The 71075-nt window shown below is 42.3% G+C and overlaps 5 protein-coding genes across 5 annotated transcripts in view; 2 read left to right on the top strand and 3 right to left on the bottom strand.

Annotated features, from left to right (window-relative positions):
- Window positions 1-2098, bottom strand: part of rps15a (ribosomal protein S15a) — a 4401-nt gene extending 2303 nt beyond the window's left edge. Inside the window, exons 1-4 of the mRNA XM_071517949.1 lie at window positions 2071-2098; window positions 1208-1345; window positions 799-878; window positions 127-212 (exon numbers count right to left, since the gene is read on the bottom strand). Coding sequence (XP_071374050.1) covers window positions 127-212; window positions 799-878; window positions 1208-1340 — 299 coding nt within the window. The 5' untranslated portion in view covers window positions 1341-1345; window positions 2071-2098. The remainder of the gene's footprint in view (window positions 1-126; window positions 213-798; window positions 879-1207; window positions 1346-2070) is intronic.
- Window positions 2099-6109: 4011 nt separating this feature from the next.
- notum2 (notum pectinacetylesterase 2) lies at window positions 6110-12248 on the bottom strand. The gene is made up of 11 exons (XM_071518315.1): window positions 11953-12248; window positions 11510-11562; window positions 10783-10878; window positions 10583-10643; window positions 9412-9515; window positions 9154-9256; window positions 8539-8727; window positions 8237-8337; window positions 7772-7919; window positions 7099-7146; window positions 6110-6416 (listed from the first exon to the last, which is right to left on the bottom strand). Exons 1-11 carry the CDS (start codon window positions 12246-12248, stop codon window positions 6110-6112), a joined length of 1506 nt encoding a protein of 501 aa, XP_071374416.1.
- Window positions 12249-22354: 10106 nt separating this feature from the next.
- coq7 (coenzyme Q7 homolog, ubiquinone (yeast)) lies at window positions 22355-26818 on the bottom strand. The gene is made up of 6 exons (XM_071518410.1): window positions 26649-26818; window positions 25918-26099; window positions 25258-25372; window positions 24411-24550; window positions 23151-23219; window positions 22355-22742 (listed from the first exon to the last, which is right to left on the bottom strand). Exons 1-6 carry the CDS (start codon window positions 26731-26733, stop codon window positions 22665-22667), a joined length of 669 nt encoding a protein of 222 aa, XP_071374511.1. The 5' UTR covers window positions 26734-26818; the 3' UTR covers window positions 22355-22664.
- A 13034-nt stretch (window positions 26819-39852) lies between these two features.
- abcc6a (ATP-binding cassette, sub-family C (CFTR/MRP), member 6a) lies at window positions 39853-64135 on the top strand. Its single transcript, XM_071518075.1, has 31 exons — window positions 39853-39894; window positions 43420-43596; window positions 43889-44014; window positions 48277-48414; window positions 50409-50531; window positions 51655-51716; window positions 51851-51982; window positions 52883-53089; window positions 54058-54235; window positions 54473-54634; window positions 54823-54915; window positions 55488-55691; window positions 55824-55970; window positions 56100-56187; window positions 56713-56782; window positions 56876-57002; window positions 57099-57275; window positions 57415-57582; window positions 57855-58038; window positions 58288-58372; window positions 58470-58587; window positions 58763-58970; window positions 59282-59592; window positions 59914-60113; window positions 60365-60491; window positions 60792-60893; window positions 61102-61248; window positions 61392-61550; window positions 61752-61918; window positions 62104-62298; window positions 62751-64135. Exons 1-31 carry the CDS (start codon window positions 39853-39855, stop codon window positions 62857-62859), a joined length of 4533 nt encoding a protein of 1510 aa, XP_071374176.1. The 3' UTR covers window positions 62860-64135.
- A 589-nt stretch (window positions 64136-64724) lies between these two features.
- cep20 (centrosomal protein 20) lies at window positions 64725-67683 on the top strand. The gene is made up of 4 exons (XM_071518598.1): window positions 64725-64804; window positions 65584-65781; window positions 66290-66374; window positions 67057-67683. The coding sequence occupies exons 1-4, from the start codon at window positions 64777-64779 to the stop codon at window positions 67187-67189; spliced, it is 444 nt and encodes a 147-aa protein (XP_071374699.1). The 5' UTR covers window positions 64725-64776; the 3' UTR covers window positions 67190-67683.
- The last annotated feature ends 3392 nt before the right edge of the window (window positions 67684-71075 follow it).

The raw sequence follows: 71075 nt of genomic DNA, 5'->3' as shown, positions 1-71075 counted from the left end.
GTTACTCCCAGTTTGTTCTTAACTACATCCCTGCTCTACAGCCATCCCTTGCACGGAGCTACCACAGTCGGCTCCCGACTCTCCCTCAAAGCTGTAAACTAGAGACTCTGCGGATGTGACTCTCACCCGAACTGTCTTGAGGGCAGCAGGTTGTTCTGCCACTTCTCCAGGTCTTTGAGCTGGAGGTCAAAACGTGGACTGATCACGCCACACTGAAAGACAAAGAAAAACACGGGATTACACTCCACATTCAGAAACAAGAAAGCCTGCAGTGGCTACAGCTTGTATATTGTAAGCAACTGTAATGGCGGTTTCCCCTCAGCTACAAGTAAATTTTCAATTCCCTCCAAGTGTTAAGAACCTATGTGTGCATTTACCTAAAACTCTCCAAGCAGCTGTACTCTGAAAACATTCCAATAAAACAACTCCAAACAAAAACGTAAATGCAACACGTCTCCTGTAAAACGTCATGTTGCCATCTTGCCTCTCATCACGATGGTGACCACAGGCATTGAGCTCAAGTTAGGAATTGTTTAATGGAATACTTTTGGAGGACAGCATCTCATAAAATAAATGCATTTAAGTGGTAACGCTTGGAAGGGACTCAACTTTATTGACCTGAGGGGGTTGCTGTTACAACTGGTAGAGCTTTCATGAAATTAGATTATTGAAGTTACACATGCAGACCCCATAACTAGCTGAAACATGGTTAGCATTACTGAGGCATATTTAAAATTGCCTCAGGGTTAACTCACTGTCCCCAACACTTCCACACACCATTTGCTCTTTTCACTTTACCTTGTTCAGCCTGCCTGTGAGATTGACGACGATTTTCCCGGCTCTATGATCGTCAATGATCTCAAACTCACCAATGTAACCTGGAGGAGTTAAAGCACAAAGTTTAAGAACCAAAACTCAAGTATGACACTCAACAGCAATATCAGATTCAGTTTTCTTTTAACTGTTGAGCTTGATATCTTAATCAGGTTTAGCATTATTGCCCCTTAGGGAACCTTTACATCCAGGGCCTGACATGTCCATGATTTGAACAGCTACACATTCTTGCACAACCTGCATCCCTTTCAGCTGATGGAGCAGCAAATCCCTTGACTCAACCCAAAGGCTGTTTGAGTATTTAAACTTGTTGTGTGTAGAGATGCCAGCCCGCCACTCAATCACACAAACCCGTAGAGAAACAGTCACTCACCGTGCTTCATCATGACGGTCAGGAAGCGCACAATAACCTTAGAGCACGGCCTGATGAGGACCTGGCGTTTCCCACGCTTCTCAGCGTTGTTGATGCTTTTAAGCGCATCCGCGAGAACGTTCATGCGCACCATGATGCCTGGAGAGCAAAAGAGAAAGAAAGAAAAATAAAGTGTTAATTTAGAGGTGGTCGAGCTTGTAGGAAAAGTCCCAGTAGCCTCCTGGATGGGAAACAATGATGGTAGATGAACATCTGCCCCGTTAGCAAACCCCAGCTAGCATCACCGAAGACACGAAACGTCGACTTATCAGAACCGCTTATTAACAATTAAACAACCTGTTAGATTAACACGTAATGCTAATTTGTATGTAAGAGTGGGAACATTTGTTTCCCCACATAACACCCGTAGCATCCCAGCAGAGCATGGCCCTTCACCAGCAGACAGACAGTCGAGCTAAAGTTACCTGGCTAACGTCGGCTACGTTTGATAAGCAAAGGAACTGATGGACATTTACACAAACTGTGACCTATAATGTGTCGATAGTCTGCAAAATATGCATCACATGAACATGAACAGGAGGCTTCGTGGGTTTACTCATTTCAGTTGGACAGACACTTACTTTAGCGCAAAGCTAACAGTTAACGAGGCGCCTTGATCGCACTAACTCCCAAGGCCAGGGAGACCGGGACGTGAAATTTGGACCCGAAATATGATCAAATCGTTTTCATGATCGAGCCGATAATCATCCCGTGTCATTACTATATAGTTGTGCTTTAACATGATCACATAAATGGCAAAATTAACATTTAGATGCTTTAGATACTGAAAAGATTGAAGATGACAGTCGAAGAGGAGACCTTACCGGTTCTGCAATATGGCGGAAAGAGGAAGTAGAAAAATTTTGCAATGCAATATGGGAAAAAAAGCAAGATCTTTCAAAACGAGATCACCAACACACCACGAAATTTCAGTCTTTCTCCTCTTTGATAGTGCGGTCTTGTTTTGTTGTTTTTTTTTTATAATAATTTTTATTAAGCAACACACAGCATATATGAGTAGTATACAGCAATAGTATACAGTATGCTCATAATAAACAAAAAGAACATGAGAGAGTGGGTGGAGATTTATACAAACACTGAAAGTATGACAAGGATCCAAAGTTCTTAGAGCTTTCAAATTAGATGAACATTTTATGGTTTTAATATAGGCTTGTTCGGATTCCTGTATGAACACAGAGAAAAGAGGTTTCCTTTTAGAAAACATGCATTTGTGGATATGAAATTCAGCCAGTGGAATTATCAAATTGATCATATAAAATTGTTTAGATTTTTGATTTGTTGTAGAAAACAGAACAAAGTTACAATAAATATTTTCTATGAATGCCTTCTGTCCGAGCTGTGCTAATGTTTCTGTGTAGGCTACAGGGAGAGCCTACACATAGCCTATTGCAGGTTTGCCAGCTAAATATTGGTAACTTAATGTGGTTTATAAAGTGCAGTGAGTTGGACTCATAGGATCTTCTGGTTTTTGTTGTTAACACTTATGAGGATTTTCACATAGCCTATGTTCAACTAGGAAGCTATTCATTTTATCTTCAAAAATCTTTGTTTTGCCATCGGGTGTCTCGTTAAACAGATAAAATCTTTAGTAAAAAAAAAAAAAAAAAAAAAACTTGTTAAATTCACAGCAGCGCCACCCAGAGGTGAGGATGGAAGAAGGGCTCTGATGACATCATGGTCTGATACAGCTGGGTGTCAGTGCGTTCAGCTGTAAGGTTTAGGTGGATTTGATGGAAAGCAAAAGCAAAAATTTTAGGCCTATATTTTTCAGTGTGCACACATATTTTACAATTACCAATTATATTTCAGGCATCTATTTAATGTCCTTTTCTAGAGCGACTTATACTGAATGCACCAGAAGAAGAATTTTAAATTCATAGATGGTCAACATTACAAGCAACCATTAGAGAGCAATGCAAGGTTCAAAGCCACAAAAAGTAGATTGTTTTTGTTGTTAATACACAACACATTTTCAGTGCAAGAGGAGGAGAAAGATATAGGAGTGGCCAGGATGATGTATATCTGTGATGTGATAGGGGATATGTTGATATGTTGTCTTTTTTTTTTTTCAAGAAATGAGTTGTCAGGTTATAATGTAGTCTAATATTAGTTTTATTCTCTAAAAGGGAATCTTCTGGGCTCTCCTGGTGGCTCAGCTTCAAGGCGTCTGCCATGTAAATGCAATGGATCTTTCTTTCTCGCTTGTTACATCCCCTCTCTCCCAATTTTTCTGACTCTTCTCACTGTGAACTGTCTTATAAAGCAGAAATGCCATTAAAATAATCTTTAAAAGAGCACTTCCCCAGAAATGCTCCACCGGCATGAGGCAAATTTTTGAAAATTTCTGGTGAGTTTTGTACAGTGCATGTACTCTTTCAAGGGAGAAAATACAAAATAGGCCCACTTGCTTTTCTGACCTCTCACTGAGATTAATATGTAATTCAATCTAAAAAAAAAAAAAATTACAGGTATAAAATTAAATGCAATATGAAATTGAACAACTTTGAAATATCAAACAGGAGCCTGCCAGAGAATTTTCCTGGTTTAGCAAGAGAGTTTCCATTTCCATTTTACAGAAACTAAGAAAAAATGTTTCCACACAAGATAAGGAAGCACTTAACCACTATTAGTATTTCTACATTATGTCACTCAGTAGTGTTGGTATTACTGAAATGTCTCACTCACTCATACGAGTAAATACACTCTTTTTGCCCTTAATGGTATAAAAAATTAGACAAGAGAAATAGGTTGAGGTGTAAAATTGTGTTTCCAGGCCCTATTAGTTGCTTCTCAATGCAGTTTGGAATCTCTCACAATTTTGGCCATTTTCTCCTCTGAAGGATCCCCAGACATTTTATCTGCACTATCTGCACAGATTGAGTAATGAAGGTGAGTGTGTAATGATTTTATGAGGAGGATGAAAGCATTCATGTGGCTGTAAATGCTGACTACTGACTAATGTAAGCTGTTGATGAGAAGTAAGGCATGTGTGCACCAGGTTTGAATTGCTTACATGTACTACTAATACTGTGATATAAAAGGCCTTCAGGGTGGTTATAAGCCCCTTTTAGCTTATCGCTCCTCAGGTGATCTCTCAAACAGGAAGGGGCATGCCACCCCCTCTCCCCCCCTCCCCCCCTCCCCCCACCTTGGCAGCCCAGCCAGGAGAGAGTGCTGGTAGTCCAGATGGGATATGACTAGACCTTGGACAAGGAGCTGAGCTGAATCTCTGGTGAGGACGGGTCTGACTTGGCAGATGTTTTATAGGGCAAAACCCACAGGATTGTGTCTGTGATGTGGCCCTCCCATGACAGTTGGTTCAATAGGATCACACCAAGATTGTTGGCAGTCTGAACAGGAGTCTCAGTGGTGTTGTGAAGGAGGCTTTGCACATTTGCCAGGATGGAAAATATACAGGCTTGGCAATTTACTTTGTAAAATGCAATTTCTCATTGCACCCACTCATATATAGGCTATGATTGTGACATATAAAAGTTGTCAAGAGTATGAACGAAGTGAGTCGGTTAACACAGTGGGAACAGAAGTTAGTCAAACTCAGCACACACAGTTCACATTGCTTGGGCCATTTCAAATGTTTATTCCCTGTTTCAACATGTGCAACAACTCAGTCTGACACTAATTGCCAGTATAGGTACAGTTCTTGTCAAATTCTTACCGGTTGACATGGTAAACACACTAACTGGGGGAAAATACAAATGCACTAATATAACACTATAATAAAAAAGCACGATTTTTAAATGTTGACAAAAACCAAGAACTTCAATACATACTCTGTATTATGTCTTTGCATGTCATCACATATAGATCATCCACACAGCTGAGCGGTGATAACCACAGCGTTTTTTAAAGAGGACATTTCACTTGTCAAAAAGGTAAATTGGAACTGTGAGTATAGATTACACACTACACATGAAAACAAATCATCTGTTGTAGTATTCCTGTGACTATCTCCTGATGGCCTACACTGAAGAATATCAATAACTAGTCACCCTTTTGTCTTACATGCACAAAAAAAATATATATATATATGTATTCTAAAGTCAGAGGAGCATCAAGAACTAGAAACTAAGTCACAAAAATCACAATGTGTGTCTTTGGAACTGTGTGTGCAAAAAATGAGTTTGTTTATGTGATTGTATATTTGTATGTTTGTGTGTTTGTTCCTTGAGTGGGTAAGAGAACGAATCTGTGAGTTTGCACCCAGGCTTCACTGTGTAAAAATACTGGGCTCTTCAAAATTTTCCATGAATATACTTGACAGGAAACCAGACTATCCTATGAAAAGTCAAGGAGCACTATCAGATAAAAAAAGAGCTACTTGAAGCTAATACAGAGGCAGACAACTATATGGTGTGCCATTTTATAATCTTTTTTTTTGTGTGTCCTGTCTAGGATGTTTGTGCCACTGACATTTTACAAGAGCCCCTATTCATTAAAAGTATTCAACTCCACTGTCATGCTCTGAAGTTGAATTTCCATGTAGAGTGATAAAGATGAAAGTGTGTTGTAGGACGTATGTCTGGCCATCTACAAGAACTCAACACTCTCCAACCAGTACAAGAGGCACACCTTTAGGTTTTAGAGACACCGCTCTTCCCTCAAGTGTCCAGTAGAGGTCGTCAGGAGCCAAACCAGTGACATACCTGCCAGTCAAGTCGCCAAGGTAACAGAGACATGGAGCACAATGGAATGCTGAGCAGCACAAGAAGAAGTAACCAGATTTCTGTATTATTTCTATGGTTACATTATAATTTCAACACATTTTATTCCTACGTTAAGCCTTTGCATGGCTATCTCTTTAGCTGCTCTCCTCTTCTAAACTTAGCCACCATTGCTGGTCATGCTGACCGGGGAGCCTGCATCACTCTGGGGATCCAGGCCCAACCTCTGGAGATCCAGGCCCATGGCTACCAGCATCTGGAGCAGGGTGAGCTCCTGCTGGGTGGCCTGGTCCACCAAGGCCGGGCAGGTGGGGTTGCACTGGGGCCGCTGGCAGTTGTCCACCAGGTGGAAGGGACAGCCCTTCGTAGGGGTCCTGTTGTTGCGGTTGGCCTCCTGGAGACTCCTGTCCCAGCACTGCAGGGCCCGCGGCAGAGAGGTGCCTTTCACTTGGAAATCTATCCAGTTACTAGAAGAAAGATAAAAGGAGACAGAGTGAAAGGAGAGGAGTGAGAGAGAGAGGAGAGATGCAAAGTTGGAGAGAGAAAAGAGAAAGAAGTGGAAGGAAAGAGTGGGCAGACAGTGAAGGAGAAGGTGGGAGGATGGGGTTAGCAAACAAGAAGGGGGAGAGTGATGTCTGCTATTCCTATCATAAGCCCCGTCTTCTCTCAAGGTTTGCAGTTTGCCTTGGCGGCCAGTGTCTCAATCTATTCCCTAAGTGTTCATCTCACCACTGACAACACCATAACCAATGTCACAGAGTTGGATTACATCACAGAACTGCAACTGTGAAATTATCTACACCACGGTTGGACGGGCAGCTCTTCCCATAAAGGAACATGTCCCGCAACACAACACACCCAACTTAACCCAACCCTTTAGACACAGCCGAGACTCCACCCCTTGTCCTGGCATTGACCCATCAATGTCCATATGTACGGCGTGTAAGAGAGAGACAGCGAAAGAGGGGTACTGAGGGGTTAGTGAAAGTGTGAAAAGGCATTCTGTGACACGCAGAATGCGGCGTGATGAACGAGCTAACAGAAACAGCAGCATGAGCTCACTAGGTAGAGATGGCTACTGGGAGAAACGGGAACAAAACGAAGGGTGGCAGGAGGGAGAGCTTATCAGGGTCAAATATCCTTTCTTACCTTTTAGTGATCAGTGTGTGGGAGAGGCAGGAGGGAGCGAATACAGCCCTGAAACACACACAGCAGAAGGCAGTCATCTCTCTGGCAGGTCTGCCATGTTTACTGGACGACAGCACATACTGTATATCAATTTGGCCTTAGTCCATCCTTATTTTTTCTCACCTGATGCATATTAGATATATTGGATCACAATCTATTGTTACTAGCTGGTGGGGACTTGAGTCACATGACTTGGACTCAAGTCACACTTGAGACTGACTTTGACTTGTAGATTGATGACTTGAAAAGGTTTCTCAAGTCTTGACAAAAGATCTTGTGCATGCATAAATTACTTAGACATAGACAGATAGACTACATTTAAATTCTGTTTTCTGAATTTGTATGGAATGATTTAATTTCTTGAAGTTGAATACAAATACAGATTCCTCTAATCAGACCAATAATACTGGACTCCTGATTTGTTCTGATTTGACTTGGCGTTCTATACATTCTAGATTTGACTTGAGACTTGACATTAATGACATGGACTTGACTTGGATTTGACTTGGTAATCTACATTTAAACTTGGACTTGACTTGAGACTTGTGCCTCAAGACTTGAGACTGACTTGGGATTCTCTGCTAAATGGGATTACCTTAGTCTTCCAAGTTAAAATAAGTTGGTGTGAACGTACGTGACGTCTCTGAGGGAGATCTTGAGCTCCTTGCCCAGGTTCTGCATGTAGATCCACTGCTGCTCCGACAGGCTCTGCCCTCCCAGGTAGATGTTCTCCACTCTCAGCTGCTCCTCATCAAACAGCCACTGAACCACAAACAGAGGGGCTACAGGGAACAAAGAGTGCACTATTGAGCTGACATGTAGTAGCACTGCAAGCATTTCCTACTAAGACATTTCACTAAAACAGTGATCCTAGGCATAACCTAGGCATGTTGTTTACATAAAGGGCTTTGCCTATTTGAATGTAATACTAGCATCAATAGTCCCAATGTTCAGCATATCTGGGTGTCAATCCACTTTTCAGCTCCTGAGTAAATTAAACGAAAGACTTTCAAAGTTCAGTACATGCTGCTGTTGAACAGCATAAGTAAGACATCACTTCACTCCAAGATGATGGCAGCCTTAGCTGACAGGCACTCACAGGTCAAGGTAGAGTACAGTTTGTGGCCAAAGAAGCACTGCCACTCCTCTCCTCTCTTATAGAGCTGCCGACACCCATCAGGCACAACCCCATTCCACAGCCTGAGAAAACAACCAAAACAATCAACAAACCCAAATGTACTGGTGGTCAATTCCTTTAATACATCACATTGTCAAACCAAATGGAACAGCACATTATCGAAGACTATCATTTCAAAGTCTACGTGTTGTGTACCTGGCCTATAAAAGTGACTCTGATTCTGTATGGGCTGACAAAAGAATGCAAGGTTTGTGTGTTTTTACCTGAGTCCCCTCTTGATAGCATCCTCAGGTGAGCAGGAAACAGTCTCTGGGCAGTCGGGTGACCTCTGCTGTTTACTTTCTAGAAACCACCCGGAATCCACCAGGCCTCGGACCTGGGCCTCCCCACCAAGCTGCTCCAGTTGAGTGGCCACCCTCTCGATGTTCAGCAAAACACCTGTCCCCCCGGCGCTGTAAGGGAGCCAAGAAACTGATTGAATGATTTGGCTTTGAGAGTGACATTTTGGCTCTGGGTATCAAAATGGTCCTACATGCCAACTAACAGCAGGGCAGTAAAAATTAAGCAGCTTGCCATCCGACTTAACAGTGGATTCTGTTTTTAGGCCCTTAGGGTGTCCCACCGAACATGTTGCTAACATGGGAAGAATGTTCACCATTACTGGGCAAGGCCCTTTAATAGACATTAAGTCATTGTTCACAGTAAACATCTTTATGGCTGACAACAGGATGTACCCAAAATAGGGCCTCTATTAGTTAGTGTGTCCCAGAAGTGGGCTGGGATAGAGCCAGAGATGAGATTGTGTGTTTGGGACTGTGGGCCGCAGTCCAAAAGCTTGGGTCAGCAGCAGAGGAGAGCGAGGGACTAAAAGAACTCACCTTGTGCCAGTCAGCATGACAATCTTGGCCTGCTTGATTCCTTTGGGGATGAGGTCTTTGATGACCTCGCGGATGATCAGGGATCCCATGAAGGTGTACTCGGCTAATAAAAAACACAGACATCAACTAAAGAGGAGATCCACACTGAATGGAAGAGTTACATTAAATGTGTTTTTGTGGCTTAAGGAGGCATAGATCTGTTATTGGTATGAGGGGCTTAACTGGAGGAATCCATATGCCTCTGGAGAAACTTCTTACTTGCATTTCTGTCTTTTTCCTTCTCTCTTCCCTGGCGAGGCCTAGGGGGGGTTGGGGCAGGCCCAGTCCCACTCCATACATCACTGGAGCAGTATGGGATGAATCTGCAGAAAAAGGGACAGTCATAAACATTAGACTAAAGCTTGTACAGTTCTGTAGCTGCCATCAAGCGTACTGCACAGGTAATAGGATTGATGAGGCCTATAAGACAGTGTCATCCTTCAGAGCAGCTCAGCTTGCAGCTGGCTTCTTCAATCACATCTATGAACAGCCTGACACACTCAGATATGGCACACCAGAGCATCTCATTATCTCACTAGCTATGCCACAGCAAATATAGTCTATAGCTATAGATGACAGAAAAAACACAAGGAAAAGACACAACCATAAATACAAACAAAATGTGCATGCAAATACATGGGAAACATAAACAGTCAAACAAACAATGCAAAAATAGCACTAAATAAATTATACACACAGCAAATACAAAAGTAAAATAATACAAACATATGAAATAATTGTAACAAATAGCTACATAAATTAAACAAACTTGGAATGAAGTTAATTTAAGCAACTCAATCAAAACATCTAGAAGCATAAACAAAATGGATTTCCTGTAGTCTCAATATGAAACCATTTGAATGCCCTGTTCAAGTGCATATTTAACTTTAGCCAGTTCAATATGGATAGGAAGAAGTCCCACTCAGATGTGGCTCTTTAAGTGATTTTTAGATGATTTATCTAGCTCAGTGGTTCTCAAACTTTTTCACGTCAAGGACCCCTAAACTGACACAAATTAGACCACGGACCCCCATCTGATACGATTTTTGCCTGTTTTATTACAGAAAGTGTATGAAACCCATGACCAAAATAGTCATACATTCTGTCATTGTGTTACTTATGGATGGAATTAAAGTGAAAATAAATTATTCCCCTTTTTGCTGGGGACCCCCTGGAACCCCCTCAAGGACCCCTGGGGGTCCCTGGACCCCACTTTGAGAACCACTGATCTAGCTGACAGAGAGAGACCCACACTGACCTATCAAGTCTAATCAGGAGTCTATCAGGACTCTCAGGCATGAGGACAATCTGCATGTGTCAACTCCAACAGTCACTATGATGCATGCAGTTGAAGAATAATAGGTCTCTGAGAGGACGTGCAGGTACTCACACTATATTTGTGTTATGCCAGTGGGGGTTTTCCTCAGCTTGGGAAGACAATATTCCACTTCCTTTAAATCAAGCAATCAGACATTCAACAGATGTTTTTCTCTCATTGAACAGTAGGCAAAGCAAATCACACAACAAGTAACCTACAATATAATGGGAACATGTGTGTCATGCATTCTAATCCATGGCCGGCTGACCTACCTCTTCTTGTTTGGGGCCACCCCGATGAGCTCATTAGTCGAGGGATATTTTGGAACCTGGAATCACAGGTCTCTTTGTTGTAGCAGCACCAGCCACCTAAAAATAAGAGACTAATATTAGCCGCTCACATCCGGCGCAGAGAGGGAGACCCCTCGTTAGCCCATCATGGAGGCCTGTGAGGAATGAAGAGGGAATATCTAGAGGAATGCACCTGTAGCCCGGCCTGCTAGCAAGTCTGACCATTCATTTGGAGCTGTTCAAAAAGAGGACTGATATACCATTAAATTGCCAACTGTCAGCACCTGATTGGTTAGTTGACAGTGGCATTCAGTTTGTGTCTACTAGTTTCTCTTCCGCATACAACTAGGTTATATACAAAGTGGCTGACTCTGGCTTGACTCTATCAAGGCCAATTTATTAGTCTTGTGGGCCTACCGCTTACAGTAACACAATCATAAATGGCTAACTGCCTATAATGAACTGGATAATCCTGTCAGAGAAAGTCATGATGACTTCAGCCAGGTAAAATGTCACGCCAGAGCACAAGCCACATAAATTTCCCCCATCCTAAGTCCATCGAAGTGACAGGCAGCAACCGAAAAAGGAGGAAAAAAAAGAAGATGACAAGGCAAGATGACATCCCCATCAAAATTCCAATGGGGGCGTCACGCCAAAACAAGCTGACCTTTGGGGACCAAATTAACCAGTTGGGTTTTTAAATACGCACCTTCCAGAAATAACAGCCATCGGCGGCTTCCTCTGAACTCCTTTAGGTAAAACCTGTAGAACCACAAATAAACAGGAATGAGGAGATGGTGGACAGAGAGCAGCCATGTATGGACACACACTGACACTCCATCTAGGTTCGGAAATCAATGTTTCTACTCTATAATCGTATGAAGCAGCAAGCAGACAGCCAATGACAATCACTTCTTTGGTAAATGAACAAGTCAAACCAAGTCTTTTCAGTCAAAACGTCAGCATGAATGTGCAATCCAAGCATGAGTGACAACAAACTACCAATTGTGTGTTTGGAGGACTTGTGGCAACTTAAAATGTCTCAGACATCATTAAAAGTCACATTTATTTCACAAAATAACTGCCAGGTATTTTAGGAAAACAAATGTAAGGTGCGGGATGTGAGAAAGCATGAGGTCCAGCACATCTCACCCAGCTGCTGTTCCATCATTACAGGTCACTTGGGTGTTCTTGAGGAAGTGCAGCCTCATATCGTCTGCCTGTTGTCCAGCGGCTCGAGCTCCTGAGCTGCTGTCCCGCCCGGACTCGGCTGTGCCTCCGGTCTCCACCCGAGGATGGGAGTCATCCTCTGGGGGAGACTGGGCGACATCTCCTCCTTGGTTCGCAGTCTTCCTGGAGGGCTTGCCGCTGGATTTGGCATTGCGGTTGCTCTGACAGCAGATCCCCCCGAGCAAAAGCAAGAAAGCAACCTGGCTTAGTATCTTCATATTTAAGCCAGCCTAAGAGAGAAATGGGACATAATTGAAAGAGGACTGAAATGCAACATATGATTTCTCTCTAATAATCTCACTTTATACAAACGGGTTACAAAACATGAAAAAGACATAAAAAATCACTGTTATTTATGACCTAATCTTCTTCATCTTTTAGTGATCCCATACCCATGTTGTGTGAGGCTTAAATCCATCGCTTCTCCAGTTGGAAGTCAACCTACCTCTTTTAGAAATCAGCTTTGAAGATTTTTGCCGTGGGACCCCGGGGTCAAGCAGAGAACCGGTGCTGCTGAGGACAGAGAGAGAAGTTCAGAGCGCAGCGACTAGGTGTGAGAGGAAGATGCCAGGCATGGGCAGTGATGAAGGCTTGACCAGGTTTTGATGAAGCCTGCAAATCAGCACTGAGCTTTATAGTGCCACCATATGGATCATATTTCCCCCTGTTTTCTCTTTGAGCTCCTGCCAGGCCCTGAGGTAAGCTGCTGACAACACGCCGCGAGGGGAGGTACTGGACGGCCGGTGGCGAGGAGAAAAGATAACACACGCTTCTCCTCAACATATTTCAAGTCTTCACACACACCCACCACCAAGCACCTACCCACCTGACCATGGCCTAACAACAAGCACTCCCTCCCCCATCCTCTCTTTTCTTCTCTCCTCCCTATCCCTCCCACCGTCCACCTCTGATTGCCAGTGTTTTGATTTAAACATCTACATGGTTGGCATAACTGCATAGCCCCTTCGCGCGGTATGCGACCCCAAGGTCATTGGAGCACACACCTCAAACACTCTCCGACAAGGGAATGAATAGTCCCGTAGGGTTCCTGCATGGTCAACAATTTAGCGGACACGCTCAAGGTACAGGTGGCGGACGCACCCAGCATATGATATAAGTTCCCAAAATTTCTCAAACCAATCTCATTTGCATCAATAACAACAACAGAAATGGAGTTGTCAAATAACATTTTCTCCTCAACATCTGAAGTCTATTGAAAAATTGGTAATTACATGACAAGTAGGCTACAAGAGTTTCATTTTGCTGCTTTTATAGGCCACATGAAAAAAGATCAAATGTTTCCAGTGGCATTTGCTGAGTAAATAATGAATAAAGGATAAAGCTATTTGGATTCTTTAATCACATAAAAAAAATAATCATAGGGATAAACGGCATTATGAAAGCCCTTGGATTTGCTGTATCTCTAAACATTAAAACATTTGAAACACTTGAAGTCTGTGGTGCAAATTCCCATGTCTGTTATTACTGCATTTGTTGGCCTGACTTGAATAAGATTAAATTGACTAGGAGAAACTAATTTTTACAGTTAACAGTTCAAATTCAAATGCATATTTTTTTTTCCTTGTTATGAATATCTGTGTGATATAGCCTGGCCACTGTTTATAGATGACTATTTCAAATGCAATTGCAGTTTGGTGCACTTTGCTGTGAGGTTACCATTTACCATGTTATGAGGAAATATATCTGCAACTGATTGGAGAATCTTTAATCCAATTGTGTTCTGAGCAATTAGTTGAAACATGATTTGAAATATTGCACAATATCCATGCAATATATTAGTAATTTAACACAGCCTGTATAAGGTCAAAAAATAAGAAAAAAACCTCTGCACACAGTCGGCTGCAGTCAGATATTAACTAATTAGTTCAAATAGATTAGATTGGAGTCAAGTTAGAAACTAATATGATGCAGAATGATTAAAAAGGTTTTGTGCAATGTGTGATAAGGCATCTTTACCTATGGCTGTGTTCCAGGGCAGGTCGGCCTCTCCAGACTCCTGGATGGCAGGTTCGGTCAGTTTGCCTCTTCTGAAGGAAGAGGCAGGGTATTTGAAACCGATCTCTCTGTCCCCCTGGGATAGCTGTAGGGTGACGTACCACCGATCAGCGAGGGGATTACGAGCCACAGGGCTCTAAAATTCTCATCAATGAAATGCACACCATCCTGACGTGTCAATCAAAGCCAATAATGATCTCCTGGGAGGCTGCAGGGGCTGCATGGGGCTGCTGGGGCTGAAAGGACTGCATGGGTGGCTGGAGATCTGGGAATGGATCAAGCACAGAGCCTTAGTACAAATACAATATAATAGAGGCAGTAAACTTGCAGTTCATATCCTCCTCTGTCGTAGATCGGACACACTGATAACAGCACACACTCCACAATTGAAATATGAAATATCACACAAATAAAGGATTGTAGAATGATTTCAATTTCAAAGCATACATAAAAACATCATGATTAGGTCAAAGGTGTAAGGTAAAAAACATCCAACCTTCTTCTGGGTGGTAGATTATTATCTCTTGATGAAATGAGAATCAAGAGAATATGTTTGTCTGCAGTAATCATCCATTTTAAGACTTATAAACAAGGCAGACAGATTTATCAAGGTTTGTCTCATTGCTTTGGCAGAAACAAAAAAGGTATTTTTGTCTCATTCTCAAGCATTTCAGGCTATTTTAGTTACTTTCAACTAAGGCCAGAAAGAAAACAAAGCAACTCAGAAATATGTCTGTGAGAACGTATGTGCCTACGCGCAATAAAAACGAACCCTAATGACACCACTATACTGAATTTGATCTACCGAGCTGAACAATTCTTCATTCCTTCAGTTGTCTTGAAGCATGCACACCACCATCTGTCTTCCCAGAAATCAATGCAACAATCTGTTTAACAGATACCTCAAATAGCTGAAAAACGAAAAAGTTGCTGTAAATCTATCACCTTTTTGCCAGAACGTCACGAACAGAGAGATGGCATTGCTGCTATTTTGTTTTTCTTTGATATGGGATTGGACAGAATGATACGTTTTTCAGAACAGGCCTCAGATCAATGGATTAAAGCACATTTGTGTTCTAGACCTCCTGTGGTTCAACTCCCAGAACCTGTCAAGGGTCAAACGTTGCCCCTCTTAGCACCTACATCTACACTCACAGACACACACACATGCACATACGCACACTCACAAAGTGTGAAACCTGACACACTCCTGATCATCCAGGAGTCTATTACATTTGTCTCTTTACTTTTGAAAAACAAACATTTTGCATAACCTGTTACAGAACGTTCCTGAGACCTGCTGAACTTAACCCTGACAGGGGCAACGGCTTGACCCCTCGGGCAGCATAGGAGGCATACTTTCTCCCCCTATGTTGTTATTTTTCACAGCCAACCTCCAAGGTCAGGGCACAGACACCTAAAGCCCGGGTGGTCCGGGCACTTTGTCTGCTGAGCATGTGTGTCATCGCCAGCCTCAGGAGCTGAGGGCCCGGCCGTGAGCAAGAATATTTGTCGGCTGATAGCTTCAAAGAACAACGCGCCAGAGAGAACAGTCATATGCTGGATTCTTCCGACCGCACCACAACACAGAAAGGTTGCGACCCACTGGTAACAACCGCATGAGCAGTATATGTCCACCAGATGCTGTCCATATGGGTGTCCAATCAGTGAACGCTACGTGTGAACTATCCCAAGCAGCTACGCTGTATCAAGAATGAAATGTAAAACCTTCTGTAAGGTTGGGATTCATACCACAAAGTAACGTAAGCCCACACTGCAGCTACCGTTGCCATGTTGCGTGTAATTTGACAATCTGCTTCAGCATCACACTGAAGCTTGGTTGTCACCAGCAGTGTGGGGCACGGCTGGAGAAAGAGGCCATGAGTAATAGGACAGAAGAGTGGCATCTTTATGAGCTGCGTGAAAACCAGCCTCAGGGGGAGAGATATGAGACCTGGCCAGAGTAACATTGCCAGGACGCTCCATTCAATCAGCAAAGACGACAGAGGGGGCCTTAGCGGGACCGGTGCAAAGTGCTGGACAGCCGCTAAAGGAGACTAGCAGGTGGGGTGGGCAAAGCTAGCCCTAAAACCAGGTGTTAAGAGGCCTTGCGTGGTAACCTTCTGCAAACGGCCAATGCATCAGTGTGATAGATGGGTGAGGGGGGCGATGGCAGGGATACAAGGCGTTGGATTCAGGAGGGGGGGTGATGTAACAGGCGTAGAAAAGGGTAGCTGACAAGGGAATACGTTTCGTGTGCTGCAAGAGACTGCAGAAGAGCTCATTCTGCTGCGCCCCTCACCACCAGCAATCCACCCTGCCCACCTTACTGACATGCCAGACGCACTTTCATCCCAGAAAAATATGTTCCGCCTCGAGTATGAACACAACCACAATCCTAGACAGTCAGCGAGCTAATGCATTACGGTGAATGATGAATGGTGAGATTAGGGGACTAAAAACATCGCAAGAATTGGTATGTGCAACTTTGTGCAAATAAAACCGTATGATAACTGAAACAAAATGAAACAAAATTTGAGTTTAAAGCGACCCGTTGCTCACCCAATGCCAGAAAGCCTAAACTACTCGCTTCACATGGAGTCTGCATGCCTTAATTCACTGCCTTTGCCACTGTCCTCTTGCCTAAATGGGCCACCGGTTCTGGAGGGGGAACATTGTGTCAGTGAATAGCTTGAAGTGTCTTTGGGGCTCATGACACAGTGGAGCAGCAACGTGGCCTTGGAGTCATGCTGGGTGAGCCTCCAGCCTGTCACTGCAGTGATGGATACCAGCGGAGGGGTCACGCCATGCACAACTCCGGCACTCGACAGTAGGGCCTTCGCATAAGTCTCTCCACTTGATTGACAATACAGCTATCGCACAATGCCAACCGCAAACACAGCTGCACAAGCCTTGGCTGATAAGGACAGACACTGTCAACCTAATATCTATTTATCCACTGAGTGTCATAGTTAAATGAAATAGGGTGTGTCTTTAGTAAATATAAAATCTACATGTTACAGTAATATGTACATAGATGCTCCAGAAATAATCAATTTGCCAACATATTGAGAAAAGAGTGGCAATGTGATTCTGGATGGGTGTCATTTGTTACATGCAAGTAGATCTGCGTGATAAGTGTAATTCCTGCACATATATTATTGTAATTTACTAAAATATGAATGTATTATTCATTTGTGTTAGTATCAAAGTCTAGTTTCATGTCACACCCCAACAGTTAGTACATTTTGATACTGCAGAAAGGAAACCAACAACTATGGATGCACTGTGCAGCAAATATCTACAACATGATCTGGGTTTCAAAGCGGCAAATTCATAGAAACTGTACAGTTTTTCCTAACCAAATGTGCTTTTTCTACCAACATAGCACATTGGCATCAACACTTTGTTGCAGTGGCTGTTAAATGGGTGTGTGGAGGTATGGTGAAATACAATGACTATACTATCTTATTTCAATAAATTCAAATGATTCATTGCATCTCACAATGACTTCAGAATGTCTTATCATGAAATTTTATTTTATAAATTCTACAGTAATGAACCTTCCTCGAAGACTGACCTTGGTGGTGTTTTTTTTTTTTTCCTTCCAAAGCAGTGGGTAGGTGGCGGTCTGGCCTCTACTGGACAGCCAGTAAATCACAGATTCCAGCTGAGGTGATGTCAGACCTTTGCATCATGTGTTGTCGCTTCACACTGTGAGGACTTGAGGACACGTGGGCACAGCTCTTTCAGGGACACACTCCCCCTAAACGCCCGTGAGCCTCGAGATTTACCAGAGGGATAAGTAGTCACATGTATGTGTTTCAGCGTAGCAAAATACCATGGAGTCACTGATACTCCACCAGCAAAAAGACACGATTCTTAAAGAACTCAGTGGGTTTGAAACCATAAACAAAATCCATTTGAGATTTAACTAAACCACTCTGTACAGCACTAATGCAGAACGATTAGTCGATTAACCGATTAGTCGATTGACCCAAAATTAATCGATTGTAATTTTGCTAATCGATTAATCATTTTAGTCATTTATCAAATAAAAATACCAAACAGTTGCTGGTTACAGCTTCACAAATGCTAAGATTTGCTTGCTTTTCTCTGTTTCATATCATTATAAAATGAATACTTTTTTGGCTGCTGGTAAGTAACTAAGTAAGCAATTTTAAGAATCACTTTGAGCTCTGGTAACTTGTAATGGACATTTGTCATTATTTTTAACTTTAATTTTATAGACTAAATGATTAATCGAATAATCAAAAAAATAATCTATAGATTAATTGATAATGAAAATAATCATTAGTTGCAGCCCGATACGGCACAGTATTCTAAAGCATACAAACAATGACATCACACTACAGGTATTTATATGTATAGCCCTACAACAGTAAAAATGTTTACTGTTTACTATTTATAGCGCTGCCTCTCTGAGTGTCAGAGTGTTTTTCAGCCCACGCTGCTGAACGTGGACAGTTGACCTGGATAACCAGAGGTACATGAACAGCTCCACTGAGTCAGTTCAAGCTAATGGCCCCTCACTTCTGGGAACCTCTTGTTAAAGGTTCAAGGCAATGGATACTCTGATAAACTGGCACATGATCCTGACATACAAACACAGCAGGAATCCCAATCAAATTTATGGTGACATGACAGTTAGCATCTGTGTTAGCTTAATCATCCAGTGCTGTCAGCCGGGCTGATCTCATCAGCCAAGACATAATATCTGATTATGTTCCCAGTGTTCAGGCACGGCAATGCTTAAACATATCATGTCAGGATGTAAAGTTACTCGTTCCCAAGGTTGATAGGCTTGGCGGCATAATAACCAAGTGATGAAATCCCTGGCAGCAGCGATGGAGAATAAACTGTTAGAGGAGAGAAGGCTGTGCACCAGATTGGCTTCATACGTGAACGTGAATGTGTAAGGACAGAATTAGGAGAGAGTAGGGGCAAATTAGGGCCGCTTGGGGAGGCTAGAGATTGGGAAATGCCGGCACACATAAACCAGTACTTCTACAATCCTGCCAGAGGTAGTGGGCACCAACCAAGACCTGATCTGGTATTGTGGTCCAACATTCAGAGGGCGGTCTAGTTTGTAGAGATCACTCTGCATTGGGACGATGCAGGAGATGAGGCATATGGCAGGAAGAAGCTTTGATATACAATAGATACCAGCACTCTAAAACACAAAAGGATATTTACATAATATCCTCGAGGAAAAAGGGAACAAGATTGTATCTTTTGGTCAGTGAGATGATTCCCCCCCCCCCAATAGACAGGCTTGTTACTCATCACAGGACAGGAGCAGACCAAGTTAACTCAGAGGACAGAGTGTGTTGCATCAAGTTCCCTCCTAGGCAAAATATGGACTAATATGAGATGAGATTATTTTACTTTATTTTTTTCCAAATCTGAGAGGAAACAACATTCTGAAAGTTGTCAGACATCAACAGAGTACTATGATACTCTCAGACCAATCTATGTTGATACTTAAGTAATAGAATATCTAATGGAGTGATAAGTGCTTTCCCCACAAAGACCTTCGGTGCTGCACATGGAAGGGCACCTTATGCTACCTATTAGTTACTGTAAACCCACTGCTTGACAGTCTGCCCACATCCAAGCCAAGAAACAATATGATCTGCATCCGAAAGCTTTTATGATAGCGATTTATATTATTCGTGCTCCTCAAAATTTACAACCCCAATTATTCACGGGTAGCGAGATGGTCCCAGTTTTGTTGAGTTTTATTGCTCTTTTCAAATTCTTGTTGCCTATTTCTCAGTCAGTGTTTCAGCAGATTCCTTCTGAGGTGATTCTAGGAAAAGAACCTAAACAATTCACGCTAACTCCTGATTGCCATAGATGGCTGCAGAAAATAGCTCTGTAATGTGGTGTAAATGTCAAACTTAGTTGCTACTCAGAACTGAAAGGAATGCATTTGTTTTACATCAAGCAGGTTTATACACTGCTTCTCATATTCAGGCTGTTTAAAATCAAGCACAAAGATGTATTATATCCATGATTAAACATGGCAGCTAATTTAGATGTAGCTTTTATGGTTTACTGTTATTAACACCTGCATCGTGACTGAGTCATCACTCATGATTTTATTTACCGGTAATTTTGTCACCCAAGGTGGTGCTACAAATGGAGCTGTACATTTGTTGCTTTATTTAAACACTTGCTATAAAACTGTCAGCACTATTAATCTGGAGCAGAGATAATACATGATGATCTACCTTTGATTTGCAAAGCCTGCCATTGTCTCAGGTTGCTTGTGTGTAGTTGGTGACCTCCTATGACCATTAAACTAGGTTCCATGCCTTTTCCTCCTGGCCATGTCAAAGTGATACAAATGTCCTTTATGTAAAAAAAACTATACTTGTTATTTTGGTACTGCTAAGCTAGTGAGAATAAATTTATACTTTAGAGAAGTTAGACATAATTGTTGCAGCACATAGGCTCACAAAGTGGAAACATCATGACCAGATAAACCAGCTTACTCGTTAAAACAGAAGCACTTTGTCAATGTTTAACAGTTTTAGAATTCCTCTATATGATGCATTTTTCTAACCTTAAGATAAGCTACATGCTCATTACGTTTCAAAAGTTATTTAGCCTTAACAGCATGCACACACACTGACTAACCCTATGCACACACTAAGCCTAACCACTTGTAATGACCACTTGAACCATCATAATAAACACATCATATTTAGAGCTTATCATCAAAGAGGTCCAATATCAGATATCTAATTGGTCATGCACATGTGTTAGTGAATCTTTGATTTTTTTGGTGGTTTTTGTTTGTCTTGGGCTGTACCACAACCAGGAAATGATGGACGGTGGAGAAGAGCCTATTTTTAAGGAATGGAGGCCATAGAGTTACAGCATGTTAACCCTTAGGGTCAGGTCCGATATGTAAACCCATCCCAGCTAAAATAACTCCTCTGACCTCATCCTGGGGAAAATAGCTCAGAGCCTGTGAACCTGGGCAACGGCTCACTTCTAGTACAGGCCTAGACAAGGTCTACACCTTTCCTTGAACTACTGTTATTGCCTGCTAGGATGAGATAACAATTACCATCAAAGAAAGAGCTTTGAGTCGCCCTGGTGGCTCAACCAGTAGAGCGCATACCATTAAGGCAAAATCCTAATCGCAGCAGCATGGGTTTGAATCTGGCCCATGCTCTTTGCTGCATGTAATCCCTTCCCTCTGCACTGTAACTGTCTAGTAAAGCAGACATGCCAAAAAGAAAAAGGCATCTGCACACTCAAAATCTGTGCAAAAATCATTTACTGCGAGCTTTCAGTCAGAGGATGCCTTTTTCAAGTCTATAATTTTCCAGCTCCAGCTCCTCAACCAAGATTTGTAGCAGGTGAGAAGTGTCTTTTCTTCAGTTTAAAAAAATAATGGGCTGAGGGCTGCTCAATTTCATTCCATGGCACTAGCCATCAACCTTTCCATTCTTGCAGCAACATTGACTCTCCTTCACATCGTGCTCCACCAGATAATTTGTAACTTTTGATGGCAGTCACAGTGCATGTGATGAGGGCCATCAAGTCTCTTCTCTAATCCAGTGGAATGTAATGCACAGAACTTGAAAAGGATAAAGCGTAGGTCAAGGCCTTGGGTCAGTACACAATGTACAGTAAGGACAAACCGATGCCTATAGTCAATAGGAGGGACGATGGGGGCGAATGAACACTTTGCTCTACTTGCTGAAAGGCCTAATAGATTAGGGGCCTCTTGTCAATCCTTCTTTCTCAGTGACCTAATGTACCCAGAACAGCTGTGTGAGGGCGCTTAACAGTTAGGCCAGGACGACAAGGCATAGTTCAGCTTGATATATGACCTATTATATGTGAAAGAGGAGAGTTTGTTGAAGGGTATGATGGCGTGAGTATGCCAATATCAATATGACCTCATTACACGTATTTGAAGTATTTCGGTGAACGGCAAGTGTCAGATCTTTAAGTACAACCTGTACACGTTGTCCACTGCTGCACCGGAGAGACAACGTACGACTCGGATATCTTGACATGGTCGATTAAAGCAGAAAAAAAGCCAGATAAATGAGATCTGGAGTTCACCTTCAATAAACTCCCATCATCTCTTGAGACCACTGAGGTCTTCTTGATGCAAGAGGAGGGATTCCACCAACTTCCCACATATATCACTTTCAGACAAGTCGCAACAAGAGGCAACTTCAGAGAAACTCAATTGGTCAAACAGGATTGCTACAAAGAAAGAAAACAGGATTTACATTTACACAATGATGTAACAGTCTACAATTTAATTTAGGAAAGGTCACTCCATTTACTTTTACAAAGAGTCCAATTATTAAACACTGTACAATGCAATACAATTCAGGTCAATTTAGACAACAATGAATTCTTGTATACAATGTTTTCATTCTAGCAAAGGTGCAACATTGTCATTAGACAATTAGCCAAGGAGCGCTGTCACAAAGTGCTTCAATATCAATGGAGCAGCATTTAAACAGACACCATGAGAATGAGTTACTTACTTTATACAAACTGAGTCAAGATAATAAAAAATAACCTCTGAGAAAAAGGAAACTGAAATAATTACATGATTAGACACGTTCAGAAACACATATTGCAGCTTTGCAGCCTAGCTGTATTGCATTTTTTAATAGCCAGTATCCAGGTACCTAAAATAAAAGAAGAAAAAAAAAAGTGCTTAGATCAGAATTGCTTATATGACATTCAGTAAAAACTGCAGACAAAGTAAAGTACACCGATATCATTCACAGGCAACTAGTGTTGATCTATGTGATCCAATGTTTGGGAAATCAAAGTATTTGTGTGGATTCTGCTGAGAACATTTCTTCTACTCCTCAATAATACATTTCCCAGTAAGCCCATGATAAATGAATGGCAATAAATGACAAAATACCACAACAAAGATCATAAAGGAAAAATCATTCAACATAGCAACCCAAACATAAACCGCAACCAAGGTTTTTTCAATAACTTGATGACTTGAAAAAACGTTTGTTCTATAAGGGCTTATCTACGCTACACTGAAGTTTGACAAGAATAAGACAAAACATGTTTACCGTTTCAGCATCATGCTCCAGTCCTGTATCGTGATGCTCCAACTCGTCGTCTCTGAATTCCTTTATTATCTAGGAAAATATAGCAAAATACCATTTAGTAAATAGGTGAACATTTTCAGATACCATCAGAGTAGTACCCTTTTTAGTTGTACCTGTTTATCTCTTGTATTACCTTTTATTCCTATTTTTTATTTATTTTCATTTTTCAGCTCTATCATCTATTTAATTGTGGTAGTTTTACATCACTGTCCTTTTGGGTTTTATTGTATGTAAAGCACTTTGTAAACATTGTTTTTAGAAAAGTACTATACAAATAAAGTTATTATTAAAGTTATTATTATTACCCTGCTTGTAAATAGATTATTTTACAAGATAGACAGAAGCTTTTCTGACATGTCCGACAACGACAAAGTTTATTTTGTTCAACCCTGTTTTTTAATCAAGTAATCTTAGGTCATGTTTGTTGATATTGTTCACCTTTGTTGCTCTCCCCTGGTGGGTACACTGGAACCAACTTTCAATTTTTTGCATTCAATTAATTACCAATTAACCACTCATAAAGCCAAAAGTTTGAATGATATATGATCTGGCAAAATGGCAGCTCAAATCTCCCTTTGCAAGACCCCGGTTCAACGGAGGACTACCTTCACGTGTTTGAGCACTTCGGCCCACCTGGAACAATTCCACCAGGCATGGGAAAAATCTCTGCCATCTTCCAGTCGGGGGTCTGACTGTTGAGCTCTGACAGTGTGAGTCACTCTCTCACATTTACCAGTGATGAAACACTAAATCCATCTTAATGGGGAATCAAGTGCTGTGATGTGTACAAATCGAAGACACGGGCTCTGAAGTGTGCAACTAGGAAAATAAAAGTCTACTTTTGACAAAATGATATTATATTTTCACCCTTGAGGATGTGTGACGGCTCTTAAAAGAGGATGTATAACTCAATACACTCAATGCCTTATGTATAACACATTTTATTCATAATTTCGCTATGACAAGCCTGTAATCTCAATAATGTAAAATGGTGTTTTATTGATCCCCTTCTTATTTGTCTCTCCCTCTAGAGAAAATGTGCTATTCTATGTGTATTTTCACTTTTCCTACCAATGTCCATTTCGTCTCTTCATTCAGTATGTTACACAATCACACCCACCCACATTACATGGAGGACATTTGAAGGACTTCTTTTATGCATAGAAACAAAAAGCACTTTGCCTGAGTAAGTGAATGCAGAGAAAACAGTGTCTGACTCACTTGTAAGAGTTCAGTGTATCTGTCTGGATCTTTCTCCATCAGCGCTCTGATCTGGCTGTTGTAATGCTCCGAGATGCTCTCCTCTACTGCCACAGTGCAGGCCATGGCCCCCTCCTTCCCCAGCAGTGCTGTGGACGCACCTAAAGGAGATGAAAATGTACTTATGATTCTGCAAAGCAACACCTTACTACATGTATTGCCTACAGACTGCAGCAGACTGACTCATTGGGGGCCACAGGCTGAGCAACCAAGTTGTTTCTACCTTTGTGAATTCTCAAGTCAAGTTCTTCTCCTCAGGTGGAGAAATACAACATGTTGGTTATGGTGTTTTAGCATTCCTCCCACACTAGATATGACTTTAAGTTCACACAACCAAACCTAAGCTACATTAAGAGGCATCCCAGGATTCAAGCACAGGTGTCCTGGCAATTTGAAACTTTGGAAGATTATTGCTATTTTCTTTATTCATCTGTGTTTTGTCCTGCAAATCAAAGTATCATATTACTTTATGAAATGTATTAGGGATGCACCGATATATTGGCAGACTATCGGTATTGGCCGATATTATTTTTACTGCCAATATTTTTTTATGGCCTTTTTTTTTGTTAAACTGGCTTTTTAAATTTTGTGACCATTTTTTCTAGGAGTGTGTCACTTAATACAACTGTCAAATTAGCAACATAATAAAACTAATATGGCCTTTTGTTTAAAAAACATTTACTAAGACTTCCTAAGATTCTTACAAAAATACATATCAGTATCAGTATCATCAGTATCGTCAGTATCGACCTCCAAAAAACATATCAGTGCACCCCTAAAATGTGTATTATGTTTTGGAGCTGCCCACCTAATAAAAACCCTGTGATGTTCCAGAGGGGCAACAGTAATGTGGGCCGAACTCTGTTCTCAGCCAGAATTTCATTGAATTTCTCAAGGTGTTTCTTTTCTTGATCCCACATTTCCTGAGGAAAAACAGAATGAATATGTAAGTGTCTAGCGCAATGCAGTCAAACATACACCACACATATGCATGCATTTGTGTGGCAACACAATATCCTTTTAATTTTTGGATCACAATGCAATAACCAAACCATCCATAATGTCTCTACTTAAGTCTGCGCTTTTTAAAATACAATACTGATAAACTTGGATGAATGGTTAAAGCTGCATTAAGCAAGATTTGTATGTAAAAATGCATCCGCCCAAGCAGCCTTAGTCAAAAAGTGGTGCTGCAGTATAGAAGAGTATCTTTTGCCTCTCTGATCCCTTTATTTTCCACAGTCCAGCCAGGTTGGTAAACATGAGCGTTCTGTGTGCAGTTTATTGACATCACATCACATGATTTCTGGGTATTCTTCAAACAGTTTTCAATTACATCTTGCCATTTGGAGCCACCAACGTGCAAAGTTGCCTTGTGCAGCTTCAAGAATAGTATTGTGATTACAAAAAGAGTTGTGAGTGTAGTGAGTTTTGCCAGAAAGCATTATGTGATGCATTGTGTCCGTACCTGGATGAGAGGTCCTGTCTGAGATCTACCCAACACTGCCATCTGGCCGGCGTATATGCGGTTGGCACCGTATTCACCCGCATGGTCGACACGCAGCATTCTGTCCAGCATGGCCTTCTCCTCATCGTCCCGAGGGGGAGGGAGCACACTGTAACCCCGGGAGCTCAGCTGGAGGGGGGCAGCTGTAATACAAGCACAGACATGTAGCTACATAAGGCAAGGAGCAGTAACGCTGGCTCTTTGACAATAAGGCTCAAAGGCGGTCTCCTCTGGGACCTGAGACATTTATCCCATCAGGAAAAGCTGTAAAAGATGTTCCAAAATATGTGTTCAGTTTCAAGATTAGTTAAACTAGATCTTAGTAGTGCTTCAAAACAACAGGCACCTTTACAGAAAGACTAATGGGTTGATTTATACTGGTTCCTATAGCTTAGGTATGTAGTTAACCATTTCTGTTCCTTACGGAAACTATTACAAACTTGAATAGTTTTACTGGCACCTTTCTAAGACCTTTACGAAAGCTAACGTTAATGGTTTGTAATATCCATTAGTGTACTGTAAAGCTTGAAGGATTTCTCTCATGACTACAGGGAAACAGCATGCAACAGTGATAAGTGAGACAACATTAGTCATGAAGAATGCAGTGTAGACAGATAATCCAAGCAGGGTGATGTTTTAGCATGAACTTAGCTTTTAGCTACCGTTGCTCTTACACCAGCCCGCCTGCTTACCTCTGCGTTTCAAACATTGCCGAATGATCGACCGACTGAAAACCTGCGACCAGTCACACAGAGCAACCTGTGCGGCTCTCTGCATTGTCGTTGTCGCTGTATGTTTGATTAATTATCTATGTATCAAAGACACGTAAAAATGTGTGCAAACTGTCATTGAGAATGTCAGAAGGTGGACGCGGCGCATGTGTATGATGTCACGACGTTACGACACATGAAACCACTACACGATTCATCACAGTGTTTTATTTTGAAAGCGCTCAGTTTCAGTTATCCAGAAAATTTAAATTCATGTTGAAGCCGAAACCGGTAGGCCGTCTGTCATTTTCCAAACACCCAAAGCCAACATTTTATCAACCCCATAAACCACAGACAGGTCAAATTTACTGCTCTGACTTTGAAGGGGGGAAAAAACACAATAATGAATTTGCATTAAAGAATCAGCTCAAGATCAAGAGTAAAGGCCTGTGCATCAACTTGATCATCATAGTGCCAAATGATACATTTCAATGGCATAAGTAAATGCATACATAGAAATATATTTATTGTTAATGTTTAGGTAGATAGCAAGTTGTTAAAAGAAAAAACAAGGCAATCTTAAACATCCAGAGGTTCATCACTGTATTTGAAGTAAGTCTATCCAATGCCAAATGTGGTGGGGATAAAATTGACCTTTTGACACATCAAGGCTCATCATTTATTTTTTGACTTGAATTATTTTCACCTTGTGAAACGATGAATTATATCAATCAGAGCCCAGTTGGATTTGTTTAACAAATAAAGTAAATGAAGAAAATTTGGTTGTTGTAGTGATGGGTCACTGTGCCTTTCTGCAGTTTAGACTGTGTCAAATAAATCATCCTCTTTTGGTATCTTTTGGTTGGGCCTGTCATGTACTGTAGACCTGACAATAATGGAGTAAGGTATCATTTTTGATCCATAGATGGCAGTATTGCACAGTTAAAGGCCTTTTGGGGACAAACTCAGGAGACAAGTTGTACTCTGGATGTACCTTTTTAACTCCCTTTGATCCAATACATGTGTCACTGCAGTGTGACTGATCACACAGCATGCAGGTCAATTAGATTTCACTTTTTAGAATTAGAAAAATAAATGAGTCAATGTTGGCCTTGTATCAGAAAATTTGTTCTCATGCTCTCGCATCATCTGTCACTGTCAGTCGGTTAAGTTTCATCATTATTAGTGGTGAACTTTCATCATATTAGTCAGCACTATTACTTCTTATCTATATGAATCCTGCCTTTGATGAGCAGACAAAACCTCCCCCTGCTGTCAAGCTCATGAAATAAGTGCTGGGACACAGGAATCTGTGGAATGACGGGGTTGACTGCTATGGAGCTGTGATGGTCGCGAGTAAACAGGGCCGGGACGGGACGGGTGTGTCGGTGTGTCGGTGTGTCGGTGTGTGTGTTTGTGTTTTTGTGGTGAGACACCGGTTGTGTGTTTCCCTATCTGTCTGTCTGACTGCGGGTGGCTGCGCACGTGTGGCTGCACTTTGGTGTCTGTCTCTGTGGGTTTCCTTCTGCCCTCTGTGTGTGTGTGTGTGTGTGAGTGTGTGTGTGTGTGTGTGTGTGTGTGTGTGTGTGTCCATGCAGTGCAAAAGTGTTACGGGTCAAGTGATGAATACCTGAAAATCATCATCATATACATATTTGTTCCTTTATTATCCCTTTCACCTTTGAGGTATTGTAATATTGTAATTTTGCATTATAGTAATGGGTTGTTTTGTGCATGTGCCTTTATTGCTAGTCTTTGATTGCCTGTAGTACTTTTAAATCCTGACTTGCTCATTGTAGAGCCATTTCTTGCCCTGATGAAGACCAATAGGGTCGTTGGCTCTAAGTCATGACAATAAAGGCTTTTTAAATTTCAAGCTTTTAGTTTCTTCCATCATTACTGGATTTAGAGTGCCTTGGACTTCGTGTTTACAGCTCAAGAGTTTGCTTTTTTTCTCTCTGGAGGTTTATAATCTTAGAGTTAGTATCTCAGTTTTCTATAGATTTGATTCCTGTTCCCATTGTGCATCTATAAGGACTTCACTACTTTTTTTGAATCCACAAGCGCACCAAGTGTTACTTCTGTCTACCTGAACGTCACCTGGCACATCATGATGTCAGTCTTCCCTGCTAAGATCCAATAGGCCTGGCTATGGATGGAGCTTCACACTGCGGCTGGACCGATGAGTATGAGAAATACCTTCATAAAAAAGCGCGTGATGTCCATGGACAGGCAGAGTCGTGTGTCTGGCACCCTCAAGCCACATGGTGGAGGATTTGTGGAGAGGAGACTAAGCCTTTCAACACAAGTGGTTTTCAGAATAGCTTTAAAGAATTGACACGTCTGACAGGTGTATCCTCTACTTGCGTAACTACCTGTCCTGTTAGAGTAAACAGTCTCCTTCATATTCTAATGGATATATGCAGGATGCAAAAGCAAAGTCTAAATTTCAGCTGCAGAGGAATTGAAGGAAAAGAAGAGAAGAAGAAGAAGAAGGCACTTGTTTTCCTGCTGTGGAGCTGGCTGTGACTGATGAGTGGATTAAAGGGCAAACCGCAGTGTCGGAGAGAGAGTGAGACTGTGTAATGTATGTGTCTATGTGACTCCTACCTGAATGTATGTGTGTGCGTGTGTTTGTGTAGTCTGTGCATGCATCCATGCATGTGTGTGAGTCTGCACACCCTTGCTCCGAGGCTCTGGTCAGACAGCGCATAGCTGTGGTGGGACGCAGGCTAAGCGCCTCTAGACGACAGTGAGTCAACAATGTCTGCTCTCACTCAGGAGAGACATGATAGGTCTTGCCTTGGCTCGTCCCTGCCTGGTGTGGTAGGACACCTAAAAACTGTTAGTGTGTATGTGTGTGTGTGTGTGTGTGTGTGTTGAGAGGAAGGGGGGGAGATAATGGTGATTTAATTAATTAATTGGTATTAACCAGATGTTAGCCTGCTGAATAAGACAGCAACATGCATCATTGTCTGTGCTTACACGCATAATGTTGTTCTTGATAGTCTGATGCCACTGTAACGTAGAAACCAAAACATTCTGATTCAAAACACATAGCCCCTGCTCAACAAGAAAAGTAAGCAACTAAGCAATTAATTTGGTTAAAAGCTAACTCTTCATGAGCAGAGTTAAGGCCAGGATAGCGTCTGTATTTTTTATTCTGTTTATTTTTTTATTCATAGTTTATCATTTTCCAACAGAGCAATCATATACATACAACTCAAAAAGAAAGAGAAAGAGAAAGAGAGAGAGAAAAAAAATAACAAACACAAGGGGTTTCCTCCATTACAACATCAGCATCTCTGTTTTCATTGATACGCAACGTCAAGAGATGATTCATGAATTCATGGGAAAATACTGTGTGGATCTACAGTATGAAATGTTTGTGTTTTTAGAACCAAATGAGCTTCATAAGTGTTATTGGTTATTATCTGATGCCAAAAACATTTATATAGTCACCTTTCCCAATTCTTTATCCTTTATCGTTTTGTCTGCCCCTCTATAAAAGAAGGTCAAAGTGCACGGTCAGCTATAGAAACATGCCATGCTGGGCGTCCTGGTTGTCAGTGGTCTAAGGCGCATACCATGCAACCGCAACATCCTGGGTTCGAATCCGGCCCAGGACCTTTGTCATCCCTTTCTCTCTCCCAATCTTTCCTGTCTCTCTCCACTATCAAATAAAGGCAAATAATTCCCCTCCCAAAAAAACAACAAGTACCGTTGGAGTTGGTGGGGATCTAGCGTCTTGTTCAAGGACACTTTTTTTATTTATTTATTTTTTATTTTAACAACTTTATTTACATTTTCACAATACAAAGTATATTCAGGTTGGAATATGGTTACATGTACTTACTGACTTATCACCCCCACCCACATCCCCCCATCCAGGGTGTTCAAGGACACTTTTAACAGGGCTGATGTTTGTTTGTCACAGGGCCTTGAACCCGGGCCACCCAGTTGAGGAACAGTCTCCCTAACGATTATGTCACCCTGCTGCCATTCATGGCGTTATGGCCGTGTTGTTCATGTTCAGAAATATTGATTGGACTGCCCTTGACAATAGGAACAACATATAAATCCTTTAATTGCATGGTATTCCCCTCTAAAACAGCATTCAACCAACAGCTGCCTTTTGCAGCAGCGCAATTATTCGCCCCAAATTGTTAGAAAACTAGGTTGAAAGAGAAATTAAAGTTATGCAACATTGTTTAAAAAAGCCAACCATTTTATAGCTTGGTGGTATCCCTCTGGAAAAGGCAAGATGCCTCATAAAATAGTGCAGAAAAAAGAGATTTATTTTCTGATTTAAATTCACCAAGTCTCCCAAAAAGCCACTCGACCCTTTTTATAGATGGCTGTATAAGATTAAGACAAGAGAAAAGTGATTTCTCTTACATGATTGAATTGTTTACACTTGAAAATCTCTTGCGCGCCCTTCAGACCTAGTTAAATCACTCTAAACCGCCTGTTTTCATGGACATTGGAGAGTGTGTTTAGCCTTGTCTGGTAAAGTTAAATGGCCCTTGTCTGTCTAGAAGTGTTCCTTGGGTGTTTTTTTTTTTTTAACACAAAATGGATAGAGGATTGTGTTTAAATCTGTTCCTGAATGAATGTGGGGAGATTTGAAAAACCCAGCATGTTCAGACAATCCTTGTCAAGACACTTAGATTGTGATTTCTGAATGAACGAGCATGATAATAACTACCATTTCAGATAGGAAGCCACCGGAGAAAACACATTCATGGCCACCCTGCTCAAGACTGTATAAAGGTAGCATGTAAACAAGCTAGGGAAAATGAGTCAAAAGTACAGCTTAGTTCACAGGCATTACATTTAGCTCCATGGCAAGCACAGGCACATCAAATTGTTTACATAAGAGAGGTGTGTTCAGTGTGAGAATCAACTGGAATAGGTGATGTGCTTGAAAGGAAACTGAAACTGGGCCATTATCTCATCAACAAAAAAATCATTCTCATGCATATCAGTGACATTTACAGTAGCTTGCATAAAGGGATATACGAGGCCTTTTGAGGGCGTCACATTTTTCACATTTGCAAAGATCATCAAACACAAACGCTGAGGCAGATAAAAAATGATTTAGAGAAGGAATCCATTTAAAGGGTGTGATGGCAAGCGGAGCAGACCTTTATTTATGAAACCTATCATTTAACTAGCATTTCCTGTTAGCCACAGGATGTGGTTCCCATTACCCTCCCTGCCTTTGCTGTCCTACATGGTTTCCGGAAGTCACGTTCTTACTCTGTGTTTTACAGAGTGCAAACTGTGGGCTTCCAGTGTCAGAGTACATAGCACAAATGACATCGCTATAGGAAGTTGATGAAGGGTGCTGAGTGCTGGATTACCCATGTGGGCAGATTCATGATTTACTGTAGTATATTTACTTTTATAACATTACTGTGATTGAATTTGATGTACAGGAAGTAGTCACAAATAGTATGAACACATGGAAAATGTCTGTCATATTTATGCTTCTACATCTTTTGCCTCAGCTCTTACACGATGTTAACTAATTGAAGTGAGTGGTTTTGAAGTACAAAAACATAGTTATGAAAACAATGAAAATATTTCTGTGCCATTTAGGCGCTTTGATCTTTGGGTAATTGCTGGTGTGTTTGTGACTGGTGTGCACATGTTGCATGCATGTTGCTTCCGTTATTGTGTAACTGCCTTGGCACAAATGAGGGTTAAACAGCTGGCAGCAAACCAAAAGGTATAAAATAAGAAGTGAAGTAGAATTAAGAACCTGGCAGTATTCTGTTGTAGTCAAGCATAAATGCTAATAAGACCAGTAGACGAAAATCTGCAGGTCATCACTTAAACTCAACAAGACCTTTTGTCTTTCCACATTGTACTCATCCTGTTTGTTTTCCACCCTGAAAAGACAATGTTTTTACAGTACATAGGGAGTGGACGACTCCCTATTAAATATCACTGCCACGATCCTGTCCTCCCCCTCAGTTTTTCTTGCTGATATTTTTAGAGCCGCCTGGTCAACAATCATCAAGTAAAAAGCCGAGGAATTGTTTACGTTGACACACTCTTACCACTTCAGTGTGGTGACTCGTGACGCTGTGGTGCCTCCATACGTCAGGAGAGGCCAGAGTGAGTGGGAGTCAGGCTCCGCGCTCTATTAGGGGGGAGCCAGTCTCCCAGGTTATTGGGCAACTGGTGACGGGGAACTGTCCCGTGGATTTCCACTCGCTGCTATTTCAGGGAAGGAGCAGGTCTGTTTTGAGTTTACAGAGAAGCCACAATATCCTATTAAGCATTGTTAAAGTAATTGAGCGGTGTTTACTCAGAGGGCCTGATGGTTAAACTGAGGCCTCTGATTCTATGCAGATGCTATGGGAGACAGATCAAGGTTACTGGCGATGGGATGGACGGATGGATGGATGGATGGATGGAGAGATGGATGTATGGAGGGATGGATGGTTGGATTAATGAATGGATGGATGGATGGATGGATGGATGAGATATGGATGTATGGAGGGATGGATGGATGGATTAATGAATGGATGGATGGATGGATGGTGGGATGATGGATGGATGAGGGAGGGATGGATGGATGGATGGATGAATGGTGGGATGATAGTAGGATGGATGGATGGATGGATGAATGGTGGGATGATGGAAGGATGGATGGATGGATGGATGGATGGATGAATGGATGGATGGAGAGATGGATGTATGGTGGGATGATGGAGGGAGGGAGGGAGGGATGAATGGATGGATGGATGGATGGATGGATGGATGGATGGATGAATGGATGGATGGATGGATGGATTAATGATGGATGGATGGATGGATGGATGGATGGATGGATGGATTAATGATGGATGGATGGATGGATGGATGAGAGATGGATGTATGGAGGGATGGAAAGATGGATGTATGTATTGATGGATGAATGGATGGATGGATGGATGGATGGATGGATGAATGAATAGATGAATGGAAGGATGGATGGATGGATGGATGGATGGATGAAAAGACATTTAACTTACCCTTCATTGTTATGTCTCATTTATACCAGTTTATTCCACTGTATCTGTGATTCAGAGTGGACTGAACTGTATTTGTACAAACTGCTGGAGTCAGTTGCACTAGAAGTGAACCTCTGATGTCTGTCTCCAGCAGCCGGTGTTTAGCCAGGCTGTGGCCAGTCTGGCTCTCCGCCAGTGTCTCAACTCTGTTTAGGACCTGGCTAAACCTGACTGGACTGTGGCTGGCTCGCCTGCCCTCCACAGCCAAAGCTCGCCACCAGCTGGCACATGAAGCAAAGTTACCCAAAGTGGTGCCTGTGGCTTGAATTTGGCCCTCCATAAAGAAATTGGCCCTCCAAATCATTCTAAACCGCGTAAAATATTGTGCATTTAATCTAGTTTCTTTTTGCTTGTTTCTTTTGCTTCTTTTAGCACTTTGTTTAGAAAAGTACTTTTAGAACTTTTAGAGCTACTAGGAGAAGCAACTAGGAGAAGAAAAACAATGAAACTGTCATATATTAGTTATTTGTTTCTTTCTGTAGCATTGAAATGCTGATTCTAGATGTGTAAGATGTGCATGTTGTTTCAAATTCAAATTCACATTGTTTTGTTTGCAGGCTTATCAATAGAAACACAAATTAAAAAAAACAAAAAAAACAAAACAAATTAAACCATACCAAGCCATGGCTAGCCGCAGCTGGGCTAAACCTAGCTAATGGAGACAAAGCATCAGTCATTGCATAGCGAAATATATAACTCATATCACTTAATACTGTATTTCAAATTGATCTGTGACAAATAAGTTGCTGCCCAATGCTTTCAACTAATGAAACGCTTATACGGTCAAAACAGTGACAGTAACTAATTTCATCCTTACATTTTACAGAATTTACCTTGGTTAAATGGTCTGTTTCATCACCATTCTTTCACCCAATCATCTTAAGAGGCCCAACCTTTTCGTACACTCTTAAGTATCAGAAAGAATGTAGTTGAGAAAAGAAATTATATTGTATGAGGAGAGGAGGATGTGCACCTTCCTCTCGGCGGATCATTTTCAACCATTTACCAACACAAGAGGTTATGATTAATGCCGGAGTGTGTATTTACATTGTTTGTTTGAGAGTGGAGGAGTGTTCCGTACCACTCCTCCACCACCTCCTCCATTCCTCTGGCTGGCTGTCATCCCGCGTGGTTTTCCTCTGGAGGGTAATCACGGCATGTCTCATGCAGACACTTCCTGGTTGCATGGTTGTTGGGAGAATGACGTCAAAACCTATCTGCTGTCTGAGAAGAAAAAGAGCATCTTTACTGTGTCTGAGGTTTGAAGATGTCGGGTCGAGATTAGAGTCACCAGGGAAAAACTTGAGGCCTGACAATAACACTGCTGATTCTAAATCAATTATAACTGAAGAGTTACCTGATGTGTAGGATGATTATAATTATGAATAAATATTAGGGATAGGACGATATATCGGAATTCAATATATCGCAATACAATATGGGGCAGAAATATGAATCTTGATAGTAGCTACATTTTATTTTTTATTAGTAATCACAAATGAGACGGCTTGCCCATTGCAATTTCACAAGCTCTCCATTGAAATGATATTATTTGCACTTTGTAATGACATTTTTAAATAGTTGTTTACATTCTAGCAAGCCAATGCCATTGCTTGAAAGATTTGTGGCTCAGAAATAAACTCTGCACACTCTGTCATACTTTGTTGTCATTGAACTTTTATTTATTACATCATATCGTGGTTGTATTGAATCATGGACCCCATATTGCGTATCGAATCGAATAAGCAGATTGTCCCATTCCAATAAACATGATGTGCATAGAGGGGGGGCCTGGAGAAGAAAAGGCCTGGAGTTTTTCTGATGACCTTAAATGGTCGCAGGAAAAACCTATGTGGCATGTACAGAATTTCACGGCACATATTCACCGGCAAGTTATGAGTAAGACGGATTCCTCTTTACCGGCAAGTTTGGGCCTTGAGAATGAGCGGCACCTCAGCAGGTGCCAGGGCGGCAGGGTGGTAAATACTTTTTAGGCTCATGGCACTCACAGCGGCATGTGAGACCGGTCTGGAGTCTGGAGCCATGAGGAGCGAGGTCTAACGCACACCGACGCACACACACACACACACATATAACACATATATGCACACACCGTATATCTTCACCATCACTTCAAGCACACATGCACAGCAGCACAGCACAGAAAGTGAGGAAGTGGGCTGGAGTCCAAACTCAGCGAAGGAGGGAGGCAGAGAGGATGGGGGGGGGGGCAGTGCGGGGAGAAGCGGGAGGGAGAATAGCGGAAGACAGAGCCCAGTTATAATTGCTTGCGTAGGCTGACACATTTGAATTTACAGCCTGCAGCCTAGAGCTGCACCACTCATTTAAGACTGCTTATTTAAAAGCAAAAAAAAAAAAAAAATAGAGAAAAGATATTTTGTTCGCTTGTTGCTTAATCTGTTTCAGGCCCCTCCCTTCGCTTTGCTGTTGCTAAATTTGTCTCCGCTTGCTCAAACGTAAGAACCCAAAATGACAGCATTATTTTGACTAGACTGTTTTTCCTCCCAGGGAGAGAGGCCAGGGGAAGTGTAGGTGACCCGGGCTGGTTAACCACCACTAGACCACGGGTTGGCTGGGGCACTGCCACCCCCGCAGCCACCCTCTCCCTGCACCGCCTGCCAGGTCCACATTACTACTACTACACGCCATGACCGCAAGTGGCCCGGATCCAGTGCCAGCCTCCCATTGGGTCATACTGGACCTCAGTTTCTCTCCCCACTGGTGTAAACAGTCTGCTGTCTGACCATCGGCTGGCACACAGCTCATCTGGGTCGTTGTTTTTATAGGCCAGACGGTCATTATGTGTGTATGTTTGTGTACATTACCCACCTTGGGGCTCGACCTGCAGTTTGCACAGGTCTCGCTTGTCATTGTATGTGCACATGTGTGTGTGTGCAGTTGTGTACTACTCTTTCTCCATGAATTGCGACACTTCCAACCCTAGCTCCTGTCTGAGACTGATCAGCTGGGGAGTTTTGGCTCAGAGGCTGCACAGGCACTGGCCATGAAGTTTATTCTGGACACAGCAGAGATATTAAACTAGCTCTCTTCCAATCACAGACCCGTGGAATGTATAACATTGACCAACACCCTTTTATAAACAACATTTACAAACACACAACAGAACATTTTCAAAATTCTCCCATTAAAGCACATGTAAACCTTGATTGGGGAGACCACAGTGCACAGGGCCTCCTTCGAGACAAGTTCTCACAAATACCTAAAAACGTCCTCCTTCCTTCCTTGCCACGACCCAAGGACCAGATGTCATCTGTCTGGTGTTGATTAGCAAACACAAACACACTTTGCCGCAACGATTCAACCGTCTCGGATGAGCGTATTTAAACAAAAATGGAACCCGTGCCAAGCTGTCCCTCTCTCAGTGTTTTGTGCCCAAGTATCATTTGGGACAAAAGATGTACTGTAAACACTGGCCTATGTTATGGTCCTCTATGCCCCCCAAAAACACACACACATCACCTCCCACGGCCCACCCCTCTGGTTGCGGTACACTGCCTGGGGTGTTTCGGTCCATTTCTTAGTAGTAGCAACACTCCACTCAGCCTGTGGGATTGAGACATAACACAACATTTGGTCAAACCATGGAGGTTCCTCTTGTTTGGGTCTGGTCTGTCAAACGCGGCCGGGTGAACTTTCGAACGGCATCACTCCGTGCTAGATGTGACTGTCAGGCATAATGCTACATTAGACGTAGTTACACTGATTTTACTGAAGTTCTCTCATAATAGATTTCCTGCATGTACCTTTAGGTTAAGGTTTGGGATGGATTTGAGCCAGTAATGTAAACTTTAGATCCAGAAACCAAACAAAGCAACATGTGAGCCCCACACAGTAAAATAGCAAAACAGTCCCAGAATGCAGAAGAGCGCTCTGATAAGGGTTTAGTGTGCCAATAGAGACAGCCGTGGGGCTGGTAGATGGGAGCTGATAAACCTCTGACCTCTGTCTTCACATTCTGGCTTTAGCTATTTCTTTTGGCCGCACATCATTCCACGAAGGGTGCGACTTTGGTTATACAGGTCATCCCTGACCTTCAGGCTCCCTGACCCGGCCTCATGACAAGATGCAGCTAACGGGTTTGGTCAGTTCACTTCCAATTCACTTTGTACTCGACATTCAAGTAATTCCTTGTGTCCTGTGTTACATAATTCTCATTATTTTGCACCAGGGGCTGAAGTGTTGAAAAAAACACTCACTGCCAGGAGGGAAAAAATAAAATGATGAGTCATTTTTTGAAGAATAATAATCTTATTCTTGCACGTGGCCAGACACAGGACCTGGTGGTGGTCCGCCATTCTGACAAACTTTCCATGTTTCTTCACTGCGGTGATGGCGGTGATGTTGTTAGTCCCAGCCGAGACGGTGTCATACTTTCCTGCACAGCAGCTGTACTGAAGTTTTCCTCTGGGTCATGACCAGAGTGACCATCATCACGCCATGCGATGCTGCTTTTCAGCAGACTACAAAGAGCTTTGAAAGACACACACTCTGGTTTTACTGCTTGTACAGTGGGGATGAATAAGTCTCAAGAGACAGATTTGCGGTAGTGTTTATTGTAAAATGAAAGAAAATGTAATTTAAAAAAAAAGTGCCAATACGTCAGACTTACTCATATTCGCACACACGCAGACATGCAGCACAAAAACACATAAAAAGTGCTGATAACTCACTTTCAATCCCGGTATACCCCATCATGAAAACAATGAGTATCAATAAAGTACGATCTCATCTTATCTTATCTTATCTTATCTTATCTTATCTTAAAACGACCAAGTACATCATTCTTACTTCCCACAATTCTCCTAATTTCACTGACAAAAATGTCTGCTTCTCCCCTATCAAATTCTATCAGCATGTCTTTTTTCTATATCAGTTTGTTACAAAAATACATGAAAAAATGCACTTACAGCACTAGGTGGTAAGTCTCATACAGTCAGTTGACTAATTTCAGTGACTGAATGTCCTTTTCCTCCCATATCAGCAAGTTTCTTTTTCCTGCAATATTTGGAAATACATGTGACACAATTGCGCAATTGTGATAGCACTGTATTTTCCACTCACAAAAAAAAAATGCCATGTGAATGCATCTGGAGCAACTGGGCTCTACACCTTAACTCCATGAATCATCCACACCTAGTATGTTATAAATGTGTGTGAGCATCCACTCCAAAGGGGTTTAACACATACATGCTGGTATGTTAAGCATCGCACCACATTGGTGATACATATGAATAGATGTCACACCAACGTGACTTGGGCTACTAATATCTGAGTTATAAGTTTAGTAGAGACCATAATCATGGTGATTATCTGAATGTTGCTAGTCGCTTTAAAAAGTATGCCAATGCAAAAACAGATCCTGTGTGGTCAGAGAGGGGAGATGGCTGGTGGTTTGTGAAGTGGGGAGAGGGGGGAACAGAAGGAGAGAGAGAACGTAGGTAGGGGGTGGCAATTGAAACTGGGAGGAGTGTGGCTGGGTGTGGAGCTGTCATCCCATTGAGGGGAGTAGCTGTGGTGTTTTGATCAAGATCCAGCAGATGTGGGAGAGAGGATAGGGTGAGAGAGAGAGAGAGAGAGAGAGAGAGAGAGAAAGAGAGAGAAAGAGAGAGAGAGAGAGAGAGAGAGAGAGAGAGAGAAATAGAGAGAGGGAAATATTTCCACCCACCCAACAAGGAGACACACTCATAAACAGCAGACAGACAGAGTGAGAGTCAGAAGGACACAGGATCTCAGGGCAGCACCAGTTAAAAGAGCGAGGGAGACAGAAACACAGAGATTCATTGAGAGAAGAGTGGTGTTTTATTAAAGGAGGAAAAAGTTCTTCACACAGAAATACTCACACACCCTAATAAACACAGAGCGAGCCACCCAGACAGACGCGCAGGGAGCAGCCAACCCAAAGCATAGTACCTTCACAGAGAGAGGAAAAGTCCAATAAGGAGACTCATACACTCTTTTTCTTTCCCCCCACCACACATACACACTCACACACACACACACTTGTGCTCGCGCTGAGTAACTGCTACCCATTCGACCCCAGCAAGTGGAGCATCAGGGAGGAAGGAGCAAGCGATTGGATGGATGCCTTCTGCCGACTCAGTGGCCTGGACCCTCTGTGGGTGAGTGGACTCGGTTGTGTTCAATGATGCTGCACTCATATTTCTCTATTGTGTGTCTTCTTCTGCCGAGAACAGATACTGTAAACTCATATCCAAGATCTGTTCTAAAAAAGGTTGATATTTTGAGTATGTCAAGTCAGTTTTTATTGCTGCAAAAATACTTCTTCATTTTATATATAAGGTTGTAATAGTCATGTCTGTCAAATACTGATTATTTGTGTTAAAGTATGTTTTTGTCTCACTGAATCTGAACCAGCGCACAGTGTATCCAAATGCTGTTTACGATACTTGACAGGCAATATTGATGGTGATAATCGCTTGGTCATAATCTATTATTAAATCTAATCACTCTTACTTTTAAAGTTAAATTTTAGAATGTAAGAATTTGATATGATATGATTCAATAGTTTCATAGCATTCATCGCATTAGGATAAGCTACATTGGCATGCATTTTAAGTATTACAGTATCCTTGGCCATCAGCTAAGGTGCTCATTGGCGTCAGACAGGCTTACTGTGCTCAGCATAATGCCAAATGCTGTGAGAATTTTACTGAATGATAAAGAATGACGAGTGTGTTTGTGTGTGTTTGCGTGTGTGTATGTGTGCCCATTAAAAGTCAGTTGGCAGTAGTCAGTGGCACAGGAAAACACCATGGCATACACTGACCTTCTCAGTTTACAGCCTTTATGAATGCGAGCACATTAGAAACCCAACCTAATGCAAGGCTGAATGGGAGAATTTATCTTTGATGTGCGTCAGAATTGCACTTTTCTTCACTGTCGCTGATAAATGAATCAGCACCATGTGATGCTGAGTCGTGCAGATGCGTCACATTGAGTGAGCTGTCGCTGTCTGATAATCTTCAGTCTTGTATATTAGCAAACCTCCAGATTCTGTATCTTAGCTCGAAAATAGGACTATGGCCGCGATCCAAATAGAATGCCAAAGTCACTGAATGCACCCGGTCCTGGCTTGCCTCTCTTTCGTTCTCTCTCTCTCTCTCTCTGGCCCTCACTCTGACTTTTTCTTTATTTTTCTATCCACAAACCTTGAAAATGTGACCATCAAACTTTGGTCTCTAGAGTTCACCTTTTGCTTATCACCTTAAGAAAGTGATAGCAAACTGTGTATTGTCTCATGCAGCCTATTTTACAAAGTTCAAAATACAGTTAGGGATGTAATGTTCTTAATTACAAAACGTCCATAACAAAGCAGGGAAGATGTACTGTTTTACAGATAAGCAGTATGTTGTTGTCTCACGTTGGCAACAGAGTACTTTAATTGTAGTAATCAACCAGATAATCACATATTTTTGAATCTCAGTCATTGTTGGCACATCATTGGTTATTGCCCTGTGGTAGTAATGGGAATTTATATGCTTTTAATACTGAACTTGACATGTGCAATCTTCAGCTGCGTGGGAGGGGTTTGGTCCTGAAACACCTACCCTGCGAGCTATATAGGGTGGATATACTGTATTTGAAAAGGCCTCTATAGATAACTGTCTTTCATTTTTTCTCTTTAAATCAAACCATCCTATAATTTGAATGACAGGACAAAGCCTAGGTAAAACTGTCAGGGCAATGATAAACGTTCTCTAAAATTATAGTGTCCTCCATAGTTCATCTGAGCCACATACACTGCACATTATGTGTATTGTGCTTTTTTGAGTTTTACTAAGCAATCCCATATTGATTCAAAACATGACAGAAAAATCTGTTACGCTTGCAGCCCATGGGTGATTCGATTTATTTTAAAAAGAGGAAGAAACACCAAGTATATCGGTGAGGTGCAGGCCAACGGGGCTGAATGTACAAAAAATCATTTAAACCAACATTTCAGCAGTCCATGCTGCCTTCATCATGGTTATGCCAGATGTTATGCCAGACAGATTTAACATATGAGTAATGCATGAATTGTATTACAACCAGTTATGCCAACTTCCCCTCAGCAGTTTCATCATGAAGGAAATTCCCATCCTCACTACCACATTAATTATACACTTGTCCATCAAATCCAGAGGCTGTATGAAGACATTCAGCAGATTTGTAATACAGTAGAAGCCTCTATTCTCTGATTTCACATCGCTGTGCCTGACAGGTAAAAATAGACACCTTGCGGCACCCAAACTGTTGGCCAGTGCTAGTTCACTGTAACCACTTCAGCCAGGGCTGAGAAACAGGATAAATACTGAGCAAGATGACCAAGAAAGAGCTTAGAGTTTGTTGGACAGGTCGAATTTCTTACATAAAAGTGCTCTGTTCACCTGCCTGCAGTTGACCACAGGAGTCAGAAGGGCCTGCGAAACTAGCCTCCCACTCACTGACTCTCAAGCGATTTATCACTTAAATGGATCAGTGCCCACTGAGTCCACCAGTATACAGTACGTGCAAACGGGGCATTCATTACATAACCCTAACTGACTCTGTTATTAAGATTTATATGGGAAATACTGCTTTTGTCACCATGTGGTAAAATAGTCATAAATGTGTACCAGCAGCACTGATTCTGATGAAAACAAGTAGCTTAAAACTGGGCCGTGCTTCAGATCCGTATCGTTTCCCCAGGCACTGAACAGTAGCAGCTGATAATAGAAACTGAATTAACTGCTGCTCATGCTGAGACTTGCCACCTATAGCAGCAGTATCTCTCTGAGGAGCCTTACCTGTCGGGTTCACCGGCAGGACTGTGGGTGGATTGTTGTTATATAATGATCCTGCAGCTGCCATCAATTGTGGTCACTCTCCCTTATCCACTTTGGGAGTCTACCGACCGGCCAGACTGTGCCTTCACGCTCCAACCTTTAAACCACTTCCTGTGGTGACTCCGCAGGACTGTCTAGCTTGCGCAGCCAGACACCCTGCCCCTCATTAGGCCAGAGAGGTGATAAACAAGGGAAGTGAGAGAACAACAGGCCACTTAGCTCCCAGTATTTTGGTCTTTTTTTACAATGGACAACCTATCTTGGTGCTGCTGGTATTACATAATCCCAAAAAATTTGGCAACACTTGGCCAACACACCTCGTTTTATTGTCTCTAAGCTTAATTATTAGTATAATCTTTGACCTCACAATATAATGTGTTGACAGCTTAACATTATCCTCACAAGGGGAAAGTTATGAAACACGCCTGAGACGTGGTCAGAAAGTTCCAAGACTGACTCAGCTTTTTTAGAAAAAGAAGACCTCTTCAAGTGCACACTCTCTCATGCATGGACACACACACACACACACACACACTCTCTGTTGACTTGCTGCGGTTTCACTCTCCATTGCCTAGATACACAGAGTGAAATGTAGGACGTGTACCAAGTCTAGATTCTCTGCACTCAGGCTTAGCCTGCACTGGCTGCCAGATGATGAATATTATCTCAGAATTTAACTTCAATTTCTGACTGAATGCTACTGTTGATGTTTCAGCATAGATTGCATATTCACTTGATCTGAAAATTTGACACTCTGGTTTCACGCTTCTCACATTTCATGCCTCAATGCTTATCTCCCTCATTCCCTGTCTGTCCCAGGACTGGAACCGTACGTGGTACACAGCCAACCCTGACCTGACCCAGTGTTTCCAGAACACAGTGCTGGTCTGGGTCCCCTGTATCTATCTGTGGCTGCTGGCGCCCTTCTACAGCCTGCACCTCTACTGCCATGACCGCGGACGCATCCGCATCTCCTGCCTCTGCACCGCCAAGATGGTGAGGCATAACACTGGGTTATCATCAACAATTTCTCACACTGATTATTGTCAAGGAGGTATATGAGACATGTCAAAATAAGGTTTTCACATCACTGAACCACAGAACAGAACAAAACCAACTTCTTCTGCAAGGGTTGCCCAATAGAATCACTAATATCAACACAAATATCATATTTGTGCCATGGGCTTGATATGTACAAAAAAGCTTGTGACCATAAAAAAACCTGACCCTAGATTATATGAAATTCCAGATAATATTCCCATCAATCTCCCTTTAATGTCCTGCCCAGGTGTTGGGGTTCCTGCTGGCCTCCTTTGGCTTTGTGGAGTTCTTCTACATCCTGCTGGAGAGAAGTCAGGAGATCGACCAGCACATGGTCTTCCTGCTCAGCCCCATCATACGCAGCATGACTGTGGTAAGTCGCTCTCGTCCTGGCTCTACTTTGACTCTACTGTTCCTGATGTTTCATTCAGCTTTGAGAGCTTAGGGCCCGATTCAGACCTTGCATGACACTAAGTGGTGCATGGGGGGATGCACACTTAAGGTGATGAATCTAGAAATTAAGCTCTACCTTCACATCATGATGCATGCATTCTGACTTTGATACTCTGCTTTCCTCATGCACCAAAAACCTATAATATGTCTAGTATTCGAATCAGTTGTCTGATGTAAGACAAGAAAGCTGCATACCAATAAACGGCATATAAAGTAGGATATGAATTGTTGAGTCACAAAAACTTGAGGGATATGAATTAGAGAGGGCCCTAATCACTGAGCTGTGCCACTGATTTGCAGAGCCAGATGGCACAGCCAACATCCCTCCTGTGTTACTCCAAGTTAACAGGGATGCTGTGAGAATATCTCAGCCGTCTGTCTCCTGCTGCCTGGCACAGCTATTAATAGCAATGTGCAGACAAACCAAAGAATATACAGATATACGTATATTGGCCAGACACTGAGCACAAAGACACACAACCCGAAGATAGATTTCATCGTGTTTCAGGTTTTCCAAACATCTCAGCAGCCTGTACACACAGCCTGTATGCGACCAGAAGGAAGCAGGCCACACAAGTAGAAATTTATAGCAAGAGGAAATAACAGCATTCCGTGATCATTCAATTGGTATGTGATGCAGACGTGGCCATAACAAGTACATGTGCAAAATTTCAATTCAGTGAGGAATGCAATTATAGAGTGGCTTGTCAGTGAGTTGACCAGAAAGCAGTTGTCATGAAGAAACTCGTCTTTTGATATAAAACTTATTTTTGATGTAAAAAACAATTTCATTGGTTTCATACAGGCAAAAATGCGGGCAAAAATACAGGCAAAAATTTTGTAAAGTATATTTTATTATGTTTTTATCCAAGTAATGTCCCAAGGAAATGTTGCCAATTCAATTGTTGTGTGTTGTGTCTTAACCAAAACTGTATTTAAGGCGCAATGTATTTAAAGACGATGCCTCAGCAGAAAGACACGAAAAGTAGAAAAATTGATGGCTTTCCATGATACCAATGGGAAGAGCAAAGAAGCCAAGGTTCTGAATAAACCAGTGTAAAAGTAAAGGCACACCCGAAATCCTCAGTGCGCACATCGATTTGTCTGAGCAGGAACAGTAACTTTATGCAGTCTGAATCAGGCCCTTAATCTTTACAAATGTTGTTTGTCTTTTCTCCCTTAAAACATCTTGAATCCAACCATAATGGCCCCACTACCTGCATCATGGTCGTGCGGAGGGTGGGTTACCGGACATTATTTAGAAAAGATAAGGGCTAGTGTACAATCAAGGTAATGTCTTCAGTGGCTTGTGTTGATGGAAATGGCCTTGAACGTTCCTCAAAGCGTTGCCCCCCAGTCATTTTCGGTACATTTTAAATGGTGTTTAACTGATGGGTAGGAGCAAGCAGGAGAGGGGTGCAGTTCCCAGCATGGGTGGCATGCCTAACCTAGGGTAAAATGCTGTTTATTCTATGTAGGAGTGATGTAAGATTTACAACAGAGTACAGGGGTGCAGAGCCCAGATAGGAGGGACTGATGCAGACCAGTGCGCCTCCAAAGCCTTCACCCACAAAGCCCCCTCTCTCTACGACCCTGCACAGGTCCTGCACACACTCACTCTCTCAAAGTCAGACAGCCTAGCCCACCTGTGGTCGGCTCAGACTCCTAAGTAAATACCAGCACGTGTTTGGGTAAAAAAAAAATACACTGAGACTTCTCTTATATAAAGGATACATTTCTTAAAGGCTGTTTATTCTGAGGACATCACTTATCACAGCAGGGGCCGGACAACTAACATCTAATAAATCATAATTAAAGCATGTCATAAATCTTTAAATCCACTTACCAGGACTATCTATATTAAAGGATATCATTTTCTGGATGGTAATTGCAACCATCGCCGCCCATCCCCTCGGTTTCTTCATCTACTCTTGGAACACGGTGTACTTGCCGCCCTGACCAACTTGTTTTTTCGCCCTTCAACCCCAGTCAATGTATGGGAACTGTTTCTGCCCACTGTCAAGTCAGCCCCCGCATGATTCGTGGTCACTATTCATGAAAAGTCCACACATGACATCGACTATAATCAGCAATACCATGACGTAAATCTTTGTTTCCCTCCCCAGAACTACACACTTCCCATGTAATTACTAGGTAGGGTTTTGAGTTAGGGCTTAGTAATGGACTTAGTTCCACCCACTGACTTGTACAAACAGATGGGCAGGCTTGGATGGTTTACAGCATATATGGCAAGTCAGAGAGGAAGGCTAGGAATAGGAGGAAGTTGCCCATAGATGCCAAACTAAGATCAGCTTTACGATGCAGCTGAGTCCTTGTCAGCACAACTTCACTCCTGGACTCAATGTTCCAGCAATCAGGGATAGACAGCACGCTGTGTGCTGAGTACTTTCTGATAGAGGTGGGTCAGTAGTTCGGAACCGAGTGAGCACTTGAGAGTTTTCTCTAGAGTCAAAACCAGATACAAAACTTCAAAACTTTTTACCTGAATTAACTGCAGCGCATTGTGTTGCAACCAATACTTAGAAAGCCTTGGACTTTTATGTGTTTGAGTTTGTCCGGGTTCGATTCCCAGCCCTTCCCCGGTCCTTTCTGTGTGTGGAGGTTGCATGTTCTTGCCGTGTTCGCGTTTCCTCCAGGTGCTCTGGCTTCCACCTATAGTCCAAACACATGCAAGTCAGGTGGACTGGAGACTCTAAATTCCCCATAGGTATGAGTGTGAGTGTCTGTCTATCTGTATTGGGCCTGTGATGGACTGCTGTCCCAGGTGCCTCCCCGCCTTCCACTCAATATGCTGGGATAAGCCCCAGTCCACTGCAAGCCTGGAAGGTATTAAGTGGGAAGAGAATATAAATAAATAATTGAATTTATGAATGAATAAGTTTGTCCCTGCACTAAATGTTTTCCTAACCCTGGCTGCAGGCTGTCAACCTGGACTCATGAAGATGTTCGCCTTCACACCCACCACACAGAAATCTGTACACATCTCCTCATGAAGTGTGTCAGGTTGTTGATGCTAAAAGTTTATATAATTATGAGACCACTAGTTTATAACAGGATAGTACTGTGGCTCATCCCAGAGTAACCAATATGGGATTCATTATGCAACCTAAACCACCTCTCTCCCCACTTGGTGATGAGCTGGCATGACGAAGTGACGTCTCACTTGGCCAACCACTCAGACAGGGACCAATTATGGTGCTTCAAACACCACAGGCAGATGCATGGCTCCTCTCTAGACAGGCAGACAGACAGTGGTGTCCAAACACTGAATCAGTCCTATTTTTGAGGAAACATCGCATAACGTTTTCTTTGACTGAAGTACAGTAATGTATAATGCAATTAAGCCAAAGCAATGCGTGGTGGACGGAGGACATACCATACATATGACAATTTTTTATAGGGGAAAGTCAGCCAGATCACATCCGCGTCTGTGGCCAGGGAAATCCCAGAAACCTATTTCTTTCTCAAAACCAACAGCGGCTACATTAGTTCAGACTAAATCGGATTATATTTCCTTAGCTGTGCTGAAAATATTGTCAGTTACATCGGCAGCTAATACAATAGAGATACGCAATGTGCTTTATTTGCTTCAAATCGAGTTAAAGCGACATGCCAGCTTGGAAATATGTTATTCCCAGTATAACTCTAATTTTTTCTAAGGATTCACAGCTGAGTCCCACAGACAGAAAAAAGAAAGAGTTTGGCTGGTTCAGAACTAAAAGTGTTAAGGCGCATACACATCTATAGATAACTACAAGGATAACTATAACTATAAAAAATATAACAATGCAAGAAAATAAAAAAGGAAATATACATTGTATTTACTTAAATGATTTCAATCCTTTTATAGTTATAGTTGTTTTCATAGTTATACTTCTAGATGTGAATGGGCCTTTACTGTAATATAAAGCTCATCAGCATGTCAAATATAAGATTTACTTTGTTTGAGTTAACAAAGTCAGTCAGTAGTTTGACATCAGTTGGTCCTGTCCTAGCCATTGTCAATGGAGCTGTTTCAGGCTATTCATCAATATGACATCACAGGTTAGAGTCTTGGTTTTCTGGTTTGTAGCTTTGAGATAGCGTTGATTATGTTCATAAATCAATCTCTCTGTCTCTCTGTCTCTTTCTCTCTCTCTCTCTCTCTCTCTCTCTCTCCAGATCCTGGCCCTATGCATCATCCAGCTGGAGCGGATAAGAGGTTGCCGTTCCTCCGTGTTCCTCTTCCTGTTCTGGCTCTTGGCCATCGTCTGTTCGCTGGTGCCGCTCAGAGCTAAAATCCAGCTGGCCATGGATGAGGTACGATAGTTGGCCTACTGGGATACCATACCATACCATTTAATATGGGCCTTATCACCATGTCCTTTTTATGTATATACTGTATAATACTGTATGTTCCAAGCATCCTAAACATTCTCTACAATCGTCTCTACACCCGTGATAAGGAATAACTTTGGTGCAGACCAAGGTGTTTGTGTAGTCAGGTTTGCACTCAGTGACCCTGCAGAGTCAAAACAGCCTGAAGGCATACCTAGTCTAGTTTAGTGTAGTCTACTAATAGTCTAAACACAAGACTCCAACAGCACAGCATGAGATATACCCTGTGTCAGCAGTGGGTTTCTATTTCATCCCCCAAAGTTAGCCAAGGTAACCTTAAGTTAACCAAGTGTTGGAGGATGACACTGCCAATTCTGGTCAAGCCTGTGTGTGTTTAAGTTTCTTTTTCTTCCTGTGTCTCCATCAGACACTGCAATCATTGTTGTATGGGGTAAGTTTCTATTTAAGCGCACACAGCCATGGGGCAGTCGCATTTGCATTTCTATAAAAACACACAAACACACACACATCCATATTTCTGTTTTATCGTCCTCAGTGTGACATTCCCACACTGCTTGGGGGAGAGTAATGATGGCCCTGGGATAAACGCTGGTGAGACATGGCAGCCCAGCATCAGACCAGTGGAACGTCAGCGCTGTGTTTATGGGCCTACACTGCTGTAAACACAGCCAGATGGAAATCTATGCATCCGCACATAGACACATAATGTACGACTACTTAGAATTGAGACACAGATGTGCTCATTTCATACAGCAGCACGCGTGCCCACAGGATACAGATGTGACCACTTGTGCTATACGGTTGCATGGACCATTTCAGAGATCTGTGAGGTTTTTTTTGATAGACTGGTAACAGATAAGAGACCAAAAGTGATGCAGTACAGCTCAGCAGCTTGCCTGTGTGTGTAGCGTGTCAGTTTATATGGAAATATTTCATTGACATGTTTTCTAAGGGAGCATTTGTAAAGAAAGTGACTAATTCTCATCACAGCGTTAAAAAACTTGAGTTGACAGAGTTCGTGTTTGTGGACCCTTTGCCATTCTTAGCTACCTGACCTACATTTCTCCCACCCACTCTCCGACCATCCTGACCCTGTTTTTCACTGTGTGGCCGGATCCGTTTGGCCCCTTCATATCTCCCTTCTGGGCACAGCACCACTCTTTTTACTGTTTACTATGGCTCTGACTCCCATGCATACCCATACTGCTGCACAACAAACCGGTCGTGGTAGTGGCGTTGGCCCAGTAGTAAACAATGCCTCTGCCAAAACCCACATTTTCTGTATGTAAAGAATAACATGTGAGTCCTACATTTCACAAATGTCGCTGAGTGGTTAATATCTTGGCTGCTCCCTTGATTGAAAGTAAGGGTGCGGGTTTGCGAACCACAATCTCCCTATTTACAGATACTGGCTCTTAGCGTGACTGACTGGGACTTTAACTATCGTTTCATTTATATAAAGTTCACCATTAAAGACTTTGGGTTTTCACCCTGATTTAGCCTAACGGTTCAAAATAAGCTTTATTGTGTCTGTGATCCTGGTGTATAAACCATATCCTGTGCTATATAATGTGTAAGCATGGGAAAACCCATATAGGGAATTTAGTACAAGAGCTCCAACTGTTGTGAAACTCAGTGAAAAGCCACACTGAAGATAAATGGCACTGTATACCACAGGATGTTGTGCGATTTGTTAAGCAATGTTGAAAGAGATGAAATAACAAAAACACATTCTGATCCTGTTTAAAACCTTGATTGTCTTGATGTAAAACAATGTTATTTTTCTGTGGGACAGGATTAGCCACAATGCCAATTAATTTGGTCCTTGGCTTAAAATACAAGACTAACTTATGAAACCTGTCTTGAATTGCTGCAAACAAATAAACTCAAAGGAAGTGGATAGTGGCATTTTCAGCACTGCAACAGTCCTTAATCTGTGTGTTATTCTATCGCAGGGCATTTCCTCTGATATTGTACGATACCTGGCCTTCTTCTCCTACTTCACAATCCAACTGGTCCAGCTCTTCCTCTGCTGTTTTGCTGACCAGCCTCCAGAGGGAAAAACAGCCTTTGTAAAGGTAGGAATGTAGGCCGCTTCCGTCAAAACGTCCACGCCGTCCAACACCCAGAAAAGAGAATGAATGAAAAGCCATGCTGTGGTTTTGAGCTTTTGTTGCCAATGCACTTTCCCTTTTGGAGGAAGAGAGGTGAATCACTTCCTCTCTGCTTGTCTCTCTCCACTCTCATTCTAGTGTTTTGGTTTCCTATGAGGAGAGTGTGAATGAGTGTCTGCGTCTGTCGTTGTTCTCTTGCATTCCATCCGCGCGACTCACTCACACCAGTGTTGGATAACATCATGACCCATGCCTTGAGTCCATGACCACAACACCGAAACCCTCACTTAATACAGACCCAGCTCTCGCTATCCAATCACACACCCGTCTGACAAAAACCTTTTTCAAGCTCAAAATAGCAAAACTGATTTAGGACAGATGACAGGTGAATGAAAATGAAGTTTGAATCCATCAACAGGCCTGTGATGTAATATTTCTCTGGTGATAAACAATAAAAATAACTGGGAAAAGTCCCTAACAAAATGTTGCCTAGTGGTGAGGAGGGTAGAAGCCACAGCCTGGTGCGGACACACCCATTGGTCTCTCCTTGGTGTGTCCTCCTCCTCTTCCCCCCACGCTCTGGTTAGACTTACTCACAGGAAGAGAGGGAGAGAGGAAGTGAGGGATGAAGATGAAGAGGAAGACTGAGAGCAAGCGCCCTGAAGAGGCGGTGGCAGGGCGGACAGATGGCGTAAAGTTTGCGTGAGAGTACAAACTTCTGCTCTGTGTGTGTGTGTGTGTGTGTGTGTGTGTGTGTGTGTGTGTGTGCACTGCCGGAGAGTTAGTGATGACACATTTCCACCCGGTCTGTGCTAGACCTCAAATGTCCTCTTCAACCAGCACCAACACTGAATTCTATTTATTCTGTCCTGTGGGAGTTCATGGCCTCTACTCTCTACAATGGACCACCTCACTGTATCCTGCTGTTTACACACATTTGCATTCAGTAAATACACTCTCCACAAGTGCACCATTCACCCATCGGCGATGGCCTGTGTGGGGCCCTGTATTTCTTGAAAGCCTTTAAGTAGCGAGAGATTTACTTGGAAATTAAACTATAGTGATGCTGGTCTGTAATCTGTTGCAGAATCCCTGTCCGGTGAAAGATGCCTCTTTCCTGTCAAAGATTCTCTTCTGGTGGTTTACTGGGTAAGATGGTTCTTGAAAACCCATCAATTATGAAGCTGACTCATTGGATCTACAGTGTGTGTGTGTGTGCTTGTTTACGATAATATGTATTTTGTTGACTGTAACGCATGTGACTCATCTTCACGGTCCCTCAGGCTTGTTGTGAAAGGATATCGTACTCCTCTGGAAGCGGAGGACCTGTGGACGCTGAGGAAGGAAGACACCTCAGAAAAAATCATCTCTGACCTGGAGGAGGAATGGACCGCTGAATGTGCCAAACTTAAAAAGTGAGAACACACACACACACACACACACACACACACATACAGTATACAGTATATATATGCAAGCTTGATTTAGGCTGTTGGCTGGTATAAAGTCAACCCAAAAGCACCATCTCCATCAGCCAAGCAAGCTTGGCAGACTAAATCTGACAACATTAACATGTTAGATCCATTCGCCATTTATTGTAGCATGAAGAAATGTGCAGAAGAGATCAACGATCATCACAGCAAGTCATGGTTAGGGGAACAACATGTGCAGCACAAGCTTGTGACATCTGTAGACTGATCAAATGCACTCCTGATTTCACTGTACACAGCATGTGCGTGTCTGTCATATTATTGCTTTCTCTTTCATGTTTCTTCTGGATCCTTTCTACTTTGACACAAGCCTGTAATCCATTGCATTATTCCTACGGTGGCTTGATGGCCAAAGAATCAATCCCATTTTATTGCAATGCGGTCAATCTTCTGTCTGAATTAATGTCCCAAGTAGAGCCTGACTTAGCTCTGATTGTAGTAAATCGAAATTCAGGATTCTCATCACCAGAAACATTTTGGGCTGAAAATAGGTCCAAAAGAGTCTCTTGAGGACATACAGTACCATAATGTCAAGACAAGAGCCCCATGTCATTTTCAAGGCTTGTTAACATATCCTTGCTTTGAAGATCCATCGTTAAGCCCAATAACCTCCCATTAAGTCTCACAACACACATGTTAGGGAATAATGCTTTATACGGCTGCTGGCACATTCTTGAGTGCATCAGTGATACTAATAACAACAACTTTTTTTTTGCTTCGTTTTGTCTGTTTTACATTAAAGACTTGAAAGGCACCGGCACCATGTTGGGACATCACTGACGCAGATGCCTTGTCTGTAACTGTGTGCGTTTCCCCCTCTGGCAGGCAGGAGAAGGCTTTGGCGTCGGGTGTGGCACTGGGGAGCAGACTGCCAGACCAAGCTCAGCTCCTCAGAAAGCTCCAGAAGGAGCAGAGCTCTGGCTTCTTCCTGCTCAGAACGCTGGCACGCAAGTTTGGTCCCTACTTCCTGACCGGCACCCTGTGTATCATATTACATGATGCCTTCATGTTCGCTATCCCCCAGGTGCTGAGGTAAGACTAAAGAAAAACCCTGAGTGGGAGATTTACACTGAAAGAGATTATATTTTCCTGGTATAATCAGTTAAAGAAACATTGCTTATCAGATTTTGGCAAAACAAAAATGCCACAGTCTCACTAACATCCCTCTCAGACAGCCTGGGGTTTTTAAGTAACACTGACTTTCTTAAACCCCCACAGCTATCAAAATATTGGCACTATATTGCTGTCTAAACAAATGTAGCTATCACCTCAGATATCACCTTCATTCTATTTTTTTTAATGATCGCTGACATTGACATCCAAACAAAAGCAGAAATTGGCAACGCAGAAAATAGGCCATGGTTGACCCCGCCACCCAACACCCGCCACACTATTCCAGTAGTCAGACAGGAATGTTGTTGTTGATGCGCAACTGAGGATCAGTGGAAGTGTTAATTACGGTCATGAAACTGTGAGCAAGAAAGGGAGAGGAGACCACAGCCCTCTGTGCTCCAGTATGGAGGACGGCAAGGCGCTGCACAGCAACAAGCAGGGAGGGAGAGCAGGCTCTAAATGGCAGAAATGCCGGTAGACCACAATAAGGGAGCCGCTGGCCAAGTGTGAGGGCAGCCTGGCCACAAGAGGAGCACTGTTGTGCAACCAGAGCTGCTTTGTGTGGACCAGTGAGCCAGCAGCCGCAGCAGCGCTCAAGGCCATTGGTTTAAGGCATACAATGAAAGTCAAGGCTCTTTTTAACACCAGATTGACAGAAAAAACCCAGAGCAAAAAATCGTGTTGACAGAGTAAAAACCTGCCTGTATGTTTCCATTTCTAAATCCACCAGGGAAAATCATGAATAGAAATAGTGTTTTGATTTTGTATAGTTATTAAGTGCGCACCTGAAAAAATGAACAAGTAACACGTAAACATCCTTAACATGTACTCATGAAGCATAATGAAGGCCATGTTCACTTCTCCTTCTCCTTCTTCTCCTTCTACAGTCTGCTGCTGGGTTTCATGAGAGACGGAGACATCCCACTGTGGAAGGGTTACTTCTACGCCACCCTCATGTTCCTGCTCTCCTGCCTCCAGTCCCTCTTCTACCACCAGTATATGTACACTTGCTTCACTGTGGGCATGAGGGTGAAGACAGCTGTTATGGGCCTGGTTTACAGGAAGGTGGGTATATTTCTGTCCACTGACATGGCCACTAACCTCTAGACATGACATAAACATCGCCCTAAATGGCAAACGCAAATTCTTTCTCTCACTCCAGACTGGAAAACAGTATACAGTGGTAAATGGTTAGCAGCTTTTACCTAAAACGAATGACACACAGAAACCTTAAAGAGGGTTAAAAATTATACATAATGTATTGAAGACTTAATTGTCTTGACTCTTTTGCTCTCGTTCCAGTCTTTGGTAATAAACAGTGCTGCCAGGAGGACTTGCACAGTGGGAGAGATTGTGAACCTGGTCTCAGCCGACACTCAGAAACTGATGGACTTTGTGGTCTACTTCAACGCTGTCTGGCTGGCTCCTATTGAGATCACACTTTGTCTCTTCTTCCTCTGGCAGGTATGGAGGAATACACTGTTTTCATGGTGCCACTCATTCAATTCGTCACACAATTCAAATTCCCTATCTTTCACGATAAATATATCTTAGGTTTCATTGACTAGATAATGATTAAATCTAACCCTAGATTACAGTACATTTCGATGCTGGAAAAGCCCTTGATGCAATTTCATCCTTCCTATTTTTAGCACCTTGGCCCATCTGCATTGGCAGGAATTGCCACTGTCATCCTCATCTTCCCACTGAATGGATTCATAGCTAAGAAAAGAAGCAAACTGCAGGTGAGAGCTATTTTAAGATTCCTACACACTTTCACCCCAGTAGCACTGACATCTGGCATGTTAGGTCAGGGATGCCACAGCTGGTTTAGATAGTGGCTGAAGAGCTGTGTGGGCGTTTGGCCTGGATGGTACGTTCTCTGTTGTCCTTTTGATGTCTGCACCATATAATGCTTTTGAAAAACAGTGACAGGAAAGAGTGGGCAGTAAGAAGACATCATTTTTCATTCTTCTGGAGAAACAACAGACGTTTGGCAAATTTGTATGCCAATTTAATCGAACTTGCAGTCTGGAATGCAGTGACCGCATTCCTGGCCCTTTGTTGTTTCCTTGTCATAAAATTGTTGAATGTAACAAGCCCTGTAATGCAATAAATCCTAATGAATTAAACAAGTCGTTGCTGTACAATGCTCAATAACACTACTACAGTTGTAACCAGAGTGGGCAAACCCATGTTCGCAAATGCGTGTATTTGCTTTGGTCTGGTTACTGTCTTTCCACCGTGCCCCAGTTCTGTCTGAGGAAGTTTTTGTTAAAAAGCATGAAACTTACAAACCTCTTTGTCTGGTCAACAGGAAGTGCAAATGAAGTTCATGGATGGCCGCATCAGACTGATGAATGAGATCCTGAATGGGATCAAGATCCTGAAGTTCTACGCCTGGGAGAAGGCCTTCCTGGAGCAGGTTCTGGGCTACAGAGAAAAGGAGCTCAAGGCCCTGAAAAAGTCTCAGATCCTTCACTCCATCTCCATTGCCTCCTTCAACTCCTCTTCTTTCATGGTAAGTGGGTTGAATGCAAAAAAAAAAAATTTATCACAGAGACTTAAAGTTTAGTTACAATTTCAAAGTTGGCAACTAGTCCATTTTTAGCTACTTTGTCTCTAAAGATAACCTGTCTGTTTGTTCCCCAAGATTGCCTTTGCCATGTTTGGGGTCTATGTGATGATCGATGACAGGAACGTTCTGGATGCACAGAAAATTTTCGTCTCTATGGCACTGATCAACATCTTGAAGACCCCACTTGGGCAGCTTCCATTTGCAATGAGCACCACTATGCAGGTAGAGGACAATGCTTTGTAACACTCATGCTGAGATGTTTATTCTAGCTATGCTGCCAGATCAGGCAAAATTTTCATGGCCCTATAAGACGCATATGGATGCAATCATTAACAGCTGACTCTGTTCCAGGCTGTGGTCTCACTGAAACGTCTGGGGAAATACCTGTGTTCAGAGGAACTGAAAGTGGACAATGTCACAAAGACTCCTTTGAGCTCCGGTAAGAGCACTGCCCATGACAGAAGCTATTTAATTTCGGCAGTATTCCACAATTCGGTTCCCATGCACACTGAAATCATAGGCTGTCATAATCAATAAAAGCAGTTTATGAGAATTTGTTGTTTATATCTGTGGAATCCCACAGCGTTGTATGGTTCATGTGCATTGTCACTTCCTGGGTCCCGGGCTGACTAGTAGACAGGGTAATTATAGGATGTTCCCATTCAGCGGTTAAACGTAAATCATAGCACAAAGTCAGACATATGATTCAAAGAGAAATAAAAACTCCTCTCCTCTGTCTCTTATCTGTCAACACTTCCTAAGACAGCTTATGAAATAGCAACAGCTCTGTAATTTGTATGATTAAGCAAATTCAATCACTTGTAATTACACTCAGACTGCAATTTGACGAGTAACTTTAAGGGGGGATTTTTTAAAGATTGTTTGTTGTTCAGGTTGGAAGAAAATGTTCTTGTCTTCAGTGTTCATTGTAGACTTTGTTAATTTGGCTCTGCCTCTTCCTTAGACGGGGAAGATGTGGTGATAGACAATGGCACTTTCAGTTGGGCTGCAGAGGGTCCTCCATGTCTAAAAAGGTACGCATTATCCAAACAAATTAAACCAGCCAATTAACACAATCTGAAATCTAGAATAAAATTGAGGGAAGAAATTATCTTCTTCATTAACAGGATTAGTGTCCGTGTGCCACGGGGATCCCTGGTGGCTGTTGTTGGACACGTGGGGAGTGGAAAGTCATCCTTGCTGTCTGCCATGCTTGGGGAAACAGAGAAAAGAAGTGGCAGCGTCACTGTTAAGGTACTGTGATTAAGTTCTATGTCCAAGTCCTATTTATAGCTGTGGGTTTAATTGAATAAATACTCACAATCTCTATTTTGCTATCTGTCTTCACAGGGCTCCATGGCGTATGTGCCCCAGCAGGCCTGGATCCAGAATGCCACAGTCCAGGACAACATAGTATTTGGCCGTGAAAAGCTGAAGACTTGGTACCAGCGTGTGCTGGAGGCCTGCGCCCTGCTGCCAGACCTGGACATCCTGCCTGCTGGAGACGCCACAGAGATTGGGGAGAAGGTACGGACTGTACTGTTCAAACTGTTCAATTGACATGAAATTATCTCCATAAAAAACATTTATTATTTTGTTGCTTGCATCAGAGATCATCATTTCGCTGACTTATGTCTCAAAAAATGTAATAATTCTGTCCATGCAGGGACTGAACCTGTCAGGAGGGCAGAAGCAGCGGGTGAGTCTGGCCAGAGCCGTCTACAGGAAGGCTGACGTTTACCTGCTCGACGATCCGCTGTCTGCTGTGGACGCTCATGTGGGTCAACACATCTTTGACAAAGTCATTGGGCCAAAAGGAGTGCTCAGAGACAAGGTGATGCATAGTGCAAGATATCAGCCCCGATTTAGCACAAGTAGGCCTGTCCAACTGAACAGCAAAGAGTCAAAACATGGTTTCACAACACTAAAACTCCTTACAACCATGTATATCTATTTAAACACCCATACATAACAAACTCATGTTATTGTTATCATATTATGGAAAACACCACTTTGCTGATACTTGTTTTTATTCAAGAAACCCTCCATTTTGTGTTGGATTCTGCTGACCTCTTATTTTTCTGACCCGTGTGGCTCGTTACACAGACCCGCATCCTGGTGACCCATGGGATGAGCTTCCTGCCGCAAGCTGACCTCATCCTCGTATTGGTGGATGGAGAAATCACAGAGAGCGGCTCCTACCAGGAGCTCCTCAGCCGCCACGGGGCCTTTGCCGAGTTCATCCACACCTTCGCCAGCACCGAGCGTAAAGAGAGCGCCATACAAAGAGGTAAAGGGACATTTTCTCATTAAATTCAAAAAACACAATGCTATTGATTTCTGACTTTTTAGCAGTTTGGTTTATTCCATTTATTTTACAACACTTTGTAAATTTGTTAAGAAATGTGCTATACAAATAAAGTCTATTTGCTTTGTCCTTTCAAAGTGTGCAGTAATGGACACTTACATGTAATAACTATTGTTTTAAAAATGAATGATCACTTTCATCACTGATTAAAATGCTGTGCTTCTCATGTAGCCGGTTCCAGAAGGTCCAATGCTCGACTCAGCATGGTAGATTTCATGCCATTCTCCAGAGACCTGTCACAGGAGCAGCTCATTCGGTACGTAAACATGTGAATTGTGAAAGCATCAAAAGGATGTTTGGCATGCCGAGCATCTTCTTATGAAACTGACCTCTGGCCTCTCCATATTCCCCAGGGGTGACACCACTAGCACCAACCTGCAGAGTATGGAGCCTGTGTCTGAAGCAGACCAGGAGCAGGTACCGGAGGACTTGGGCAAGCTGACTGTGGTTGACAAAGCCCGCACTGGAAGGGTAAGTCAACAAATGGCTTTTCACTCCAGTTTTTCTCTAAAAAACATTCCCATATTTCTATTTCTGTGGGACCAAACTGAAAGACTTGAAATTGCTGATTACAAAGACAAATACAGACCAGACATCTTCCCATTCCTTGAGAGTGACTGTTTTTTTTTCTTTTTCTCCATAACAGGTGAGGTTGGATATGTACATGCAGTACTTCAAGACCATTGGCTTGGCCCTCATCATTCCCATCATCTTCCTGTACGCCTTTCAGCAGGGCGCCTCGCTGGCCTACAACTACTGGCTCAGCATGTGGGCTGACCACCCAATTGTTAACGGCACCCAGATTGATACAGACCTGAAGCTGACTGTGTTTGGGGCGCTGGGCTTTGCACAAGGTTAGATTTGGACTTGGACTTGGCTAGCTCTATTTGACTGAAATGTGGAGATTTTGTTGCAGTTTCTTTCTAGCAAATGCAAAAAAACATTTCTGAAAATTTAAATATGGATTCATCCTCTTAGTTTGCCACAGAAATGACAAATATATTCTATTTTTGTCATTAATAGAGAATTAGAGTGTGTTAAAATACTGTATCAGTATGAAGATAAGATGAACTTTATCGATCCCCAAGGGGAAATTTGGATTACACACAGATGCAAAAGGGTAGTTCACATTGTTTTCAGCAGACATTGTTTCCCCTCTGTTCAGGTATAGCTATCTTTGGGACGACTGTTGCTATCTCAATCGGCGGCATCATAGCCTCTCGCCACCTGCACATGGATCTGCTGAACAACGTGCTTCACTCTCCCATGTCCTTCTTTGAGTGCACACCCAGTGGCAACCTACTCAACCGCTTCGCCAAAGAGATAGACGCCATCGACTGCATGATCCCCGATGGCTTGAAGATGATGCTCAGCTATGTCTTTAAACTCATGGAAGTCTGCATAATTGTGTTGATGGCGACTCCCTTTGCAGCTGTGATCATCTTGCCTCTCGCTTTCCTCTACGCATTTGTCCAGGTACAGTTCCCTCACCTTTTAACTGACCACTGATTTTAAACTTTATGTTTGTTTTAGAGAGCCTTGTTCAGTGTGGCATAGAGAGAGCTGGTTCCATTTACTGTATGTTATTGGAAATAAAAGCCCTGGGCTCCAAAACCAACCCTGCTGATTTTGCCATTCAGTCCTGAGTTGTGTTTTGTTCCTCACCTGCTGACATAGATATTACGCACATTCACTATGAATTCTGGCAAAAGTCAGACTGCGCTCTCTCTCTCTCCCCTTTTGGTTTCACTCAATTCATTAAAACCTAGTGTTTTACTTTTCCACTGTGGGCTACAGAGCTTCTACGTTGCCACATCCTGTCAGCTGCGGAGGCTGGAAGCTGTGAGTCGCTCGCCCATCTACACCCACTTCAATGAGACAGTACAGGGCGCCAGTGTCATCCGGGCCTTCGGAGAGCAGTCCAGGTTCACTCTGCAGGCCAATAAGAGGGTCGACTTCAATCAGACCTCCTACTTCCCCCGATTTGTGGCCACCCGGTGAGATGATGACAATAATGAGTTGTAGCACAATTTGTTCATTCAATCATTCATTCACTCTGTTAATTAAGAGTTGCATTAGAAAGCTATATGTTGTTGTAACCCAGGTAGCACCACGACAGAGAAGGCTGCATTATGCTACATTGTCGGGCAAAATACTTTCTGGCTTGAGAGCAATGTAATGAGAGCGAGAGAAATGATGAAACCGTTGAACTTGCCTGCACATGTCTAAATCAATGACATATCCACAGGTGGCTGGCAGTCAATCTGGAGTTTGTCGGTAATTGTGTGGTCTTAGCCGCTGCTATTCTCTCTGTGATGGGGAAAAACACCCTGAGCCCAGGCATAGTTGGTTTGGCTGTGTCACACTCCCTCCAGGTAAGAGGTTCTGCACACACACACACACATACACACAGTATGCACAACAGGTGTTCCAGTTACCCGAATTGCCCAACAACAAAGACAGATGTTTCCACACGATCCCTCTGGCTAAACAATCATCGAAAAACCACTACAGGCAATCCCTCCACTTGCATGCAACATTAGGCAATTTGCGGCTTGCCAAACCTGAAATGAAAGTGAAGTGAAGAATAGATGTATGGCTTTGCACAAGCTGCACATTACCACTGCAGGTGAGAAAATGATTTGATGTAAACCTCATTCTGCTGGATATTGCAGGTAACCGCAATCCTGAGCTGGATTGTGAGATCCTGGACGGATGTAGAAAACAACATTGTTTCTGTGGAGAGAATCAAGGAGTATGCTGAAACTGCTAAAGAGGTCAGTGCACCCACCACCCATAGACATACACACACACAAAGTGCTACACTAATAAATTTTACAGAATAAGCACTGTAAAATTAGGCGGCATTTCTCCCTGTAATGACTGCAACAATAGCAAATCTGTACTCAGGACACTAAATCCAAAACCACACAACAGAAGTGCTTTTAATGTTCTCTACTCACCCTTTCCTGTTTTCTCACTCAGGCCAGTTGGAGTGTGGAGGGGAACTCCTTGCCCCTTGCCTGGCCCGAGAGAGGCACTATAGAGTTTCAGGATTATGGGCTGCAGTACCGCAAGGGTCTGGAGTTGGCACTGAAGGGCATCACCTTGCATATTCAAGAAAGAGAGAAGGTGAGTCATCTTGTCTGATAAAAACAGTTCTTACCAGCTTCAATCCCAGATCAGCTGAGTTGCTCTGTTCACTGAGCTTCCACCAAATGTTGTCAAGAGAGATTACATGTAAATTCTGACTGTGAGAACAAATCTTTCCTCAGGTTGGAATCGTGGGAAGGACAGGAGCAGGGAAGTCCTCACTTGCCCTGGGGATCTTCAGGATCTTAGAGGCAGCAAAGGGAAAGATCTTTATAGATGGAGTCAACATCGCCGACATCGGACTCCATGACCTCCGATCACGCATCACTATCATCCCTCAGGTACTGCAGTGTTAATAACAGAGACTGAGCACTGGCTTCTCCTGCTCAGTCAAAACTGTGCTTGCAAGGCTTTGGGTGATGTCCAATTGGCGTCCAGTGTAAAATAAGCCTGTAGCAGGAATGTTAAGAATCCTATTATCAATATAGACTGTTTTGTTATGAATGACATTTACTATATACCCTGGCTGTCCTCTTTCCCAGGACCCTGTGCTGTTCTCAGGCTCCCTCCGAATGAACCTTGACCCCTTTGACACCTACTCTGATGAGGAGGTGTGGAATTCACTGGAGCTTGCTCACCTCAAAAACTTTGTCTCCAATCTGCCTGACAAACTCAACCATGAATGCTCAGAAGGAGGGGAAAACCTCAGGTAAGGATGATTGATAGGTTTGATATGTCACAACGCAGTTAAACCACTGGCTTGTACTACCTAGTCATTCACTAATACATTTGTATGCAGATATCCGGATAAAATTGCATCATACAGCCCATGTCTAAATGTGATTCTCTCTCTCTCTTTTCCCCCTCCTCCCTCTCCAACTCCTTGTCTGTTAGTCTGGGTCAGCGGCAGCTGGTGTGCCTGGCCAGAGCCTTGCTGAGGAAAACCAAGATCTTGGTTCTGGATGAGGCTACAGCCGCTGTGGACCTGGAGACAGATACGCTCATCCAGTCCACAATCCGCACACAGTTTGAGGACTGTACTGTGTTGACCATCGCCCACCGCCTTAACACCATCATGGACTACACTAGGTAGGTTATAAACCACAAGTCATATCTAATCACATGCTAACAATAATAACATAATAACAATAATAAACTTTTGAAATACACTTTTGTTTTGTATTTGTAAAGCCCCTTACAAAGTGCTGTACATTAACAAAATAAATGAGAACAAGAAAAGACAAAAGACAGTAAAGTGACATCAATGTACCAAAAAAACCAATTAAATCAAGGCAAAATGTACATCAACAAACCTAGAAGCAATGAGATATGAGCATAAAACCCTGAAAATCACTACTGATGCAAATGCAAAGGTCAGATAATTATAGACCTGGGCCTTGTCTATAGCAGTGTAGCACTTATACGCTAGAACCTACAAGATTTTTGCACATGAACTGCAGGGATTTGTTTGAGCTTTAGATAAATGTAATGAGAAATGCTGGATCTGAAACCTGTGTTCCTCCTCTCTTGCTGCTCCACAGAGTGATAGTTATGGACAAAGGATATATCTCTGAGACGGACTCTCCAGCCAACCTCATTGCACAGAGGGGGCAGTTCTACCGAATGTGCCGGGAAGCTGGGCTGGTTTAGGTCTTCCCAATCCCTTGCACCAGTGGAGCAGGATCCTGGCGTCCAGGCCTGGCACCTGCTTTCAGTGGCTCTCCAACACATGTAGAATCGGCCATTTCGAGCTTCATGGCAGCTTAAAACTCTTCTTCACAAGGGCATTGTCAATTTACAACCAAAGGATGAATCGGAAGAGAAGCTGGTGATGCAGTCCCCATTTGCATGTTTACAACACAGACAAACTGTTATATGTTTTAAAAAAAAAAAAAGAAAAAAAAAAGACATTTTTAACCTCAGATGGTGCAATTCCAAAAGCTACAGTGGATTGTTGAGATTCAGCAAGCTGTAAATATTGTATATACAGTTGTAGAGTCGGTTTATTCCATGAAAGGATTAAGCTAAGGGCTGGAATGAAGCGTACCACAAATCTTAAGATTTTCATTCTCTTGTTGAATGGGAGCCAAATTATTTTTGTAGGATTGGTACATTTTAAGTGTTTATATAACACATGGTGTATTTCTTGATGTTGTCTCAGGCTTAAATGTTGACAGTTTTACTCACACATGGTTAGCCTATTACACAACACATAAAAAGAGGCAATTTTGTAATTCTAAATTGATTCAAAGCTGTTCTATTTTCCTGTCGCAGAAACTGGGACAGGAAAATAATCCTCTGACACACTAACCTTCACAAGGTTCACCCTGGAAAACCCAGGAGAAGTGAATGTTTTCACAGTCTTCAGAATCTGAGCCTGAAGCAGCCAATTTTGAGTTTTTATAAGTCAGGGAAAAAGAGGAAAACATTGAGGCGAGCCAAGACATTAGCAAACGTCCAACTATGTTGCGGCCTTTGTTTATTTCTGTCAAAGTAAACACATAAAATGGTCAATACAGAAGTTGCTGGTCGGATGCAACCTGACACCGGTAGTGGAAACCGCCATGAATGAGGAGAATGCCTCCTCAAAACAATGGTGATAATTCTGTGTGAGAAATTGCCTCTCTGCCTCCACCAAACAACTCAGGCCATGCACAGAGAAAAAATCAGTATTGTTCTTTTGGTGCTGACATGACAAACTGTAAATAGTAAGTCTCCACGTTGACCTTTGCTCTCAATTCAAAGATCCTTATGGACTATTCAAAGAGAAGAGACTTTTATTGTTTTTGTCTTACTGGTTTAGACAATATATTCTAAGAGAAGCCCTACTTTATTTATGTCATATGACAAAATGTATTAAAGTGTCCTTAATTTCTGAGGATTGTATTATATTTATACTTTTTATATCAAGCTTGTTCATATTTGATTGACCATTTATGTATTGTCTGCACGATACATCATGCTGGAATTAATAAAAACTTGTTTGAATATACTGGATTGAAGTCACATCTTTTAAAGTGAGTGTGGGGCAAAATGTAGAAGCCTACAATATATTTAAATAAAAAAAATATGAAAAGGTTTTGTTAAGACGTACTCAAGACACCCACCTAGGGAAGTTGAAATGACAGTACATAAGGTATTATTGTGCTGGTACTGTAACCCTACCACCCACTGTGCTTGTATGTTGTCAATGGTAATTGTGCAAAAAGTGCAAATGTTATATACCCAGAAATATGAATGGGCATATTATTCGGATGCCTGCAACCAGGGATATAGTGGATGTTGAACCCACCTAAACTTCTTTTTTTTTACCCTCGTTGACCCTCATTTTAAGTGATATAGGATCATGTATATATTAATTCATAGTATTCATTGCCATAGTAAGCAGCATTAGACTGGGAGAAGATGTATGGAAATAGTCTCTGCAATAAAATACAAACACATTTTGAATGTTGAGGTCTGCATGAACCAGTTAGTTGTAGTAGCTAAACTCAATCATTAGATGGCAGGAGACGTTTAGCTATTTGCCTTGGTTGTGCACACTGCCGTTTGTTTACACTTGTTGCAATGGCGACCATCACTGAATTGAAATGCGGTACGTTTTTTTTTGTTTTTTTTTAATTATTATTCGTCATTTTATTGCTGTTAACTACTAGTACACTCCAAAAATGTATTGGGATTAAGGAAAGACTAACACTTGCACTGCACAAGCTAGTCTGCTAACACTGTTTAGCTAACGTTAGCTTTGGTCCAATACGTGACAATCTCAGATGCATAGCCTCCATTCAAACATCTGACGATTTAAAGTGAACTTGCTTATCGGCAAAGGTATATACTCCTTAAAATGTGACTTAAGACCTCAACTGTATTATTAGAAGTTAATCTTCAGTTCGGCATATTATATGATCCACCAAGCAGCTCTATTTTGATTAAATTCCAGGTTTTACTATGTTCACACTGCTCGCTAACGCTCTCCACAAGGCCATTAAGTTAGCTAACGTTAACGTTTAGCTATGTTACTTCGTTTGTGGGAGTAACAGCAAATTAAACGGTGATATTTTATTTAAATAAAGGCAGCTTGGTGGATCATGTGCATGCCGAAATCAAGAGTGATTGACGGAGAGAAGATCTTGAGTCATATTTAATGGGGTATGTACCTTTGCCGACAAGCAAGTTAAATTGCCAGATTCTTGAATGGAGTTTGGCGAGACGTAGAGAACGGGGCGTATAGAGGCAAAAGTTAGCTGAGGCTACTAACCATAAATTCCTAACCTGGTGAGGTGAACCAACGCCTGCTTCCATTCATTATGGTCGCGGGCAGTTAACCTACCTAAACGACCTCATGCTGACCCGGTAAAAACCTGAATATTTTAGCTGTGAGAGAAACGCTGGAGTCCCGTGGCGTCCTGAGCCAGCTGAAGGCTCGCATCAGGGCGGAGGTGTTCAGCGCCCTGGACGATCAGACTGAACCCCGGCCGCCGCTGTCCCATGAAAACCTGCTCATCAACGAGCTCATCCGGGAGTACCTTGAATTCAACAAGTACAGATACACAGCCTCGGTGCTGACAGCAGGTGGGTGAAAAATCGTCCCAGCATGACCATATGACCAGTGTTTTCACAAACTGCGAACCACTGGGTGAATCTATTTAAGATATCATCACCTAGTCATGATTCACTGATATACTTAGGTGTTACAGTACATTTACTAACAAAGTAATGTGCATGCTGTGTCCAAAAATTGCTGTGGCAGTGGTTCCCAAACTGGAGGTCCAGCTGTGGTGTGAGGTTACAGGGGTCTCCAGGTAAAATGAGGATTTCACAAATAGATATTGTATAAAATGGTTTCTCTGATAGAAGGTTTCACACCCCTCACTGTAATCTCCAGCCTGCAGCACTGGCAGAGAATAAAAATCTCTGGCATGTAAAGGCTCGGGAACCCTTGCGTGGATCCCCTTAAGTGGATTGTAAATTCCCACAGCTGTTTTTGAACCTTACCCACTCACGAAGCAAGCGCTTCACAGTAGAGTCTGTAAGCTGGTCCAGGCTGATATGCTAATGTCAAAACTGTTTGTTTTTACAGAATCAGGCCAACCTGAAGTTCCCCTGGACAGACAGTTCCTGGCAAATGAGCTGAAAGTAGCAGAGGATGCAGGTTCCAAATCTGTGTAAGTTCATCAGGATTTTGGAATAATAAACTAGAACCATAGTCTGCTTTCCAACACAGTGGTCCAGGATTTACTGTATGCTCTGAGGAAATGATCAATTATAAGATAGTATTTTCATAAGTAGGGTCTACAAATCATCTAAATTGTTGAAACTTCATCCCAAGCAGATGGAATACCTACAGTGGCTCTAGAGTTTATCAGCAATGGCAGGTTGTTCTCTGGGTAAAGTCCCCAACCACTGCTTTGGAAAAACAGTAATATTAGTTTGTGTTGTGACTTCCAACCAAACCTCTATAGTTGTCTAGGGTGTCATGGTGGCTCTGCAGACTAAGGTGCATACCACATACTTGTTACATCAGGGGTTCAACGCTAGCTAGTAATCTTTGTCACATCACCACCACCCCACCACTTTGTCCACTTTGTCACTCTCCTCTGTGTACCATCAAAGCAGAAAGCAGAAATCCACATATAATAATAATAATAATATTGGGTCATCCTGGTGGCTCAATTGGCTAAGGCACGTCCCATGCAACTACAACGTCCTGGGGTCAAATCTGATCCAGGAGCAATGTCCTCTCTCTCTCTCACTGTCTTTTTTGTCTCTGCACTGTGAACTATCAGATAAAACGACAAAAATGCAAAAAAAAAAAAGAATTACAAGTTCTATGCTTTGCCTTTCTAGGCCCCTTCTTTATGGTTTGGTGTCCCATTTCCTGAGCAGCAGTGGTGATAATGGAGGGAAGGTGTTTCTGCGGGGCGCCTCTCTCCCAGCAGGCACCACTGCCAGCAGCACACTGCCTGGACCTGAAGCCTAAGATGATGATGCACTGGGTACGTTTTGCACAGCATGGTCCAAAAAGCTGCTTCAGCACTATTCTGGATTATCAGAATCTTGTTGCGCATAGAAGTTTGTTGAGATAAGCGGGGAATCGCCCTGTTGAATGTTGTCCTGTTTGCCCATTGTATCCTCAAGTGTAATCTTCAGGCATTATAACAAGGAGTTTGAATTCTGCTAAGCTGAATATGAATGAAGAAAACATTTGAACTGTTTTTAAATGTTGCCAAATGATCCCAGATGTTCTTGTTATATTCTGATTTTAATGTGTGGCTTAAACAATAAGTTTAATATTAAATTCAGCCACATAGTGATACTGTGTGCAGTAATCTTAGGTGAATTGTTTTGTTGTTCAATGGCATGTTGCATAGATTTCACCTGCTAAAAGGTACTTGCTCATTACTCTATAACCTGGGAAAAAATGTTGATCACATTCCTTTTGAGTCCTTCTCTAGTTTAATTTAAAACCATGTGCCTCTGATATTTTATATTGTCTTTTAGTTTTTTTAAATAAATACTTTTTATATTTATACTCTGGATCGGAATGATTTTGTAATCGTGAAACTGCTGTTTTATTTGGTGCCACATGGTGGCAGCCTCACCAAGGAGAAGGCTGATGGCCAATGCAGAGTAGGGCTGATTTAGATCTAATCTATTTCTCTCCATTTTCTCCACCCTTGTTATTGAATTCTCTGATAGTGATTCTTTGTTTTAACCTGTTGTCCAATACCAGTATCAGTATCAGTTCATCCAGAACTTATGGTATAGTGCATGGAAATACAGCCTTTATTTTCATGCCCTCCAGTGTCCATTCAGGGTAAGTTATTAGAATGCAGAATATGAAGCTGTTTCTAGACAATAAGCACTCTTACTGTGAGACACTTGATCAGTGTGCGCCTAAGATCATCTTTGAGTGCCTTACTGATAATCTCATTGCTGAGGCAGATGACATTAGACTGCAGTGCTATTGCTGCATAAAGAAAATATTAAAGGTTGTAACAGTAGGAGTGTTGACCTGCAACAAGTAACTCAAAATTATGTTTAGAGGATGATTTTTACAGTTCGATAAATACGACTCTGACCACCACTAGCACTCTGGGATTCAGCTAGGTGCAATGATACTGTGGATCAGATTATTTTACAAATATGATATGATACTTCATTTTTGCCACTAAGAGTCAACATTGTAACTGACTGGTTAACACACACCATTTTCGGTTATAGGAAGATATACAATTGACTTTGAAGTTTCATAAACTTCCCATAACAATGTCTCCCTATGTGAAGTCTATTGCTTTTAATCAGAAGTGTAATTGCAAATAATTCCGAACATTTGTTTTGAGCTACCTACAGTGCCAGAGAGGTGGAGTTTACCAAGTCAGTACAGTTCAGACACTGCTGGGTACCTTGTCAGTCACAGGAAAGTATACTATATTGACATTCAATTGCTTTCCTGTGATTGTCTTAACCTTCTGGTACTCATTGTGTTCTCCTATGCTGCAAAACCCCACCCATGTGGCCCCTAAGAAGGCCAAAACGAGCCATAAAAAGTATTTACCAATACTATTTGACCCAGGTTTGTCTCTAATGAATACTACATGATGGAACAGCTGTCAAGTAGCTGTGAGACATTTTCTCTTCATCTCAACTACCAGCTAATCCAGATGTTTAGACTGAATTGTAAAGTGGGGAAGTCCTCTAGGTTTCTCTCTCTCTACTCTCCCGCTTGTTCTCCTCCTCCTTTCCTCATGTTGTGTGAAGCAGCTGAGGAATACTGGCTGCAGAGTCCTAATGACGTCCCTTTGTGGCCCAGACCCAGCGCAGGTCACACAAACATCTACTGTGGCCAACCCAGACTTTCTGCATCTCACTTCCTCTCTCACCATAAAAGGGAACTTGACATTCTTATCTCACTCTGAGAGTGACATGACTTAAAGCATGCACAGGAGCCGATTATCTTTAATCGGGGAGGGAATTTATTTCTGATTACAGATGCTAAGTGCACTTAATATTGAGTTGCACCCCCTCTAGCACAATCCACACCTAAATTATCTCAAGGTTTAAAAATAGTTCTTTACCCTGATTTGATAGGTGAAAAAAAAAAAAAAAAGCATAATTCTCAACTGGGTTCATGGAGAGGGCAAGAAGTCGCAATATTTTGCATGCTCTGTGAATGTTGCTGAGTTTCCACTGCCTTCTGACAGGGAAAGTAGCTGTGAAGATAATATGTAAGCACTAACCACCAACCTAGTCTGCAGGAAAAGCAACTGTTAATCTCCACTTGTGTTTATACAGTATGATAATTCATTGCTTCTCAGTCCCTATAGAAATAATAATAATGTGTGCATGTTGAAAATAGAGTCACAAGCAAGCCTCATCTGGGACACCTCTGAGTCTGAATTTACATCTCTACTTTGGACCGAACCTGATTTGCCCTTACAGAGTAATGGCTCTGGCCCTTAGGCACCCAGTTTATTGGCACCAGATATAAATGTTCCCTTCAAAATGGCTATATAAGCGAAGGAAGTTGAACAATGACTTGTGATTGTTCAGTTGGCAGCTTGCCCTAAAGTAGGTAGCATTTCTCCACTGTGTAATTTTGTTGTGTGCGAAGGCGACAGCTGTATAAATAGAATCGAATGCAGTGGTCTTTGACTGCACACAGAGTGAACTGATGTTTCCCCTGGACTCAAATTAGAAGGGAGTTGCATTCCATGGGCATCAAACATATGCATAAACATATTTTCTCTCTAATAGTTGGCCTTCTATGGCCATGATGGGGAGGAATAACATTAATCATATGTAAGTGATTGCTGCATCACAATACATGTTATTTTCAGCACAGATTATAAGGAAGGAGAGTCTACATATGTGCTGTAAATCATTTTAGTCAATGTGGCTTCTATACTTGTGAGTGACAGGTGTAGTATCATTAATAGTAATCCTGGAACTACTATAATTTGCTGCATACCTTTGAAAGCGGAACAGGTGTCAAAATGTGAGAACCATATCCTTTCATGCATAAAACCCACAGCTTCATGCGTTACCCAAAGTTCTGAAATGGCATGCACTGACTACTGTAAATTTAACCATCCTTCAGTCAGAGTTTTTCTTTTCATGTTAACTCCCGCCGCCTCTCCTCCTCCATGTCACAGTGTACTTTTCATAGGTTTATTCATTGCTCTGTGGAATCGGCCAGAGATTAATATACTCCCATCTCAGAGAAGCAGGGGAGGGAGTAAGTTTTGGCCAAACCTTCGGACAAACTCTTTGTGTCAGCACACCATGCCCCCATACTTCCACTGGAACACTGCAGGTTTTCAGGTTTCTGTCCTCCCTCCTTCCTCTTTGCATGGATCACCATACATCAGGATAAAGAGTTTCACAAATGACCTTTTCCCTGGCAGAAGTTAGTGAATTATTATCTTGTAATAGACCTGTGAACCAGCATATAGAGCAAATGAGGGAGACAAAGAAAGTTTAGCAGATTAATATGCGTTGTGAATCTCAAATTTGACAGTTTTATTCATATCGAATCAGAACAAGAGTAGCATAAAACTCAAACTTCAGCTTTTATCTTCCGTACTTTGCCGACAAACGTAAAAGACTGAGAAATATATTCTTATAGAACTGACAACCACCATTCCCTCCTTGCCTTGCTCTACTGTATATTGATAAGCTATAACCCCATTGTCTCTGACAGTTAAATACAGGTAAATAATAGAGTTATCCCCATAGAAGCAACATTGTTTGTTTGAACAATGCTATTGCTGCTGGACCATATTTAGTCACTGGGGCTCGGGGTGCTTGCCTGTGCTAGACTTTCAAAGTAACACAGAAAGCTGCCGAGATTCCTTGCAGACCCC

The sequence above is a fragment of the Centroberyx affinis genome, unplaced genomic scaffold (assembly GCF_046629955.1).
Source record: "Centroberyx affinis isolate AG114_WGS23_722 - 3 ecotype Tasmania unplaced genomic scaffold, CSIRO-AGI_Caff_v1 ptg000006l_1, whole genome shotgun sequence".
NCBI lineage: Eukaryota > Metazoa > Chordata > Actinopteri > Beryciformes > Berycidae > Centroberyx > Centroberyx affinis.
Note: the sequence above shows the minus strand (reverse complement) of the source record. Positions and strands in the feature narration are given on the sequence as shown.

What these genes read in the sequence shown, in the direction of transcription:
- notum2 (XM_071518315.1), bottom strand. Translation starts at nt 12,248, where the DNA reads ATGAAGATACTAAGCCAGGTTGCTTTCTTGCTTTTGCTCGGGGGGATC. An exon ending in GTGGCCCCAAACAAGAAGAG is followed by an intron (nt 10,644 to 10,782) that starts GTAGGTCAGCCG and finishes CTTGATTTAAAG; the next exon opens with GAAGTGGAATATTGTCTTCC. An exon ending in GGAAAAAGACAGAAATGCAA is followed by an intron (nt 9,257 to 9,411) that starts GTAAGAAGTTTC and finishes GTTTTTTATTAG; the next exon opens with CCGAGTACACCTTCATGGGA.
- coq7 (XM_071518410.1), bottom strand. Translation starts at nt 26,733, where the DNA reads ATGCAGAGAGCCGCACAGGTTGCTCTGTGTGACTGGTCGCAGGTTTTC. An exon ending in GCAATGTTTGAAACGCAGAG is followed by an intron (nt 26,100 to 26,648) that starts GTAAGCAGGCGG and finishes CTTGTATTACAG; the next exon opens with CTGCCCCCCTCCAGCTGAGC. An exon ending in AGACAGGACCTCTCATCCAG is followed by an intron (nt 25,373 to 25,917) that starts GTACGGACACAA and finishes GTTTTTCCTCAG; the next exon opens with GAAATGTGGGATCAAGAAAA.
- abcc6a (XM_071518075.1), top strand. Translation starts at nt 39,853, where the DNA reads ATGGATGCCTTCTGCCGACTCAGTGGCCTGGACCCTCTGTGG. An exon ending in CAATGAGCACCACTATGCAG is followed by an intron (nt 55,971 to 56,099) that starts GTAGAGGACAAT and finishes ACTCTGTTCCAG; the next exon opens with GCTGTGGTCTCACTGAAACG. An exon ending in GGCGCTGGGCTTTGCACAAG is followed by an intron (nt 58,971 to 59,281) that starts GTTAGATTTGGA and finishes CCCTCTGTTCAG; the next exon opens with GTATAGCTATCTTTGGGACG.
- cep20 (XM_071518598.1), top strand. Translation starts at nt 64,777, where the DNA reads ATGGCGACCATCACTGAATTGAAATGCG. An exon ending in CATCACTGAATTGAAATGCG is followed by an intron (nt 64,805 to 65,583) that starts GTACGTTTTTTT and finishes TGAATATTTTAG; the next exon opens with CTGTGAGAGAAACGCTGGAG. An exon ending in GATGCAGGTTCCAAATCTGT is followed by an intron (nt 66,375 to 67,056) that starts GTAAGTTCATCA and finishes TTGCCTTTCTAG; the next exon opens with GCCCCTTCTTTATGGTTTGG.